Source organism: Cupressus sempervirens, chromosome 2 (assembly GCF_028749045.1).
Source record: "Cupressus sempervirens isolate cs-2001-9-10 chromosome 2, ASM2874904v1, whole genome shotgun sequence".
Classification (NCBI taxonomy): Eukaryota; Viridiplantae; Streptophyta; class Pinopsida; order Cupressales; family Cupressaceae; genus Cupressus; species Cupressus sempervirens.
The window spans coordinates 242,240,986-242,313,074 of NC_143119.1; the positions used below are offsets into that span (position 1 = coordinate 242,240,986).

The window sequence follows — 72,089 nt, forward strand, 5'->3', positions numbered from 1 at the left end:
TTTTGTCTTGTATCAAAAAATTAGGAAAATCAACATGGTATCTTTCACCAAACTCCATACATACCTTGTAGATGTTGCCAAAATCTAGATTTGCTACATATATGTCCTTGAGTGCTTCAATTCCCACACTTTCTAGTTGTATCTGGGAGACAATCAGATTCCTTCTACTAAGAGCGTCAGCAACCTTGTTTGATATGCCCTTCTTATGCTTGATGGTGAAGGTATAGACCTGTAAATACTCCACCCATTTCATGTGCCTATGGCTTAATTTGTCTTGGCTATTTAGAAAACTAAGTGCTTGGTTATCAATATACACAACAAACTCCTTTGGCAACAAGTAGTGTCTCCACCTTTTGAGAGCTTGAACCAATGCATACATTTCTAGGTCATATGAAGAGTATTTATGCTTGGCTTCATTGAGTTTTTAACTTGAGAAAGCCACCAGTTTTCCTTCTTAAATAAGCATTACCCCTATAGTAACCTTGCTAGCATCACGTTCTACTTGAAAAACTTTGTTAAAATCAGGTAAAGAAAGAATTGGTTGCTCACTAACCTTTTTCTTAAGCAATTCAAAGGCTTCATTTGTTGATTGACTCCATGCAAACTTACACTTCCTTCCTCCTTTAATAGTTTCTAACATAGGAGCACATATATGACTGAAATTTCTTATGAATTTCCTATAAAATGTAGCAAGACCATGAAAGCTTCTAACATCTCCAACTATTCTTGGGGGTGGCCAGGATAGTATATCACTTACCTTATCTTTATCCATCTTCAAGCTACCTTGGGAGATCACAAGACCAAGATATGTCAGCTCCTCTTGCATAAACAAACACTTTTCCAAATTTATTACCAATTTCTCCTCATGAAGACTTCTCAAAACCATGTCAATGTGCTCTAGATGTTCTTCCTTTATCTTGCTGAAAATTAATATGTCATCTAAATATACTATGATGAACTTACCATTGAAGTCTTTTAGTATTTCATTCATAAGTCTCATGAAGGTACTAGGAGCATTAGAGATTCCAAATGGCATTACCTTCCACTCATATAATCCATCATTGGTTTTGAATGTTGTCTTCCACTCATCTCCAACTCTTATCCTTATTTGATGGTACACACTTTTGAAGTCAATCTTTGAGAAATGCTTTGCACCTCCCAAACAATCAAGCAAATCTTCAATTCTTGGCATTGGAAACCTATATCTGATTGTAATCTTATTAATGGCTCTAGAATCAATGCACAACCTCCAGGTTCCTTCCTTCTTGGGTGTCAAAACAATAGGTACAACACATGGGCTTAAGCTTTTCGTAATCAAGCCAGAATCAAGTAATTCCTTTACTTGTCTAACAATCTCCTCATTTTGTTGAGGTGGCATCTTAAATAAAATCAATACAATGACTAATGTCTCGTATGGGTGGAAAAGACTTTGGCATACCTTTTGAAACCAAACCTTCATACTTATCCAAAAGTTCTTTCACTTCATTAGGAATTGTCTTCTTTGTTTCAGCCTCCTTTCTGTCATTTCCAATGGGTTCTTGTGGTAGTGGGTTAGGCAGCAAAAGAAAACAAGGTTTAGGTTCATCCTTCATGTCCCGTAAGAATTCCTTTTTATCAACCATCATAATTTTGGCTTCCCTCTCTTTATTTTCTTCCACTTCTTTATGATTAGCAAATGGAATCAGTCTAATCACCTTTATTGATTTTTCCATCATGTTGTGCCTTCAAATCATACTGCCAGGGCCTACCAAATAATAGGTGGCATGCATCCATGTCAACTGTATCACACAAATTTCTATCCTTATACATTCTAATCTAAAAATCAACCCATGATTTCTCATTTACAAGAGTTTGTTGACCCTTTGTTAGCCATGAAACCTTATAAGGAAAAGTATGAGGTATCCTCCTAAGTTTTAACTTCTAAACCATCTCAAGAGAAACTAAATTCTCAGTAGATCCTGAGTCAATAATGACTTTACATACTTCACCTCTATATTTGCAAACAGTCATAAAGATAGTTTTCCCTTGTGGTGGTTCCATGGTAGTAGGCACTTTCAAAAGTGTTATTTTCATCATTAAACTTTCTCCTCTTTTACGTACATTATCTGAGTCAGCCATCTCCTTCTCTTGGTATTCATCATCTTGTAACAAATGCATTCTTCTTTCACCTTGTGAACTTGAACTTGCTCTATCCGGACACCTAGATGCATAATGTCCCTCATTATTGCAATTGAAACAAATAATCAGACTTTCCCTTCTACCACCAAATCCACCTCTTGAACTTCCTCTTCTACCTTTGAAGTTACCTCTAAAATTTCCTTCACTTTGACTGGTTTCTTTCTTTATCTCCTTATGATCTTCATGGTTTTGTGCTCTTGGAAATTTCCTCTTCCCCTTTGATTTCTTTCTCTTCCTCTACTATTTTGTTCTTGCCTTCTTTTCAATTTGGCTTCCACCTTCAATGCTAGTTGATAACATTGTTGTACTATATCAGGACACAATAAATTATGTTCTTCTTGAATGTTCAACCTCAATCCACTGAGATATCTAGAAACTTTTACACTTTCCTATTTACTCTTCTTTGCCCTTAGGCTTAAGTTTTGGAATTTTTTAGTATAGGCAGTGACATCTAGCTCCTTTTGTCTTAAAATTTGTCTCCTTCGATGAAGTTGGATTTCATAAGCCTCAGGTAAGTATGTTTCTCTCACCTTGGCACACATCCTTTCCCATGAAGTTATCACGTTCTTACCTTCTTTGACCCTTTCTCCTTAAGTGAAATTCCACCAAGTGAGGGCTAGTCCCTTCAACTTTGACTTGGCAATTTTTACCTTGTCCTTTTCTGCTATATTTTCACATTCAAAATGGTTGTTCAAGGCTTATATCCAATCCACAACAACATCAGCATCCATCTTTCTCGAGAAGGTGGGTAGGTCACCTTTGACATCCTTCTTACCAACTCTTTCAAGGGCTTCTATGAAGTATCTCTAGTCTGCAGGTAAGTTAACCACCTCTTGCTCAGGGGAATCCTCATCTTTCCCTTCTTCATCTTGCTCTGAGGAAATCTTTGCTCTCTTTTTCATCTAGCCCTTCATCTTCTCAAATTCATCTAATAATCACTTATTGATTTTCTCATGTTCTTGCATCTTCTTTGCTAGTTCAGCATTGGTGACCATGTTTGATGTTTCAACATTTGACTCTGATCCAGACATAAAATCTAATTACTTCAAGAGCTTTCTCCAAGCTCTGATACCAAAAATGATGTAGAAATAAACTCAATGGAAGTAAAAACAAAAGGAACCAGCACTTGAAAGAGATAGATAATAATATTACTTTAATTAATTCATCAAATGAACAATATATACACTTGTTGTAAGGAAACTTGGCAACAAAGAATATAACTGTTTCCACATAACCCATAATAGATCTAAAAAAAAAAATACAGAATTAAAATCCACATGCAAGAGAATAGACAACATACCCACAAAATTGTGACACAAGATATACCTTGGGAAACCCTCATTGAGGGAAAAAACCCAACCTCCAAAAGCATCCATCACTATGTATTATTCAACAAAAATACCATTGCCATACAACCATGAAAGCCTTCATAGCCATAGCCACAACCGAGAAAACTATGTGAACAAGCATGAATCCACACATCCCATGCCATGCTTTCAACATTCACAAATGCTCCCTTGGCTAACCTGTCAAGCCTTGTCCCGCTTGACTCTTGCCTTTCTCACTCTTTTTCTCTCTACAACAACTACCCTTGTGGCTGCTTATATAGTAGCAAGTCCCAAAAAACCACTAAGTGGTATTACATAAACCATGTGCTACCTAACCCACTGACCCCACATTTAATATTGGGCATTTAATTCTTTTTCCCAATATTAAATAATTACATAAAATATTTTCACAATGTGATAATACAACTCATCAAGAATATTCCATGGGAATCTTTACATGTTGCACGTCCATCTAGGCACAACATTACATAATAAAATAAAATAATAAAATATAACAATATTATGCAATGTGTGCAACACCTATTATCTCAACACTTGCTCTCATACAAATTTCTTCTTCCTGTAATTTCATATCCAAAAACTTTCCCTAAACCTAAACCTAAAAACTCTATTTATACTTGCTAAGACGGTCTACGAAACATTTTAGATTATTACAAAATAGGAAGAACAACTTACATAATACTCTAGATCAATATAGAATGGGGAAGAATGACCCCACAATGATCTGTACAAATCCCAAGAAAAGATTTTATTGTAATGACAAAATCAGGATAAATTCTTCATGCAAAAATCACGTCCAAAATATTTTATGTGGGTGCTCATGTAGCATGAGTCAATGAGTGTGAGTGTGTGTGAGTGTGAGTGTGCGCAAGAGGGAAGCAAGAGAAAGGAATGCTTGCACAGATGCTGTTGAAAGTTGATAAGTGAATCTAAGCATGATGCTTAAGTTTGATGCGAAGAGGGATGACTGCTTGAAGGGTTGCCAAGCGAGTTAAGAGATAGAGTTGACAAGGGGGACTTATCAGTGAATCAACACATGAGCCAAATAATGATCTGAACTTGCAAAAGTGAGTTGTAATTCATACAGATCAAAACCCTATTATTTTCTTTCTAATCATTGTAAATAATTTGTATTGAAATCCTTTTAATCAAAGGTTGACCTAACAGTCATTGAAGGACTTAATAGTCTATGTAAATCCTTTAGCAAGGTGACATTATAAATGGAATGATCAAATTCCTCTAACAAGGCCACTCCTAATAGGGTGATTAAATCCTCTAACCAGGTCACATTTAATAGTGTGTATTGCAACCTTTAAAAGGGTCAACTTCTAACAAAGCTCACTTGGTTGATATACAATGAAGTATTTGTGTCTAGCCAACAAGCACAAACATAGATCCAACTAGGCACATAAGTCTCACAAATGTCGACCATGGATGGATGTTGAGAGGAAAAAATTTAAGATTTTTTTGTATCTCTCCTCTTAGGGGAGAGCTTTGAGACTTCTTCCCAAGGTAAAATAGGCAACTATAAACTGACACCTTCAAAATCTACCCATGCTTAATATGTATCCCCCATCAAAAGGAAATAGAGTTGTAACTTGAGAGATTGAAATTATTTAAAATCCAAAGAGAAAGTTTCTAGTTGTACACTAAAGTTTTAATATCCATATATCTACCTAGGATAATTTTAATATCCCTTATCTACAAGACAAAGAAAAATCTAGTTGACACCTATAATCTTTGTATACCTCTTGCAACACAAATATTTTAAACCATATTACTCCATGCGAGAAGACCATGATTACTCCTATAAACCTCATTCTCATCACTTTCAACCCAAAATAGTTCCTGTTTAATGATAATCAACATTATAAAATTATAACTCAAAGACATAATTCACACCTCTGAATTCATCAAGTGGTGTCAATCATACCTCAATTCCACACAAATTCCATTGCATACTTAAGATGATAGGACATTTTTATAAGTGGGAAAGGGATAGCCTTTTTCATTTTGATAATTTTGATATTCTATATTAATTAGGTAGCTATAAAATATCATGCATTGACCATCTTGAAAATAATAAATTCAAAAGATACACAATGTTTTTTAATGGTGGCACTAATGATCCCTTTTCCTTGTAATGAATGCATTGACTTTGTAACATTCAAATTAGACATCACACCAATTTACCGACTTCATCAATTATCCATCTTTCATTTTAAGCCAACAATGAACATGTCTTACCAATTTTTTTGACAACTTTCTACTTTCATGACACTAGATGGCAATAATTCATTTTCTCTAATCCACTCAAAACAATCAATAAAGGAATTTTATAGTTGCAAATAGAGGACCCATCACTTCTTAGTCAATATGACTCATGTCAATAGGATGTGACTTTGTGAGTTGCAAAAAAAATAAATCTACGACAACAACAAAGTTGCAAATCAATTTATTGTTACATTAACATCTCATCACTAGGCTACAATTTTTTTAAAAGATAATGTAGAAGTAATAATAATGCAACCCTTAAAAAGGGGAAATGACTATGCACCAAAAAGTTTGTATATGATGTAATGTTTTTAAATATTTTTAAATTAAATTAAAAATTACCAATTTGAATATTCTCTTATTTTTTATTTAATTAATAAATGTTTAAAATGTCATGAAAAACATCATGTCAAGTGCATATATTCAAACACATAGCTATGGAGAGAGTTAATGTATGTGGTAAACATGACACTGGGAAAAGTGATGTGGGTAAAATAAAGAATGACAACAAAACTATTCATTAGAAAAATAATGCACAACACAAGAAATAAAAGCTAACATGAAATCTAATAGTCAAGAGGCTTTCAATCATCTCGCAAACCTCTAATGTTTCAAAGAAGTTTTCGACCATCTTATAAGCTTCTTGCAAGCTTTTTATGTGTAAAGAACCATTAATCTACCAAGTTAACCCATTTTTTTCTTCCAAATTCAAGCTTTTTCAAAAAAACACATCTCCATGACCAGTTAATAGAGCTTATAGTATTATAACTAAATATACATTTGTTTTACTTAGGCCTTGAAGTGATTGCTTATCCATTGTCTCTCACTCTCACTTGACACAGGGGAAAGAACCCAATAACCGTAACAAAGTCCAATAATCATGACCTTTCTGTAATGTTGATCCCCCATTTACTGTTATTAAAGGAGCTCCATAAATGATAACACCTATAGCAACAATAGATCATACATACTAATAGTTGATCATTGTTTAGCTTTTGTAGAAGGTGATTGACCCATTTGTGCACATTTGATAAAGACTACTCAAACAATTGGCCATAAGTACCAACATTTTTGAGTGAACTACTATTGGTGCAAGAACATAGAAGGTATTAGGTGACACTTTAAAAATGTCATTTTTTGAACACTTGGTGTTCAACTATCTCTAGAGAGAGATCTATTAATACCTATAAATTGATAGCTTAGCTTAAGTTGTTAATTCAAATATAAAGATGCATGGGAAAAATTGTCACAATTTAAGAATTCTAAAAACACAATATTAACCTTAATAACCTTAATAATTACTGAATTATCTCCCCTATTATATTTTAGTAAAATGACCATATTTTATGTTGCGGCACTTAACAATCTCTACAATTTTTTTATTAAGATCCAAAAGTAACCCTTTATAACCTTGGACAATTTCTATAATAAATTATCAAGAAACTAAGACATTTTTTAAAAATGTGCCAACAAACGTGTAACTTAAACTTTACAGGGACCTAAAGTTATGCTCTTCGTACTACAAGTGCTCTGTGTCAGAAGCCATCACATCTATTGCAGAACAGCTTCCATATACGAAAATATACACGCGCGAACTGAGATGATTCTAATTACAAACTCCATTCTAATTACAAACTCCATTCCTTACTGTACAAGATGACATGAATAAAAATATTTAATAATACTTCATTTTGTTCTTGCCGTTCACAGACAACATCGATGTGAAGGTGGGATAGTGAAATAAAAAACGGTGGGAAAAAAGAGAGCGTGGAAAAACAGGAGTGTCTGTCAAAAGCAAATATCTTCTGGATGGTTACCAGTGTTTGTGTGTTTAATAGCATTCGTCTTTACAACCGAAGAGCATTGCCTGTAAGTTTCTACACACCTATTTTGTGTATAAATATGATTTAACGGGTTTAGTTAGTCATTGTCGAAATAGCCTCCAGAATCAGGAGAACAAGTATATAATTTTATACAATTCAGATGAGGTTGATAGTAATGCCAAAAAAGGGAAAAGACTGCGCTGCAACTAAGCATTACATAACATAAGACAGAATAAAAAAGCAGTCGTGTATTCTTAGCCCACTCAGTCAAATCTAATTGTTCTGAAAACAAACATGAGTATAGGAGAGTTCCAATAGAGTAAATATCATAGCATTTTCGGGAAAGCTTCAATTGTATCTGTTGATTTTTTGGGCGAATCTTTGAAGCTTTTGGGTATTCACAAATTTTTATATAGGGATCATGGAAGTCCAAATATGTCATTTCTAAACGCTGACAGAATATCTGAATATCTACCATGATCCAAATATGTCATTTCTAAATGTCAACTATGTCCTAAATTAATAGTTGATGTCTAAAAATCCCAGTACTCGTGGTTAAATATCCCAATAATCTTTAAGACTATAATAATTAGTTGATATCTATGACAAAAACAATAACAACTATAGAACTAGTACCAGCAAAAAATTCTTTTTCCAGGAAATTGGATAAATTAAATGGGTCTCAATAGGGATTTAAATATTTATCCAACAAATCCTTCTTTAAACTGCATTGAGGAGATTGAATAAATGTAACCAGGTTTCATGGGCAGTTAAACTTTTATATTAAGAAGATTTGAGTTCTATTAGGTTTCATGAATTGTAAATACTTGCATATTTAATATTAGTATTGTTAACTAGTTATTAATAAAACTTGATTTCAATCAATAGTCACTTTTTTTCTTTTTGGAAAAAAATTAATGTGAAGATGTTACTTAAGTTTTAATATGATCAATATTTTTTTGCTGCATTGTGATTGGCTAATCATTTTAGAGTCTTATACATGAATTTCTTGGGAATACTTATTGGTAAAAATTTTATATATATATATATATATATAATTTTTTCCTTATCTATCTCTAAATTTTATTTACTAAAATTAAAAATCTTAATAATCGTGAATAATTTTTTTATATTTACTTTTTCAATAAAATATTTTAATTAATTTACATTAATTTTTAACTCTAAATTAAGTGTATATATATATATATGATAAATTATAAAAATCATATTAATTATTAAAATTTTAAATATACTTATGCAAAAGTTATATTTGTACTATAAAGATTTGTAACTTATAAATATAAACAAGTGCCACATAGTGGCATGTACTTGCCATTAATTATAATTATATTAAAAAAATAATTTATAATAAATAAATTATAACATAATTTTGGTTTTGTTTTATAATACTATACTAATTAAAATAATAATATAAATAAATGAGTCATAGACAAAATTAGGTTTTGTATTTGATTTCCTTATTTGAATATTTTGAAAAAGGTGTTTCAAAATTTAGAATGAGTGTGTTAGAAAAGGTAAAATGTAGTGTTAATATTTAGTAAAAAATATTGAATAGAGGTTTAATGTGGAGAAAAAGTAATAATCATATTAATTCAATATATTATTTGATTTTGTGCAAAATAACTTCACAATTTATATTAACCATGTTCTCTGTCATAAATTTTAGCCAAAAATATTGCAATATGGAGAACCTCCGAAAAAACGGCTCCTATAACACAAAATCTATTCAACCAATCATATTTTTTTTGTAAAAAATCATTGATTGTGATTGGTGGATTGATGTTAAACTAATTGAGTAATCTTGTAAGTGAATGCAATAGTGCTAGCCTACGACAAGTACAATAATATATGTAATTATATATGTTATAGTGTAAAATATTTTAATATTAATAAATCAAAATTGCTTTTAGTAATATTTAGAAAAATATAATTTTTTTTTGATAAAATTAATAAATTTCATTCTATCAACACTATTTATTATATTAAATACATTCTTATAAAATCTATCAAAATTTTCTTAAATGGCTTAAAATTTGGCTAACCAAGCTATGTTCTTCATTCTCTAATTTTTCGTTTAATTATTTTTAATTATATATAATTATATAATACTATTTGATTAATAATCATTTTGTTCTATATTTTAAAATTATATTTATTAAAGGCAAGAGCATACAACACAACGGTAACTTGTGAGCCTTTCATGTGGGAGGTCTTGGGTTCAAATTAGTTTTAACACATAAGAAATAATTAATTATAACAAATAATAATAATTAATCTAGGCTTTATTGTTTATCGATCAAAACAAAAAAGAAAATTATCACAATTATTACAAAAAATTTAATAAATTTATTTATATTAGATATTACAATATAATTATATTGATTACCATAATTATATTATAATCATATTTAATTATTCGACCAACTTGTTATATTTAAGGTGTACAATTAATTATGATTACCAATAAGATTTTTTTGATAGTTAATTTTTTTTCTCAAACTTAGTTGTATAAAAGATTACATAGACTATTTCAACTAGATAACAAGGAAAATAATTATAGAATATTTATTAGTATAAACATAATGTTATATAGGTTCTTTTAGTTAAAATGATACTATGTTAAATTCTTGTTGTACAATTGTTGTGTGAGATTTAATTGACATTGAAATTTACTCAGATATGCATGGTAGTTATTTATTGTGCTCTCCAAACATCCTATTGTATCCCTTCATCATTTTGATAGTTTCTTGATTTATATTTTTGAGTTGTAGAAGATAGAACTTGTTAATGTATGTTAAAATGCTTAGGTCTCTCTTTTTTGTTTGACTGGTCACTCAGCTTAATATTCATTAAATTTTAGTCATAGGAATGATTTGATATTTAGTATTGAATAGGAGATTTGGTTGAAATCGGATATGATTATTATTTTTGAAGGCTACAAATGGTGATTAAGTTGAATGACACAACTGGTTAAGATCATAATATATGTCTCTTTAAATCTAGTATGTCAATGTTTTAAAAAGAATATTTGGGAATTAGTTAAATAGATTGTGTAATGCTCATAAAGCATGTATCGTTTTAGGAATTAAAGATCTAGGCTCATTAGGTCAACCCAAAAAGGGAAGCAAGATGCTTGCACATAGAAAAGGACAATTACAACACAACAAATAAAATACAAAATACTAATGTTGGTCCTAAACTTCATTCTAGATACAAATACGAATAATGTCTATAGGCCATGTTAACTATCACATTTACCATTTACCTATCTTGAAGCATTAGCTTCCCTACAAGCCTCTTGAATCACTATTATGACTGGTTGTTATAGCTCTCGTTGACTTTGCAAACAATATCTTAGTGGCTTATTGTTATCCATTTGCAAGTTTGATATTTGATTTTACTTTTGTTGATTAGTTGTGAATTACTATTCCCGTAGTCAGAGGATTCAAGATAAATCTTCCCCAAACTTAATGGTGTAGGAGCACCCATTGGTCTTAAGGAAACATGGTGCATAAGAGGTTTAAGTAGGTTGGTTAGTTGGTAATACGGTTCTCAAGGCCAATTGGGTCCAAATCATAACATGGAACCAATATTGTATAAAATCCAACATCAAATTTGTCATTAGGGCCTTTTTGGGGTTTTATTGTAAATTAGGGTCAAGGGGGTCAAATTTGTGAACCATCCCTTAAACCGTGTTTGTTAAGTCATTTTTATCATGTTTTGGTTGTTTGTCAAGTGATCAATGTCCTAGAATGGGTATATGGAAAAGTTGCATGAAAGTTGCAACTGATAACTTTGTAACTTTTGGGCACATTTTCGCAAATCGTTGCAAACGGTCACCAAGCTTGAAACATTTTTTGGGAACCATTGGAAATGGGTTGAAAAAGACTTGTAATAGCTTGAGGTTATTGTTGTTAAAGTTTTGTGAAGATTAAAGCATCAAAGAAATATAAATCGCTGAGGTTCCATGCAAAAACCTATGCAATTTGTATGTGTTTTTCTTGGCAAGTATAATCAATGCTTATGAACTAATAGAGACTATTTTCAACTTTGTTTTACAATTGGTTTGAGGCATTGAAGTTGTAGAGAGCATGTGTAAAGGACAAAGCGGGAATATATTATATTAGATAGCCTAGGGTTAGGGAGTGTGGTAATGCGATGTATAATGAGATAGGTTGTACTTGCAGCAATATTGAGTTGTAAGGGTTTGTATTGTGGATAATAAGAAAGGATGGATGGCTGTGTAGGTGGACGTAGCCCAGGTTCTGAGTGAACCATGTTAAATCTGTGTGTTATCTATGTTCTTATGGTTTTCTTCTTTTGTTTATGCATTTAACTATTTATTCGTATATTGTTCCGGATCTATCGAATCCTAACACAAATCTCTCTCCAGTACTCTATAACCCTCTTAACCTAAGGTTTGGAGGAAAAACATGGATTTTGGGCTATAATTCTCCAGTCAAAAAAAATCTTTTTTTTTGGAGTTTGATAGGCCCAACCATGCTTTGTAACATAGAGGTGGTCTCAAAATTTTTCGAGAAAATGGCCATTTTTTGCATGATTTTAGGTAGGTTTGGCATTTGTATGTGCCAGACCAGTAGTAGTGAAGATTTGGTTGGTTAGAAAATGCAATTGAGGGGTTTGAATGAATGAGGGATGTTGTTTAAGGAATAACCCAAGTATTCAAAGTGATCAATTTTGTAGTATAGGGAGAAAAGTTGATTGATCACAAGTTTTCAATTAAATTGTCAGTAGTAGCCCTATAAACCTAATGTGTGGAGTTACAAGGCAAAGGTGCTCAAATTAGTGCATTCACTCCTCATTTTGAGATATTGAATAGAGGTCCCAAAAGGGTATTTGGAACATATATTAGTTTAGGATGATCCTTTGGAAGATAAATTTGGTAAGAAGAATACCAAATAGGGCGACCTAATTGGGGCTACTAGGTCTAATTAGACAAACTTGTGGAATTGGGTAGAAATCCATTTCTGGAATTCTAAAACTAGTCGATTTGACACTAATTTGGCATGAGTAGACTGCTTCTAGGAGTTGGAGAAGAGAAATGATGCTTGGGCATTCAAACCCCAAGGCATCAACAAATCCATGTTAAAGTGACAAGGGTTAAAAAGGCCTAAAACTTGAATCTGTTGATTCAAGGGATTGAGGGAAGATATTGGTCCTTTTGAAGTCTAGTATAGGGCATACTTATGCATGTAGATAAGTGAGAGAACTTTAGTGAAGAAAGGGAACACAAAGACTTGAGTGTGGAAGCCAAGAATAGCAAAGGGGCATTTGTAAGGTGAAAGAACATCCTTTCTACTAGTCTCCTCGTCCCTTAAGGATAGGTCTCATAAGCTATTGAAATATCTAATTTCAAATAGGCATACATGTCTTTTAGAATTTCTTCTTTTATTTTAATTCTTAAGTTTAGCACGCCTCTAGAAAAAAGTGATTGAGATTGTTTTAGTATTTGTGCTAGACTTATTTCTTCTTATAATTCTTTCATCTTACTATACTAAACTTATAGTGTTTTATCATGAAATACAAATTGATGCAAGTCAATTTATGTCTTTTATTCAATTCAATTCCATGGAGTATTTCATAAACACTTCCTAAAAAGTTCAAGGAACTCCTACATCACATAATAAATAAGTTGCATGGACTCATATGTATGTGTCACCATTGAATGATTGTGTTAAAAATGAGAAGGTATCAATTAGGCTATAAGCTCTCAACCATATTGAGAAAGATCCCAACCATAAACTACCACACATAGTTGAATGTAACTAACACAACATCACCCATATTTACTAAGATAAATATAAAATCTCTCATTACTCATTGATGAATCTAATAACCAAAAATATTTGATTTTTTCAAAAGAATCACAATCAGAACAAATTCTAAGTTGAAAATTCTATTTATACACTTGGATGCCATTGATAAATCATAAAGACATATAAAAGGAATTTCAATTATTCCCTAAATACTACACCCTACTTTTTTGGTTCTATGAGAATACCATATTTCCAAAAATTTAATTCGAGAGGATTTTTCGGATACATTGAATTGAACCATCGTACCAATGTGAGGTGAGGTTTTGAAGAGTAAGAAACTAAAGAATATAATGTAGGTAGAAGGAGAGAAATTAATCGACATTTTAAAATATTTCAATGATAGTGAAAATTATAACAAGACATAAACTTACATTACTAGGCAAATGATTAAGTACACATGTAGATCATTATATAGCATTAGATGTAATATGTTAATAATGCTTTGACCATTGAGTGTGATGAAGTAAGGAGAGTGGAAATGGGAATTAAAGGGTGGAAATGGTAGTTATAGTATTTTAAAATCCTTTGTTAATTGTAATAAAGGATTTTCTGGTGATGTAAAACAAGGAATAATATGATGCAAATAATACATTATTCAATGGTTTTATTCAAGTTTTGCATAGTCACCTTGCTTAACAACATATGACTTTATAGTTGGGTTTGGTTATAATTTGTATTGATGTGTTGAGGGATGTAAAAGTATTTTATGTGCAACCTTTTCTAGATCATGAGGACATCTTTGTCTGTCTAATATTTTAACTCCCTTTAAAGATGAGAAACTTTTAGAACAACAACAACATTTTGAGCACGCCATCATCCTTTTGGAGAGGACATTCGATGGTTTGATAAGATTCTAGATTTTCTTGGAATATGGTGGGAAGTGTTGCCCCACTTTTCACCTTATAACCATTTTGCAAAAGTGGAAAATTTTGTGTCTTAGTTAAGCCTAGGTATGTTTGGGTCTAGTTTTAAATTCCCTTAGGTGAAAAGAGTCTTCGTCGGATTTTCCATCTTTCCCTTCTCCCAAATTTCATGGCCGGGTGGTTTTCCTTGATGTTGTGAGTTTATGGGTAGCTTGGTACCTAATTCGATGGGGATTCTTGCAACATGCAAAGGTTATTCACAAAGCTGGGCTTGTTCGTGGCTTATCATGTTTTCAATGAAAGAAAGAAGCTTGTGGAAAATTGAGCATCGCCTTCTTCTCGGCGGGTTTTCTACCCATGAAGGCAATTTTTTCGCGAAGAGCAATAAATGATGTTTACAGGCTTATATAAGAAGATGATGAGCTATTTTATGGAAAATCCATATTTTCATTACAATATTCTACCTTGGGAAATATTTAGGATTCAACACAACGCTAAGAATCATCTTAAGCGGAAAACTCAAAAATGACTTCTCCTCAGCAGGCTTTTGACCCATGAAGTCTGTTTTCCACCAAAGGTAATTGTAAAGGAAAGAAACAAGGAAGTGGGCCCCTTTTCGAAATTCACAATCCTTTCAAGATTTTCCAAACCTAAAGGAAATATTAACTCAAAGGATAAAATTAAAAGGAAGGGCTTGGGCGAAAAAATGAGAATCGTCTTCTCCTCAGCGGGTTTTCAACCCATGAGGATAATTTTTCACATTCAAGATAAAATTAACTTTGTAAGTGGATTGGGCCCACAAATTACACACAAAACATCTTAAGATGATAATGGAAACAATCTAACCATTGTGGGAAAGGTACTCTGAACAAAATTCAATTAGGCGGATATTTCCTTACAGGGTACTTTGTTCATAATTCTCTGAAACTTAATGGGAAACAGAAAAGTAAGTATGAAAGAAAGGAAAGTTACTATTGGGCCAACGAAAACGGTGAAAAGACACCAAAATATTCGTTAGAAGCTCCTGCATTTACTGTTACAACGGATTTATCCTTTAATTCATTTGTGTGGCACGAATCTTGAAGATCAACGGATGAATTGAGACTCCTATATATATGGAAATGTAACAGTTTTTCAAAATACCACTTTTTCTTGAATTGTTATTTTGTTAAATTGCACAACGCTTTCAAATAGTCTATATTTGTGAATTCAATATCTTGTTCTTCATCTAGATTCAAAATTTCAATTTATTTCATTCTTAGACAGAATGGCAACTAGATTTGTGGGGTTTGATGGGCTAAATGGAATCAAGTCCACATTGCAAAATTTCATGGATACTTCACTCTGCTTTTATGATATGCAAGATTTCCAAAGGAGGCTGAAGTCGGAGCTGATTCATCCCATAACTAAGAAGCTCCTAGGAAGTGGACTAGGAGGCAGCTGGTTTCCCAGTGGTAGTCCAAGCTCCAGAATTGATTTATGAATGTATAAATCACTACAATCCAGATACTAGACAAATTGTGTTATCTGATCATACAGTATTAATCTCCATTGATAGGCAAAATGTGGCCAATTACCTCTGAGTTCCAGAATGAGAGGAGTCTTTGGACTTGATAGTAGGAGGAGCAGTCTCTGAGTTCTTTGCGAAGAAGATGGTGTGGAGGAAGGAAATTATGCAATCCTGGTTTCAAAAGTTGCAGAGCGCCAAGAGTAAGGTCCCCAAAACTCTATTTGGTACTAACCTCAAACCTAAGATTGTAGACATTCTGGTTCTCTTGCACAGGTTGAAAGGTGAGGTAGAGGCTCTAAATTTCATTGAACAGTATTTCTTTCTGGTACAAGTTATTTGTTCTGACACACAATATATTGATTGTTCTCATGAGGTAGGTGAAAATATTTCTAGATCTCTCAGTGTTGTGAAGTTCTACAACACTTTCTATATGTCTTCTTTTTTGATTTACATGCTAGCATCTCTACAGTTATGGTCGGGCCTTCCAAGAATAGAAAACTTTCTTGATGATGTGAAGTGTTGTGAGTTTTATCCATGTTTGCAATTGCAAAATAGTTATGCAGAGTATGTCAAAGTTAATGATGCATTTACAATGAGAATTTGTAGGGAACTCCAAGGATGCCCAGAGAGGAGATTAAGCTCGGAGGCAATGGCGACTATTAGTTAGTTCAGAAGCTATTTTATCCAATTCTCATCTTTCTCATATTTGTGTCTTGCAGCTTTCAATGGATTCCCCTTGAAGCTGCCCAAGTATTCGAGTGACATGATTGTGCTGATAGAGATTGTGAGGCAGGTGGTCCAGGTGAATGTGCTAAGTGGAAGCTTGAAGAAGAAAGGATATGAGTTCCCTATGAAAGTAGGAGCTTACAGTTACAAGTCCCACTCTGATGCAAAGAATATGCTGAAAGTGTTTGAGATGAAATACAAATTGGAGATGTATGAGGTCTTGAGACCTATGTTTGATCCTATAAGAATTTGGCTTAGGCTAAAATTCACCCAAGAACTAAAGAACTCAACACAAGCACACAGTAGACCAAAATAGACAGAGTATGATCAAAATGATGATATTCATTTAATAACTGGTTGAGAGTACACTAGGAGTGCCTAAATATAAAGGCCTCAGGAGAGCTTCTAGAATGTATAGAAGTCAGCATCATGATATGTCATACAACCAGGCACATGTCCACTAGATATGGGTTATCCTCCATTGAGCACAGGGTTAAGTGCGATGATGTAAGGATAAGCCTACAATGGTGTAGCACGTAAATCAGTGGTGTAGACAACATGTGCTAAATAAGGAGTGTAGATAACTGTGTTGTCATCATGACAACTCAGTGAATGATGCATACTCCTATGTTGTAGACACCATGTGCATAATTAGAGTTGTGTAACTCAATGAGAGTACACAAACTCCTAAGTGTCTCACCTAAAATAATAATAAAATAATTTAAAATAATTAAATAATGCATTAACATAAGTGAACTTAAGTAAGTGTAATAACTAAATACTTATTTACACCAACACCCCCCCTTGAGTGCAAGTTAGGGGAATGCCCTTACGCTTACGACAACTAGGATGAAATGCAATATGGGTCCCGACTACTAGGCCATGTTAGGTACCCATGTACATGCAATCTCCCATAAAGCGGGGAAAGAGGGAATACCTCATGAGAAAAACCCTCCCCCAAAAAGAGAGATAAATAAGGATGCATGGATGGATGGAGTAATCAAGACCCCCCAATTACGACATACATCCAGTATATACATAAGAGAATGATGAGAAGAGGAAGAGAGACAGGATGGGCTCCCCCCCCACCCAAAGAAGAATGTCGACTAGTGACTGCTTCAATGAAGAAGTTGATCCAAGATTGCAGAATGGTGTTCCTCCCCTTAGGAAGACACAATGCCAAAGGTAAAAATGAGATGTTTCCGTTGTGTGTGGAAAGAATCCCATGGATAAGTGATGTCTTTAAAACTTGCTCAACTGGCTGAAGACCCTGTCCCAAAGAACTGTTTGTCTCTACAACTTATGAAGAAACCCTGCTGCAACTACGATCATAAGTATCCACAATCACTTCAACCTATGAGGATCGATCATGTAGAGAATGAACAAGAGAGTCTGATGGAAGCCTCGTGACAACTGAAGAAGGTAATTTTGCATCAAGAAGAAGAGGAAGATCATGAATACTGTCCCCCAAATCTGTCACTGAACCCGTATCTAGAAGACTAGATGTACCCTCCTGTTATGGACCTATCACTGTGGCGATGTATGCATGTGGATTGAACTGATGAAGTGACCTCTCACTATAACTGTCGATAGAACTCCACATGTCTGAATCTATTGAAGCACTATCGCTAGTGTCACTATTAGTTTCCACACTGAATGATGTGCGAAGAGGAGTGGAGGACAAGCTTGGTGAACTTTCCTCAAAATGTACATCCTTCTCTAGAAAAATTTGATGTGTCTCAGGATCTAGAAGTCTATATGCCTTCACATTGTCTTCATAACCAATGAAAGTACAAGGCCAAGATGACTGTTCCTTGCATCCCCTAGAAGATATCTTTGCCCATGTAGGACAACTGAAGACTTTGAAGTGTGTCACAATAGGTTCTCTGTTGCACCATGCCTCAAAAGGAGTTTTTCCATCTAAGGCTGGATGAGGAGAATGATTAAGAATGTGAGTAGCACTTGAGATTGCTTCGACTTCTAATGATGGATCGAGAGACTTGACATGAATCATGCAACTTGCCATAGACTTAAGAGTGTGGATCCTCAAAGCTGTAACATCTATCTTATGCAGACTGAATGCTGGCAGAGTATGAAGATCAATTCCCTCATGTCTGCAAAAGTCTTTAAGTCTTCTGTTCACATCCATGTTTCCATTGTCCATTTGAAGTACTTTGATGGCCTTTTTGGATTTTCGTTCTACATGAGTCTTGAAGTCTAGAAATGTGTCCAACACTTCATTCTTACTATGAAGAAAATATACCCAAGTGAACCTTGAAAAGTCATCAACAAAGGTAAGGATATAACGACCCTGGATGAATGCAAAAGGACCTAATAATACCGTGTGAACCATCTGAAGAACACATGTTTCTCTAGAAGACTTCCCTCTTTGTAACTTCCCTTTTGGATGCATATCCACTAAATCTGTTGAACATTCACCCTTAGAAAAGTTGATTTGAGGTAGACCTTTGACCATTCGATATGTGCAAAGTTGCTGAAGGTAGCGGTAGTCAAGATGACCATACCACTCATGCCATAATTGCATGTTTGAATTGGATTGTGATAACAAGGCCTTTGAAGGAGACTTGGGTACAAAATGAGAGAAAGAGTACAACCTTTTGTTATCATTCACTTTCCCCACTGCAACCAATGAATCGTCTCTAAGACTATGCACTCGAACTGATTCTGGAAGGAACTCAACTCTATGTCCATCTCCAAGGTGAGTGATTTGGTAGATTGATAGGAGATTTGAACTTAGGTTTGGAACATAGAGAACCTCTTGAAACTCTCCATTTTCCATTTCCACATTTCCTTTTCCTTCAACTTCCATTTTGCTATCATTCCCCATGAAGATGTGTGTTACCTTTGAGTGATTCAATGAAGAAAAATCTTCCTTTGAAGAACCCATGTGATATGAGGCACCTGAGTCAAATATCCATTCCTTTGAAGAGTTTGCATTTTCCATAAGTTCTTGCCCTTTGCTCTTTGAATCTGAAGATGACCCTTTATCCTTATAAGCATTAGGCAATGGAACATTATGTTTCTTTATGATGTTGGTTAATTCATCAATATTTTTGAGATAACACTCATGCTCTTCATGACTCAATTTTTTGCAATAAGCACACTTCTTATTCTCCTTATTATTGTTGTCCCCTTTCTTGTTGGAATTTGAGGACTTGCCTTGTTGATTAGATTGTGGTGTTGTCTTTTCTGCATCCTCAGATTTGTCCTTCCATTTCTTCTTAACCTTTCCTTTATTTGAAGATTGTCCAGCTGAATTTTGAGAACCCTCATTGGCCACCAATGCTTTGGACTGAGGTGATTTGAGAATCCTCATTGATTTCAACTTCTTTTCTTCATCATCCAATAGTTTAGCATATTCATCAAAAGTGACTTTCTTGTAGGCAGACCTTAAGGTAGTCTTTGAGGTGTTAAAAGAAGATACAAATGTGGAATATTCCAATGGCAGCTTGTTATGAATGAGATAGATCAGTCTGTCATCTTTGATAGAACTCCCACAATTAGTAAGCTTTGTCCTTAATTCATTCACCTTGATGATGAAGTCCTGTATGGAGTCATATGACTTAGGATCTAAGGAGACAAGCTCATCTTCAATCTTGAACACATCCTCTCCAAACACTTTACCATATAGAATTTCGAGGGTATCCCAATCTTCCTTGGATGTAATTCATTTCTTGATTTGATACATGATCTTATCATCTAAACCCAAACATATATCACCTAGGGTTTTTCTATCCATGGCTACCCAATTTGAAATATCACTTGCAAAAACATTATCACTTGCTGGTTTAGGAAGAGTACCATCTACATATTGTGAAACTTCATTATGCATTAAGTGATACAACATTTTGATGGACCACGAAGCATAGTTATGAGGAGTTAATTTTTAAAACTTAAAGTTTCCCATACTATAGAAAATGAAAGAAAAGTGCAGAAAAGAGAGAATACAACACCAAGAACACCCCCCCTTTTCAGTAAATCAAGAAACTCCCCCAAAATAGATGCTTTGGGCACTTTATCAGTAGTGCGATTACAATGGGCCACTTGCCAATTTTGGCCTTTGTGGACTTTTGATTTTGCTTGTTACAACCTCTTGATGGAGTACAAATCTGAAACTTTATAATGTGCTACAATTATAAAGCATTACAAAGCAAAGAAAGGCCCTATTGCTGAAAGTGACAATTTTGTCCACACAACACTATAATCTGATTCCAGATCTGGAAAGTAGACAAAAAAATATGCAAATGCAGGATTATGTAGGTACAATTGCCAAAAAATGCAATTTTTGAACAATCTTTGCACCAAAACCAAAAAAGAGTTGCACTGCTGAAAAATTTGGGAAATTCTACCCAATTTCAAAAAAAAATTCACCTGATTTGGAGTCCGGATGTCCGAGTTATGGCCTCTTGAAGTTGGACTGCAAAAACCAAAAGCAATCTGGAGAGGGTTTGCATCAGCGATTGATTTGGTTAAATTTGACAATCATACAGTCATCTCAGCAGTTGTAATTTCTCCTATTTTGACATCCAAACGGGCATCAATTTTAAACTGGTGAAAGTTGTGATGTCGACGACTCCTTGCCTGATGATGACATCATCGATGTACAAAAATGTACAGTTGATGACAGGGTAAATTCCATACGCTGATTGTTCAGGTGAGTTGGTGGATGACTGTACAATGTGTGATAGATGGCGGATGACCCTGGCGGCTCAGTCGGTGTGGGAAAATCGACAGATGCCATGTGTCAATCATAGGATGGGGCCGTGGGTCCATGTAGCAGGGGGCAGATCGTGTCGCGTGTCGAGTGTATAGGTGAGGTGAGCGCAAGAATTTTGAATCATGCCAAAAAATTACAACTTCGAAATCTTCCTGCAATACTATGGAATATGCCCTGAGCAGGTTCGTTGCCGTCTGCCGAAAACTTCAGTATTTGTCCCACATGCGTGGGTTAACAGGTGTAGATGTGTTTTAAATAATTCATGCCACTCTTCACAAACAAAGAGGAAATTTTGCTGGATTGTGAGTGCCTCAGATGGTGGAGGTAGTGTGTGACTTCGCCGATAGAAGTATGGCCAGAAAAAATATGCAGCATGCGCAGTACGATGGCCTTTGTGTAGCCCGCAGAATATACAAACCCTGCAAAATAAATTATAGAGTATCCACCAAATTTGCAGTATGGGATCTGATAGCCCTATACTACAAAAATTTTCTTTGATAGGAAGAAGTCCGAACTGCAAATCGGGGCCTCTGGGTTGCGATTTGCAAATTTTTTTTGCCTCACGATCAACTTTCACCCAATATAGGCAAATTTATAGTCGATCTTCATCGAATCAATGCTCCGAACACAATGGTGAGGTCAGAACTGGCTCTAGACGCTCCCAATTTCTGCGAATCCTCCAGATTTGTGTCGAGGTGCTGAAACATGAACGGTTTTGAATGGCTACGTGATGAGAATCTCCCTCAGCTTTGATACCATGTAAGAATTTGGCTTAGGCCAGAATTCACCTAAGAACTAAAGAACTCAACATAAGCACATAATAGACCAAAATAGATAGAGTATGATTAGAATGACAATATTCATTCAATAACTGGTTGAAAGTACACTAGGAGTGCCTGAATATAAAGGCCTCAGGAGAGCTTCTAGAATGCATAGAAGTCAGCATCATAATATGTCATAGAACCAGGCACATGTCCACCAGATATGGGTTATCCTCCATTGAGCACGGGATTAAGTGTGATGATGTGAGGATAAGCCTACAATGGTGTAGCACGCAAATTAGTGGTGTAGACAACATGTGCTAAATAAGGAGTGCGGATAACTGTGTTGTCATCATGACAACTTAGTGAATGATGCATACTCCTGTGTTGTAGACACCATGTGCATAATTAGAGTTGCGTAACTCAATGAGAGTACACAAACTCCTAAGTGTCTCACCTAAAATAATAATAAAATTATGCAAAATAATTAAATAACGCGTTAACCTAAGTAAACTTAAGTGTAATAAGTAAATGCTTATTTACACCAACAGATCTGAATGGATATGCTAGGGATGTGTTGCAGATTGGGAGTGTGATCAAACACATTACCACTATCGAAGACTATTGGGCAGATTGTAAAGATGAATTTGAAAGTCGAGATTGTGCTTTCACCAGGCTCACAATAGAGCAAATAAAAACATATAATATCAATCTTAATGTTGAAGGATTGGAGGATGATGGGAAAAATATGTATGGTAATACATATTTGACTAAGTTAAGGAACAATCCTATCAGTTCGGAGCCTTATGAGAATGTTGAGGAAGATTTGGACACTATGATGCCCCGAATCATCGAAAGAACTGGGAAGTGGGTTGAATGGACATCCGAAAGAAGTCAGAGTAAAGGCACAACCACTCAAGCTTCTCCAGCAGCTACAACTCCCTCTTCCTCCCAGAGTGCTACACCAGGCGTAACACCAACTATCACTCAAGGACCAGCTCAACCTTCAGGAGGAGGTGACCAACCTCTAGACAAGAGCATTCCCATAGCTAAAACTTGTCATGATGGCTCCCTCCTAGTTATTAGAACCCAAACTGGTGCTGAAGTGAAGAAGATGGAGGAGCCAAAGGATAGTGTTGTTTCCTCAGTTCCCTCTCCTCATGTTACACTAGTTCCCTCTCCTCATGTTACACCAGTCCCCTCTCCTCATCATAGCCCAGTTCCTCTAGTAAGTGCTACACTTCTGCAACCAAGTGGCTCCCCAATACAGATAGTAGTTTGGGAGATGGAAAGAGTAGTAGTGAATCTACTGAATCTAATGAGGAAATGAAGAAAACCTCAGAGGTGGAGAAAGGCCAGAGCTCTTCCAAGCTCATTTCCTAGGCCCCGAAGAATCCCTTCTCTTCAACTGCAATGGCAATCACTCCAGTTAAGAAGAAGATGTTTAGCATAGAATCATTTGGGATGACCTGCAAAGTGATAGGCACTGATTCCTGGTTAGAGGATACTCTGGAGAGAAAGAGAAAAAGCAAAGATGAAAGCACCCCTGCCAAGGATACCATATCCCTTGCAGTTCGTTCTGGATCTGCATTAACCAAGGTAAAGAAGTAGAAAACTTTGTCTATACTTGGGCAAGATCCAGATAGGGCACCTAACAATGAAAATAGCAAAGCCCAACAAAGAAGGAAGAATTGAAGATATGACTGTTGATGATTTTACTTTGCACTCAGTGGACCTTGGAGAGGCCAGACATGACACCAAGGTTGGCTTGTGGAAGTCAACCAATGAAGTAATTGAGGGACAATTGGAAAACTTGGAGTTGTCAAAAGCTAGGATGAAGGCTGAGATAGAAGAGTTGAATATTTCATCAGACAATTGGTCACTCCATTGGAAACTATCTCTGGAAGATCGGTAACAAGAAATCCTACTGCTGCTGAAGTTCATGCTCTTATCTCTCAACTTTAGGAAGATAGGCACTTTAGTCAAATTGGTAAAGACTGGATTGGGAAGCTCAAATTAGAGGGAGTTGCTATTATAGAACAAATTGGCAATGTTATCTTAAGATTAGAAACAGAGAAGGATAGTTACATCTTAGCAAATAATGGTACTTTGGCCAGAGAAAGAGCGAAGTGCAATAATTGTATCTCTCTTCTGAAGATGATCATTCAAATGAAGGAAAAGGAAGCCATTGAAGCAAAAATCTTGCCAAAGGGAGATGAACCTTTGTTCGAATGGCTTCAAAGCATGCAATTCAAGTTAGAAATGATCCTATTAGTAGAAAATGGACTTAAGGAAACAGAGGATAAAGTGAAGAAGACCCAAGTCAGAGGATTCAAACTCATGAAGGGGCTACATACAGATTCAAAGAATAGTGGCCAAGGGAAAGCACTCATTGGGATAAATTTCATGAAGGATAATTTCTCCAAATTCTTAGATAGTCTGACTGATGTGTCTTCCAGTGATCAAAACAGAGTTGCAGAGCTCCAGAAACTCAACGGATGCATACACGTGGCCACAGAGGAATTGCCAAATCAATTGAATGTTGTGAAGGAGTTGGCTAGGGAGCATTCTAAGTGGCTCTCGAGATACACCAATATCCACATGCCTAAGCATGAAGAACTAATCCCAATCATAGTTGCTGCTAAGGCCTATAGAACAGAAGTAGAAAAAGGGAAGAAGACGAAGTGATCCACATTCCTCCCCCTTTTTACTTTCTTATGTAATTATTGTAATACAATAAAATGGTTTCTTACCATTTGTCTTTTTTTTTTTAAGAAGATGAACTAATTGAACTTCTATTGTAACGGTCATCTCAAAATCCTATACGTATGAAATTGAAAGACTAATAAAAGGTTGGCGAGTTTTTGGTGTGAAGTACTTGATGTTGCAGAGTCAATTGAATGGTATTTTGTATCAACTATTTTCTATTCCATTTCTGTTAGTTGTAGTTATATGTTTTCTCTTTTGTCTGGATTGAAGCAAGGAAAGAACGAAGTTTCATTCCCCTATTTCAAGGCAGCGAATAGATATGATAAGTAGTGTCATTGCTTGTTCAAAGAGGAATCCCTTAAACATTCTTCCTTTTTAGTTAATTTCTTCTTCTCTATATTTCAGATTTTGGTTAATTCAGTTCAATATTAGTTATTATGCTCTGTGAGCTCATAATATTTTAGTTAAGTTGCGAAACTCTAGAAACTCAACAGAGGCATACACGTGGCCACGGAGGAATTTCCAAATCAATTAAATGATGTGAAGGAGTTGTCCAAGGAACATTCTAAGTGGCTCTTGAGATACACCAACATACATGTGCCTAGGCATGAAGAGCTAATCCCAATCATAGTTGCTGCTAAGGCCTACAGAACAAAAGTAGAAGAGGGGAAGAAGACGAAGTGATTCACATTCTGCCCCCTTTTCATTTTCTTATGTAATTATTGTAATACAACAAATGGGTTTCTTACCATTTTTCATTCTTTGAGGAGATGAACCAATTGAACTTCTATTGTAACGTTCATCTCAGAATCCTATATGTATGAAATTGAAAGATTAATAAAGGGTCAGAAAGTTTTTGGTGTGAAGTACTTGATGTTGCAGAGTCAATTGAATGGTATTTTGTATCAACTATTTTTTGTTCCATTTCTATTAGTTGTAGTTATATGTTTTCTCTTCTGTCTGGATTGAAGCAAGGAAAGAACGGAGTTTCATTCCCCTATTTCAAGACAGTGAATGGATGTGATAAGTAGTGTCATTGCATGTTCAAAGAAGAAGTTCAGATCGTAGTTAATTCAGTTAAATATTAGTTGTTATGCTATTAAGCTTTGTGAGTTCATAAGATGCATGTGGGTTCATAAACTTAATTAATTCTTCAAACATCTTTTTTTTGCCTGAGTTAGATCTTGTTTAAGTCTGGCTTGGTTTTACCTATTCTATTCTCGGGTCAAGAACACACTCCCATATTAGTTTTAGAAATAAAACATAATTCATTGTAAATCTACCATAGGGAGTTGTACTTATCAATTCAGAGAAAAGCTAGTCTATCCATAAGTGGCTTTTCAACTATTTGTAATCAAATATTATTCATAATTTGGGCATTCAAGAGTCATAGTCAAAGAAGAACAAATCTGTTTACCAACAGGAAGTATGAGGTTTCATAACTCGCCCTTATAAAAAAGGTAGGCTAGATGGGGGTGGAAAAAGTTAGTGTATTATATTGGAGGTGTTTACATGATCTAATTGTAGATTTAGATTTCAAAAATAATAATAAAGGATCCATGGCTATTTGATTAATTCATGAATTTATCAATTAGGTGTTTTTTTCAATGAACAAGCCTTTACTATTAATTTAAAATATTAAAATACACATTCACATAAAAAAGGGTCAGGGGATACAAGATCATCCCATGAGAGTCAAACAACCATCGACTATAACATTAAACATATCCACTATTCATTGAAAAAATAAGGGCACTGCCTGGAGAAGACCACCTCAGGTGGCTAGAGCAGTGTCAACCGAGAGGGGAGGATCTTGATCATCATGGTTGCCCCATCCATTAGTAGGTCCAGGGGTGAGGTCTTGAAGGGACTACCCATCTTCATCTATTTCCTTTTCTTTATCTTCTTCCTCCCTCCTTGGAGTTGAAATTGCCAAATCCAGGCAAGGAAACCACTTAGAAGTGACAGTAGGCTAGGTAGAATCACTACAAGTGGAAGGCTAGTCAAATCTATAGGAGTCAAAGGAGTAGGAGTAGTAGTAGGCTAATCCAAGGCAAACAACATGGTGGCGAAGTTGAGTAGTGTTGCTACACATCACCTCCCTCGCTAAAGGATTGACGAGGGGCCTGAAACCACAAGGTCTATAAATGACAAGTGAAGGAGCTACATGTTTATTGTATAGATTAGTGCATACAGATAATGAACAAGAACAAAATTACTCTTTTTATTATTCGCATATGCCAAAGATAGTACACTATGCTTATGATGATAATTACAATGATCTCAGAGGGTGTATACATACTTCCCGAAGGGTCGTCAGCTACATAACAAGAACCTTCCCGAAGGGCCTGTCAGCTACACAGTTTTTATCGACGACATACATCCCGTCAGCTACACAGTATTGACCGATGACATCATCCCCCCAAAAAAGAAAAGTCATCTTCGGACGACAATACAACCAAACTCAAAACAACTAATTACATTTATGCATAAAAACAACATAAACATCATGAACTACAATACTCCTTGGCCATATGTGAGCTACAATTCTTGAAGGTGTTGTCATAAATATGTTCGAGAAGGTTGAATAACAATAACACAATGAGTGTTTGATGAAATGTATTGCATGGATAACAACATTAAAATCCAACACCGCAGGAATGCACAATATAATTTAATGCATATATATAATGAACAAGAATGATAGTACTCCTTTTATTATTTGCATATGCCAAAGATATTACACTATGCTTGTGATGATAATTACAATGATCTCGGAGGGTGTATATATGCTTCCCTAAGAACCTTCCCAAAGGGCCATCGGCTACATAACAAGAATCTTCCCGAAGGGCCTGTCGGCTACACAGTTTTTACCGACGACATACATCCTGTCGGCTACACAGTATTTACCAATGACACTACGAGCACGGTGTGGAGTGCAGTTGGCAAAAGAAAAATCTGATGACACTCTAACAATTTTACAAGGGGCGTTCCCCCAACATTGTAGCAACTCCTGCTGGTTGGCCACCTTAAGAGCCACTTTATTGGCTTGCACTTGAATCTGCATAAGCACATTATTACAAATGCATGTTTTACTATATATAGAAACATTGGAACTCCACCCTAAGAGCATGTCATATCTCTGCAAATTTAAAAGGGATTCTTGGTGAATCACCCACCAAGGCCATATGCAATGAAAAAGGCTCTAGCCTAAAAGTTCAAGAAAAAAATCATGAATCCAATACCAATACTTTCGAGCTCTTCTAAAAAACCAGAAAATATGCAACAATGGTTTGGTTGCCCAAAGGGCTTGTGCAATTATGGCACATCACTATATGTGATACTCCCACTCACCACATATGATTGATCCATCAAACCACAGATGAATGTCACTATTACATATTATTTTGAAGAGGTAGTGTTTTCTCAAACTTTGTGAGCTTCCATATGTGTTCTTAATGTTAACATTTGAAATGAAAATTTTGATTTTTCTCCCTTAAAAACTTCTAGATGTAGAATTATTTTCAACCATTTTTATGAACACTAAAATGTAAATTTGAATATAAATTATTGTACATATAAAAATCCAAGTATGAATAAATATAATATATGCCACCTATAGAATATATATTATTTGTAATATAAAAAAAATAAAATTACATTAAATTTTTTTTAAATAATATAAAAAATCTAAAAAATAATTAATATGTTTAAATTAGATACCTATCACTTATTTTTAGATTAATTAGGAAAACCCAAAAACTATAACCTGTTTAATTGTTCAAAAAAAAAAAAAAACCAAAGCCGTTGAGAATGATAACGAGAAAAACCTATTTCAAATTAGGAACGGAGAAGGAATTTAAAAGTTTGTTACAAGCGTACGAGTATATAATTCCTTACATTCCATCTTTCTACTCATTTTTGCGCTGCTCTGTTCTCTTTGTTCTTATATAATTCCTTCCATTCCATGTTTCTACTCATTTTTGCTCTGCTCTGTTCTATTTGTTCTTTCTTTCTGTTTTGTTCTTTTTTGAATTTGTTTTGATTTTTCATTTTCATTTTTATAGCGTGCACGCTGGTCTTGCTAGTCATTTTTAATTTGTTCCATCCTTTCTTTTGGGTTTTCTTTGCTTTTTTCTTATGGGGTTTGGGATATAGCAAAAAAATGTGGAAAAAGAAAGAGACAAAGCAACTGATGAAAAAGGAAGAGGTAATTCTTCAATATTAGTTCTTTAAAATTTAATGCATTTTTTCATAATTGAAGGCACCCACCAATTGACTGTATTTGTTTGCAGGTGTTGGGCTGATGTATTTAAGATATGAACCCCTTCTCATGAGTTTTCTGGTAAATTGAAGTGTCTTATCTGAATAGTTGAAGGCACCCACCAATCGACTGTATTTGTTTGTAGTTGTTTGGGCTGATGTATTTAAGATACAAACCCCTTCTCATGAGTTTTCTAGTAAATTGAAGTGTCTTTTCTACTCTAGATCACATCGAAAAGTAAAACCATGAAGATTAATTGAATTCTTGCATTCCATAGTGTGATCCTAAAAGAAAGTGATTCATATTTAAGGCGATTGTACTAGCTTAGCCATGATTGCTTCCCAAATCACAAGTAGCTTCTCCAGAAGGGAGCCATATTTCAAAAACGGCTAACCCAATGTTTGAATTGTCCTTATTCTTAGGCATTGAATTGGTCTCCTGAAGAGGTCTTGTTCAACTCCTCGTATGCCAACCTGGTCTGGAAATAAGTATGGACACACAGCTTAGTGAGGTTAAATTCCTACAACTAATATTGTTGGCTCAAATTTAAACACAGATTTGTATGGCTTCCATCAATTTCACATCGATTTAAGAAAAGATCAGACATGAGTTTTTTTTGATGAATAGTTATTGGATGGATGCTTTTTATATTGGCACTAAGCTAAAATACTAGGATATTGGGGGTTATTTTAACTTCTCTTTCTTTGTAGGTTCAGCAGTTCATTGACCTCAAAGGATATATGAATGCAATGCCCTGTTGGGTTTCTGGTATGTCTGCAACTGCCATGCTTTGCAATCTTTTAGCTATAGTATGGTATTGTTTATTAGCTTTTGATTTTTTTATAGAACTTGCTAATTGTCAATTTTTTTAGTAAGCTTAAGTATCAGTTAACTGATCAGCTAAGTGGCAGAGCACAGGAAGATGTAGATCGAGGCCAAAATGTTCGTCCGGGTGATTCTTCTTTGATAGGGTAGAGCTAATTAATTATTGCTTATTGTAATTCTAATTGCCATGCTCAGCAGTCTTTTACCTATAGTATGGTATTGTTTATTAGCTTTTGATTTTTTTAAAGAACCTACTAATTGTCATTTTTTAGTAAGCTAAAGTATCAGTTAACTGATCAGCTAATTGGCAGAGCGCAGGAAGAGGTAGACCAACTGAGGCCAAAATGTTCGTCCAGGTGATTCTTCTTTGACAGGGTAGAGCTAATCAATGATTGCTTGTTGCAAATCCAATTAATTCAAATTGATACTATAAGCTTTGTGAGGAACTTTTATTTTAAATTGAAATTATTTAGTCATAACCTCAGTAGTTTTCATCCTCTTAATAGGAACTTCTTGATTCGCTCACCTTTTCTCACCACTTACCATTTTCATCCCAAATTTCATTATATGTAGAATTTGAACAATGTTCAGTTCATACCCACTACCATCATCTCCTATCATAAATCTGAAATAAAAAACTTAAATATCATCTCACTCACTCCATACCCACCATTCTATATTTTCAAGAGGAAGTTGTGAATCTTAAGTTTTGGTGGTGTACATATCAATGATGTTAGGTTGATGGAAGGTATGTTACAACCTTTTCTTTTGAGACCCATTCTATCAAATAGTTGTATAGGATATTAGTATTATTACCCTGTATTCATGAAGCTTTAAGCATGTTTTGGTCTCCTTGGGAATCAATAATTTCATTTGTTTCCACTCATTTATTTTTAGGTATATTGAAGCTTATGGTTTTCAAAGCCCTTTTAAATCCATTAGGATTGAGTAAATGACTCATGATAAGTTTGTAATGCAGTCATGAGATGCAGGAACCAGCACAAGTTCATTTAACCAATGCTCAAAAGAAGATAGAGGAAATTCTTTATAACCTGCTTCGTAGATCACAATTAACTGCTCTGAGGCAATGAATAGTTCACATAACTAACCAAGTGTTTGGAATTTGTGTTTCACGCAATGAGTTGATCATCTTCAATTTAGATTTAATAGAGGATTTGATCTTGTTCTATTCTATTTGTTCTATCTAGTTATGTTCTTTCTACTTTGCTCTATCAATTTTCTTTTTGTTCTTTCTATGATTGTTTGTTTTGATTTGATTATACAACAGTTGTTTTGTTTAATTTTTCATCTTTATTTATTTGATGATTTTTTTGGGGGTTTTGGTGTAACATTTTTTTGGCAAAGTAGAAGAAGAGGTAGGAAAAAAAGAGGTAGGGAAAATGAAGATAAAATCTTCTTCCAGGTAATTCTTCATTATTGTTTTTAAATTTTAGAACTTAATGTACTTATCAATATGTGTTGAGCTTTAGTATGTACTAAGGCTCAACACTTACAGTTATTTGAAGTTAGTTTTTCAGCATTTGCAACTTAAAATTTATTCATGTTCATTTAAAGTGTGAAATGTTGGACCACGTGGTTAGACATGCCTTCAGCTAGGATGTCGAAAATCATATGCCAATGTTGGACTTGCACCATGTTTGTGACATAATTTACTATGAAGGAAAAAAGCATTTCAAATTAGGAGCGGAGAAGAAATTTAAAAGTTTTTTACAAGTGTACGAGGATATAATTCATTTATGTTCTTTCCTTCCATTCCATCTTTCTACTCATTTTGGCTTTGCTCTGTTCTTTGTGTTCATTTTGTTCGATTTTATTTTATTTTTCACTTTCCTCGTGTATAGTGTGCACGCTGGTCCTGTTGTTAATTTTATCCATTTTTAACTTGTTCTATGTTTTTTCTTTTGGGTTTTGGGGATATAGTAGAAAAAAGGTGGAAAAAAGAAAGAGACACAACAACTGATGAAAAAGGAAGAGGTAATTCTTCATTATCAGTTCTTTAATATTTAATGCATCTTTTAATAATTGAAGACAAGCACCAATCAGTTGTGTTTTTTTGCAGAATCAGATGTACATTAAATTGCAGGTGTTGGGCTGATGTACGTAATACACAAACCTCTTCTCATGAGTTTTCTGGTTAATTGAATTCTTTCATTCCATAGTGTGCTCCTGAAAGGAAGTGATCATATTTAAGGTGGTATATAAACATTGTATTAGCTTAGTCATGATTGCTTCCTAGATCATAAGTAGCTTCCCTAGAAGGAAGCCATATTTCAAAATTAGGTACCCAATGTTTGAATTATCCTTATTCAGCTTAGTAGTGTTAAGGTTACTTAAGAGGCTCTTCATACAATTGCTCACTCAAATTCAAACACAGATATGTATAATTTCATAATTGTGGAGTTTGTTTACCGTTGGAATTTAATAATCTTGCTCCAACTTTTGATATTATATTGGATTCCTTATTATGGGAGTTGTGGTAGGTATGTTGGAGTTATTCACATTCATTAAATTTGAAATGGGATACAAGGACACGATTTTGCTTGGTATATCACAAGCGATTTCTTAAATAACCAAGTGTTTGAATTTTGTGCTTTCAGGCAATGATTTTATCATCTTGAGTTCATATTTAATGGAGGACTTAATACATTTCTATTCTTTTTTGTTTTGTCCTATTCTGTCAATATTCTTTTTGTTCTTTCTATTCTCTTTTGTCAAATTTTTTGTAAGTGTTTGTTTTGTTTTGATATTTTGTAATGTCCCCACTTTAGCAGTCGACCAAGTGTGTGCGTGTTAGCCTAGTTCTACATGGTTCTGAGGGCTAACGAAGGGTTTAAAGGGATCTTAGAGTGTTTTGGCCTGGTCATCTCCAATTTGGGCCAAGACGAAGTTGATTTACTTAGTTTCAAGCATACTTACTATTTTTAATAAGTCAGTAGGACACAGGGGACGCTAGTTTTGGTGCTATTCGGAGTTCAATAGCTAATATATTTTTATGCCTGAAGTATTATCAAAGTGACAATTAATTTAGTTGTAAAATATTAAAGTGTTTATTTGATATTAAATTTTATGGGGATATGTACAAATCAAAAGGAGTGCCTAAGGGAGACATAAGTGATTATTTTAATGTTTTATATCATACATCTTTTATCCCACATTGCTCATGTGAGTGGAATGGACCTTTGGAGAAAGAATAAAAGAGAGCGTTAGTGGCTTCATTCGGCAGGTGGAATATGAGAAAAAAATTGATGTGTAAGTTGCAGATCTGTTCTTGGCATTAGAGGATGCCTATCCTCTCTTGTGACATTCTAGATGTCATTCCTTTGGGGTTTGGCCTTTGGAATTCATTGCTATCAACTTCATTAACAGGCAGATTGGGCGCATTTTCAGCTATAGGCAGATTGGGTGTTTGCTCATATTATTCTCACTTCTTGTCCAATGCTTATGCCATTGTGAAGGGATGATTTTATGAGGGTCTTGGACTAGAAAATTATTTTATAATGCTAGAGTAATTAGTGAATTCATAAGTCTGTTATGTATTTGATTTTATTAGTTGAAAATTAATATTATTTCAGCAGTAGTTCAATCTTCAGTTTGCATATTATTATAAATTCCTTCTTGTTCGTGTTATGTGGTTTCAAATCTATGCAAAGACATAAAAACAAACAAACATTTGATTTCTGCAACCATGAAAGGGTTTAAACATTTAATGGAGAAATTATGATTTGGATGCAAATTATTTGACTAAATTCCTATCAATAGTTGGTTCAACTTTTGGACAATTCTAGGCTATCCATTACATTTTTCATTTTCTTTGTGTACAACAAGCACACTGGTTCTTTTGTTCTATTTTTTAATTTTTTAATTTGATTTGTGATGTGTTTTTTATTTGGGTTTTAGTGTGTTAGATTTTTGTAAAAGAGTAGAATAAGAGGTGGATAGAAGGAAGAGGGAAGCAAGAGACAACAAAGTCTTCATCTAGGTAATTCTTCATTGTTGCTTTTAAATTCTAGTTTATATAAAGGCTGAACACCCTACCATTATTTGAAGTTTGTTTTCAACATTGACATTTTAATTCATTTGATCTATTAATTGTTCTATAATCAGTAATTTGTTCTTGTTCATTTATATTGTGAAATTTCAAATATATGGTATTGTTGGTTCTCAAAACTAGAGCAAGTTTGAATGCTGTAAATTTGTTACCTATATAACACATTTAGTAAATGATATCCTTTAAAAGGAAGATTGCAGAGATTGATTGCCTATACTTGAGCATGTTTTCCTTTCAAATTTGACATTGCTCAAACACTTACTTGACATGATTTATTGATATGGAAATCTGAATAACTTTAAAACTAAAACCTCTGTTTATAATGGTTTAAATGTTATTAATTTCTACTTGGATGAAGATTACAGATGATGAAACATACAAATTGAAAAGGTGGAAAGAGGTGAAAGGTAAAAATTTGGGGACGATGTGACCTACTTTGTTGGCTACAATCACGAAGAATATGCAAACATAAATCTGGTAATCAAAACAAAATTATCAGTGCACATCAGGGTTCTGTAAATAGCATTCAGGTACTTATTCGGTAATGGTTTGTTTCCCATATGACTGCATTTGTAATGATTGTTGGAATTTTGGTTAAGACCAGTGTTACGGGACTCGGACTTGCCTCTGACTCAAAAAGTCAAAATTTGACTCGGACTCGAACTAGGCGACAGGACTCGACAAGGACTCAAAGAATTGAAAAACTCATGAAATTCAAAGATTTTAAAGGATTTTAAGATTTTTTCATGCATCTTTTAGCCAAATAACATCAAATACAAAATAATTGAGATAAATAGAAGCTACTTAATACACATACACAATTTTGCATAGATCACATAAGTATAAAAGCGAATTTTTGAAGGAAAAAACTAAATAACACAATATAAAGTTATAAACTATAAAGTAATAAACATAGTGTCACTCCAATATCAAAGACTCAAATGTCTACAACATTCATGGATTACAAAATCCATGGTATCAAATTCAAATGTTCAAAACATATATCAAAATAATTAGAGCCATCCTCTATGTCCTCCTACGAGTGCGCCTAAGATAAGTCATGGAAGACTCTAGAGCCATCCTCTCTGCCTGTGTCTGAGGCTGACCCTGAACCTCCTCCTCATGCTCATCATTATCATCCTCCTCACACACATAATCCTCATCATCATCCTGGGATCCATCACTCCTAGCCTCAGGGTCTTCCATTCTGCCTCCTCGTGCTCTAGCCTCCTCAACTACCATTGCTACTGCCTCAGCATCTCGATCCACCTGATCTACCCACTCCACATCTTCATCACTAAAGACAGGATCATCCACCTCTGTGTTCCACTCTGCATGAGGATCAACATTCTCTAATACAATTGGTGTTGTATCGGTGCCAAGGATCTGTCTATGGCAAAGGCAAAGGTTGTAGTGAACAAAGACAAGATCATTTAATTTTTGCACTGCCAACCTATTGCGCTTCTTTCAGTGTATGTGCTCAAAAAAACTCCAATTACGTTCACATCCTGATGCACTAGATGGCTGGCTCAAGATGTGAATCACAATCTTCTATAAATTTGGCACCTTTGTGCCAAACATCTCCCACCATGCATCTGAAACAAGAAATTTTTGAATCATATCAATCACTTTGAATTTATCAAATTAGGATGGTAATAGAATTATTATTAGAAATTAGAATATAGAATCAAATATTTTTAGTGTTTACCAGGCATCAATGTTGTCCTATTTTTCTTGCACAACTCTCGTGCAAATAAGTCCCCTTGAGCTTTCTTAAATAGCTCAATCTCATGGACTATATCTGTGCTAATTGTTGAATCAGGTGACATTCTCTCTACAACATCGTAGAGGCCACTCCACACCTCATCATTAGCCTTGAAATGTGGGCTGAATTGGTATGCTGGATTAAGGAAGTAGGCCGCTGCATGTATAGGCCTGTGAAGTAGATTGTGCCATCGTCTATCAATGACATCCCATATAGGCTCATACCTATCTTGATTCCCTGCAAAAAAAGAGCGAATGGCCTCTTTCACCCTATCCATGCCCTCATAAATGTAGCCCATTGAGGGCTTCTCTCCATCAGCAGTTCGTAGGAGAACAAGAAGCGGCTTTACAAACTGCAATCATTATGAAAGTTGGAAAAGAAATAATCATCTTTAAGTTTTTTCACTAAAAAATGAACAATAATTTATAACATAATTTCATAAATAAAATAAAGTTGAAATGAGGACAAAAAGGAAAATTATCGTCACAATATCAACAATCGGTGTCCAAAAAGAAGGCTCATCAAAAATATGATCAGCTGCAGCAATCCCTGTAGTGGTCTTTGCATATGATAATGCAAGCCACTCCTCACTGACAAACATGCGTCTCAAACCTCCCTTTGAATCAAGCAAGGATTTCAATGTGAGGAAGTTGGTTGCAAATCCGGTGACCCTTGGACGAGACAACTCCCTTTGCTCATTTTGTTTTCTCATGAGGTTGAGGACCCATGTATGATTATATATGAATTTGCATACACTCCTTCTTCGCTCTATAAATTTTTTGATCCAAGGGAGTTTACCAAGATCCTCTAACATGAGTTCAATGCAATGAGCAGCACAATGGGTCCAAAATAGGTGAGGGTGTCTCTCCGTAAGAAGTTTTCCTGTAGCAACATAATTTGCTGCATTATCAATAACTATTTGCACCACATTCTCCTCACCCACATCATTTATTACTTCATCCATTATCCCACAAAGATATTCAACATTCTTTGTTTTTCCTGAGGCATCAATGGATTTCAAAAAATTCGCGGCACCTGAAGAAAAAGAAATGAATTAGTATAATGATTAATGATGAATCATAATTTATAAATTCAAAATTTATAAACTTAATCACTTAAGTACAAGTTCTAGTTCTAAATTTTTAATGTCTAAGACTCTAGGTACAATTACAGTTTACCTGATGAAGAAATAAGAAAGTTGAGGAGTGTTCTACTCCTTCTATCGGTCCAACCATCAGTCATGATGGTGCAACCTTTTTCTTCCACACCTCACGCTGCTCCATGATTTCAAATTGTACATCATCCACCCTTTGGTTCAAAATAGGGCCTCCTAGCTCTTCAGCACTAAGGGCTTTGAACCCCAGACCACAAGCAACAACAACATCGATTCCAATTTGCCAATAAGGGGACCTAAAACAAATAGAATAAAATTTAAAGTTAAACGAATTAGTATATTATAAATAAATTTGAAAACAAAATATAAATTAAAATAAATAAAATAAACATATTATTGAAAGCTAAAAGTTGAAAGCTAAAACTTGTAACTTTGAAAGCAAGAGAAGACTTAAATTTAAATTTACATAAATAATTACCTTGCTGCATTGAATGAAATGTTGTTGTAGATGAAGAAGTCTCCAAGTGCCAATTTTGCATAATCATGTTTATCCTTGTTCCAACCCATGCCCTCAAGTGATGGTTGTGAACCTGGAGCCGTGCGTGGAGCAAACATAGAATCAAGTGTCAATTTTTGCTTACGAATACGAGGCCCAATGCTCACACTCATAGAAGCAGTGGTATCTGTAGGTGGAGTAGGGGATAATGGAGAGCAAAAACTAGAAGACCCCTGTTGGGCTCTGGCTAGTTGTGCCATTTTCTCATGTTGCTTCTTTTTCAATTCTTTTTGCTCCATTTTTTCTTTTAAAAGAGTTTGCATGTCTCGCATAACATCTTGGGGTACATCTTTGCATTTTTTTGCATCACATTTAGGTATATTTTCTAGGTGATACTTCAATCTATTTATTCCTCCCCCATTATATACCACACCACAATGCCAACATGTAACAACTCCCTTTTTGTGCCCTGGGATGGCATGTTTCCAAGCCCTATCCCTTGCTATTGCACTTGGGTCTGCATTAGGGTTAAATGGAGGCCTATTTCCACTTCCCTCACCTTGTTGTTGAGACATTATATCAAATTTCAATAAGTTACCGTTTGCTGCCAGCCTGCTACAATATGAATGTAAACAAAATGAGAAGTAAAAAAATAGTAGACTAGTAGTAGAGAGTAGAGACTAAACAAATTTAAACAAAATGAGAAGTAAAAATACTAAAAAAATACGAATGTAAAAGTTTAAAACATAGTATAAAACAACAGAAAGAAATGCAACAACAACTTGTAGCTTACCTCCTCAAATTTGCACAAGCAATGGAAATGCAAGTTTGTAGAAACCTCCTCCAAATGCTCCCTTAAGCTCCTCTCAATGCTTTAATGCAAGCTAGAAAGATGCACAAACTATTAGCAATCAATATGGGAGAGCAAACCGGTTTGTTGATTTCCCTCTCAAAACCCCAATATTCTTCTCTAACTCTTTCCACTCTCTTGTGAGCACAAGAAAATGGTGGAATGACCTTTTTAAATCAATAACATGTTATACAAACCAAAAAATTCCTATTAAACAAAGCATTTTTATGTTTTTTTGGTCTTTTCCATCGCACTTGCCGGTGAGAGTCCTGGCATCAGGACTCGCCGAGTCCGATTGGACTCTGCCAGGACTCAACAGAGTCCAAGTCTAGGGGCAGTCTGCCTCGGAAAGGTGGACTTTGCCTCAAACTCGTAGAGTTCAAGGTTGACTCGGCGAGTACTGTTACTCTGGTTACGACTGTAAGAGCCCGGTGACTCATAGATGAATCAATATCCTAAATTGCTAATATCACCCTTGTTGTACATTGCTACTTATTGATCATTTAGTTTCCTTTTCTCTATTTTAATTGTCATGTGTTTTATTACTATATTGGATAGGCGATAAGCTAGCATACAAGTGTATTGGGGGTTTTTTGAACTTCTACTCTATAGGTTCAACACTTCATTGACCCCATAGGAATTCAGCTGCAATACCCTATGTGATTTTCCGTAAGTCTATATGCAAGTTATTGTGTTTCAAATTTTTTATAGAACCTACAAATCATCTAAAATAGTAAGCTATAATATCAATTGACTAATTTTGTTTCGTTATGTAGTTTAACAAATTGTGAAGTTTTCTTACTATTGGAATTCAATAACTTTTCTCCAGCATTTAATATTTTTTAGAATCCTTAACTTGGGAGTTGTGGTATGCATATTGGAGTTGTACATTTTTATCAAATTTGAAATGGGATACAAGGATACGATTTTCCTTGATTTCAGGTAAACATATTTTATGAAATAGATGAATCCAAATTTCTAGTATTGAAATATTTGGAATTTTTAAAAAAAGTATAAGGTGGGTACTATTATTTGACTCAATCAGACTGACAAGATTAGTTGTGGACAATAATAATACAGAAAAACCTTAAAAGATTATTTGTGGGCTATATTAGTCCAAAGAATCTACCGCCGTTGAAGTTGATGGCCTGGATGATTTGATACAAATGATTCAAAATCAATGTAGTAACATTTTAGATTCTTTTCATCGCTCTCTCATTTAAATAATTTATGTGTTTCTTGTGTATACCATTCATTTTGTTATGGATGTTCTTTCTTTTTTTGTGATTGTGTAGTCAATGTTTTGTTTTATCTTCTATTCTTTTTCCGTTTGTTCAATTTTTTTTCCAAGTCTTATTTTGATTTGATTTTTTCATTTTCTTGTGTAAGCATGCACACTGGTCTATTTGTTCATATCCTTCATCATTTTTTTCATGTTACATATTTTTGGGGGAGGAGAGGAAGAGGTAGAAAATGGAAAAGGCAGAACAAACGAGAAAAAAATGTTCTTCCAAGTAATTCTTCATAGAAAACAAAGAGCCCATTATCACTTGTTGCAAATCTTCTCAATTCAAGATATTTAGTCTTCGTTGACAATAGAAGACACTCACCATTCCATTGTATTTTTTTATAGAGTTGGATGCAGATTAGATATAATCCCTCACTTGGTGAGCTTACATATAAATTGAAATGTCTTTCCTTCTTTAAATCAAATCCTAAAGTAGGAAGACTTGCTGAAACTTTTGCATTCCATATTGTACCCTACTCTATTATTGCAACTAATCAAGCCATTATTGTAAAAGAAAGTGATCACGTTGGAAATGCAATTTAAAGCTTGAATTACTTCATTGCGATTGGCTTCTCTGATCATATCTAGCTGCTTTAGAAGTAAGCATTTTTTCACAACACTCACCGTTCCAGTGTATTTGTTTATAGAGTTGGATGCAGATTAGATATAATCCCTCACTTGGTGAGCTTACATATAAATTGAAGTGTCTTTCCTTCTTTAAATCAAATCCTAAAGTAGGAAGACTTGCTGAAACTTTTGCATTCCATATTGTACCCTGCTCTGTTATTGCAACTAATCAAGCCATTATTGTAAAAGAAAGTGATCAGATTGGAGATGCAATTTAAAGCTTGAATTACTTCATTGCAATTGCTTCTCTGATCATATTTAGCTGCTTTAGAAGTAAGCATTTTTTCACAACAACTAACCTAATGTTTGAATTGCCTATATTCTTAGGCATTGAATTGGATATCATGTGCATTTTCTATCAAACACAAATTAGTATCACACACATATCAATGGGGTTGAGATTCTCCCAGGAGGCTCTTTGTACCACTGATTTTGATGCCCTTAATTTAAACACAAATTTGTGTGGCTCCCATCTTTTTCACATGGATTCAAGAAAGGCAGTTTCAGGATCGAGTTCTATTAATGAATAGCTTACATACAAGGATATTGGGTTTTTTGAATATTTTGGAAATTCTACTTATTTGCAGGTTCAGTAGTTTGTTGACCTCATAGGTCATACAAACTAACATGCCCTTCTTGATTTCTGGTATTTTTGTACACGTCCTGCTCTATACTCTTTTTGGTGTAGCATGGTATTGTTTATTGGCTTTAAACTTTTTTAGGGAACCTGCAAAGCATCTACAATGTAATCTAAATTATTAGCTGACTCATCTCTTCTACAATAGTAAGCTAACTAATCAGCTACATGGAAAAGAAGCTAATTAATCAGCTACATGGAAAAGCATAGGACCAGGCTCAAAAAAAAAGTGGCAAAGAGAGCAAGGACAAAATGTTTTTCCAAGTAATTCTTCTTCAACAAGAAAGAGTTCATTGTTATTTTTTGCAAATCCAATCAATTCAGATCTACAGGTCATTTGTAAAGAACTTTCATTTTAGATTGAAATTAATTATTCTTTGTTATTTTCATCCTCTTAATAGCAACTGCTTGATCCTTTCACCTTTTCTCATTACTCACAATTCTCATCCCTAATTTCATTATGTGTAAGTAGTTGAACAATATTCACTATAAGTTTAAACCCACGTCCATAACCCTCTTGTCATATACTTTAAACCAAAACCTGTAATTCTATCATGCACTTTACCCTATTCCTTGGCAATTGAAGGTACCCAACAATCCTTAATAGCAAGAGGTAAAAGATGTGAAAGCCAGAATTTTCACTGTAATAAATAACTTGATGTTCTGCTGATGGATGATATGTTACAGCCTTTCAAAATAGACTTGAGACCCCACTATATCAAATAGTTTTATAAACAAGTATTATTACTGTATACCCTTAGCGCTGTCAGCCTTGCTTTTTCTCTGGTTTGCATTATGATGGTAGAGTTGGGTATGACATGTTTTATTTTAATGATAATTTAATGCTTTAATGTAATTAATAATTTTTTAATCTAATACTTATTTTTGTATCCTCGCAATACAAAGCTGTTGATATAACACTCCACATTCTGATTACCATTTTCCTCTTAAGCTTGCAGTTTTCACACTTCATTTGGATCTTCTTAGGAATGAATGACTTTATTTGTTCACTCATATGTATTTTTTTATGAAAATTTTTGGATTATAGTTTACTTTTCTTTTTCAAAATCCATTTGGATTTGCTAAACAACTCATGATTAGTTTCAAATGCACGCGTATGATGTAGACCCAACAAGAGTTTTATTTAATTGATGAGTTCATTTAACCGAGCCCGAGAAGAAGAATGGGAAGTTCCCTATAACCTGCCTGCTAGATCTCAAGTAACTACTTTGAGGCAATGAGTAGATCACATAACTAACCATGTGTTTGAATTCTGTGTTTTCAGGCAATGAGTTGATCATCCCCGGTTCAGATTTAATAGAGGACCTAATTTGTGTTTTGTTCTTTTTATTCTGTCTTTTTCTTTTCTTTTTTCTCTGTCCTTTTAATGTTCTTTTTGTCCATTCATGTCTTTTTGTAAATTTTTGTTTTATTTTGATTTTTCATTATCTTTGTGTACAACATGCATGCTGGTCCTTTGTTTTGTTTTGTTTTGACTTTTCATCTTTATTCATTGTATGTTTTATTTTATTTTATTTGGGGGGGGGGGGGGGCGGGTTGGGGGTGTTTTGAGTTACATTCTTGTAGTAGAGCAAAAGAAAAGTTGGATAAAAGGAAGAGATAGAGCAAACAGGTGGCAAAATCTTCTTCCAGGTAATTCTCTATTATTATTTTTAAATTGTCATATTTCATGCACATACCATTATGTATTTGGCTTCAGTTTATATTTGTCTATTTATATTGGGAAATATTGAAACATAGAGGCAATCATGCCCTTAGATAGGATTTTGAAAATGATGTACCAGCATTGGTACTTGCACCCATGTTTACTGTGACATTTTATCCTGATACTTGAGTGACTAAATTCTAGATATATGGTTTTGTTGGCTTCTACAAAATGGAACAAGTATGAGTCTTTTAAATTTATTACCTTTATAGATTGAATGCCCATACTTCAGCATGTTTTCTTTTTCAAAAATTTCATTCCCCAAACATGCACATGACATGATTTTTTGATTTGTGAATCTGAATAACTTATATCTTACAACTAAAATAGCTGTTCATAATAGTTTAAACATCATTTAATTTTAACTTGGAAGAAGATCACAGATGATGAAACATACGAATTGCAAATGTGGAAAAATGTGAAAGATAGAGAGTTGGGGAGTATAATACCTGCCTTGTTGCCTACAGTCAAGAAGAATATGCAGATTTGAATTTGCTAATCAAAAAGAAATTATAAGTTCATAGAAGGTTGTTGTAAACAGAATTCAGGTACTAAATCAGCCCTAATTTGTTTTTCTTGTGATTGCATTTGTAATGATAATTGGAATTTTGGTTAATGTTATAAGAGCCTTGTGAGTTATAGATGAATCCATATCCTAAATGGAACTAGTATGAATCTTGTAAAGTTATTACCTGTACAACACATTTAGTAATGGAAACCTTTGAAAGGAAGATTTAATAGATTGATTACCCATACATCAGCAGGTTTTCTTTTCAAATTTCTCATTCCTCAAACACCGTACATGAGATGATTTAATATTTATTGATTTGCAAATCTGAATAGCATATCTTTACAAATAAAACAACTATTTATAACAATCTAAATATCATTAATTATAAACTTGGAAGAAGATCACAGATGATGAAACATATGCATTGTGAACATGGAAAGAGACAGAGAGTTGGGGAGGATAAGACCTGTCTTGTTGCCTACAGTCAAGAAGAATATGTAGACTTGAATTCACTAATCAGAAAGAAATTGTCAGTTCACATAAGGGTGTTGTAATAGCATTCAGGTACTAACTCAGCCATGTTTTGTTTCTCTTGTGACTGCTTTTGTAATGATTATTGAAATTTTGGTTAATGCTATAAGAGCCTTGTGAGTTATAGATGAGTGGATATCCTAAATCGCTAGTATCATCTTTTTGATACTTACGTTGCTACTTGCCAATCATTTTCTTCCCTTTACTCTATTTTAGTTATTCCTAGTTAATCTACTATGCCTCCTCAACAGTTCATTGATATCAATGGACATTCCACTGGGTTTCTAGTAAGTCCATATGTGCCTTGCTCTGTAGTTTATTGGCTTTCAAATTTTTTACAGAACATGCATCTCATCTATAAGAGTAACCTATAGTATCAATTGCTTTTTTTGTTTATACATAGTTTAATGAAGTGTGAAGTTTTTTTACCATTGGAATTTAATAATTTTGGATTCCTTATTATGGGAGTCGTGGTAGGTATGTTCAAGTTATACATTTTCATAAATTTGAAATGGCATACATGGATATGATTTTTCTTGATAGATCACAAGTAATCACTCTGAGGCAATGAGTAGACTGAAAAGTAACCAAGTGTTTGAATTCTATGTTGTCAATTATCTCTAGTTCAGATTTTGTGGAGGACTTAATATGGTTCTATTCTTCTTGTTTTGTCATGTTTTGTTCTATTCTTCTTCTTTTTGTTCTTTCTATTCTCTTACTCTTTTCTTTTCAATTTTTTCTAAGTAATTGTTTTGTTTTGTTTTTTCATTTTGTTTATGTACAACGTTAATGCTAATCCTTTTGTTTTGTTTTGATTTTTTTATCTTTATTTGTTGTATTTTTTTTGGTTTTAGTGTGTTACATTTTTGTAATGAAGTAGAAAAAGAGGTTGTTTACCGTATAGGGTAAACAGATAGTTATTGCATTCAGAGCAAAGTAATGAGAATCAGAATCGTATCGCCGAATCAAATCGTGAATCGGGGGTGAATCACCGATGAATCGGCGATGAATTGGCAAATTTGAAAAAACCCTTTAAATGTAGAGATTTTAACAATTTAAGACTTATTTCATGCACCCTTTATTGAATATAACTTAAACACACTATAACATCATCAAATAGAAGTTGAAACTTAACATATATAAACATGGAAGTTTGTGTTTACCACATGGAGTAAAGAGTTTTTATAAGACAGCTTCACATCCAACACCTACTCCAAGTGCTTCAAAGCATATCACCCCTTTGGAAAGGCTTGCTCTATTGTTCTCTCCACCATAGACACTCCATGCCTACAACAGCTTCAGGTCTCATCAACTGGCCAGACTTCCCACGACTGATAACCACAGTAACTAGGGGTCTAGGGGGCAACGCCCCCAGTGGGGTCGAGGGGCAACGCCCTCGCGAGGTCCTGGGGCAGTGCCCCAGGTGCGCTCCCTATCGCGATACAGGGTAGGGTCGAGAGGCAGCGCCCCCTCTACCAAGACCAAATTAGCACTCTGAAACTCACACAAAACTACATGGAACACAGTGTTTTTGTGATTTTCTTCTGATCCCAGACTCTTTCTGGGAATCGCTGATGTTTTACTACTTGATTATGTCTTTCCCTTCCCTTGGGCATCATCCGTTATGCATTCTAAACATTTTTTATTTGTCGTCATTTTTAAAAAAAAAAAAATTTATAACCTATGGTTCTTTTCTCTTCTCCTCTCTTCTAGTCATGCTTAACAATTAGAAAGCCCTTTAGGGCTATAACAAAGAGGAAAGGTAAAAAAGAAAGCAAAAAACATAAGTGATTTTTTTATTATTTCCAACTAAACATGCTTGTTGCTGCCAGCCGATTTTTGGCGATTTCTAATGGTGATTCAGGCAATTTTTTGAGTGAATCGCCCATACATGCGATTCAGGCGATTCACTTGATGAAATCGCCAATCATGATTTCTGACACCAAAAAATCGGCGTGCATGAATCTGATCGCTAAATCGACAATTTACGCGATTTCAGCGCGATTCTCGTTACTCTGATTCAGAGACTAGAGTATGACACAAAACAAGATAGTACTTTATTCATATAAGAAGAGTATATAATCACAAGTACAATGATGATTCATAGTTCAATTCAGACAATGTACATATATCTCCTGAAGGGGTGACTCAACTGTCATGCAACCTTTCAGACACTGACTAATCCTTTTAACTGTGTTTGGACTTTTGTTGACATCATCCCCCCCCAAAAAAAGAGTCATCTCTGGATGACAAAATAGAGACAACTAAATAACTAAGTACATCAAAATAAGACTAAGAAAAAGAAGGGTGTGTCCCTCGTGGTGCAGGTGTAGTAGCCTTTGACTATGCCCTTAGCTCATTCAATTGTGCCCGTAATTCGTGCACCTGCTGGGTTTGGGTGTTCGGATCCATCTTAACTTGCATCTGAATCTCTAAAGCTCTCTTCATCATCTCTACTATGTTCTAGACCTCCACCTCTTTGATATTCGACTCCATTTGTAGCAGACTGTTGGCCTACTTTGCTTCCTCCAATTGAGATATGAATGTTGCCTGCTCTGATTCCCTCTCTACAATGAGTGTTGCCTATTCTATCTCCTAAGCTAACTGGTGCATAGCCAAACTGGCTTCTACTACCACTAATCTAGTAGTTGTCTCCTCCTGAGCCCTCTCTGCTACTACCTGATCTGCATGACTCTTCCATAGAGCATAGTATGCATCCCAATACACTTGTGTTATCTCCTGTGTCAAGTTCTCCACTTGACTCTCTACCATTGGATCTCTAGCAGTCCACTCCTGCCTCATCTTTGGAGTCTTTGTGTGAGGCCACCCTCGTGCCTCAGAGCTTATTGTAAAGGTAGCTAGGCAACCAACTTGCATGAAATATAAAATTTATTCCAACTCTTGCACTATCGTCTCCAATGCACATGTCTACGTGGAAATTACTACTTGGAAGCCTTGAGTCACCATGTCAGCCAAGTATGCCTCTACATCCTCCCCTATGGTTGTGAATGGGCTTGATGTGGGCTGCTTCTATGTTCCCATCGCTATCTCTACTCCCTCTAACATCCTCTTAGCAATACTTCCCATCGGAGGTGGAGGTGGTAGCTCAATTGCACCAATGGAGTGACTCTCCTCCTCCGGGGCTATTGGATCCATCTCTTGGGATACTGTTGATGCGAGTTTTGTGTCACTACATAACATATTAGTAATTGGATGCTCGATACAGAATATCAAATACACAATTCCTCTCTTGAAAAGTTATCTCTCATGGGACATGAGTATAACTCCAATGTTCCTTACACCGTTGGATACTCGCTCAGTTTTATCAATGTGATTTGCTGGTAATCACGTAGGCGGCCTTACGTTTTCTTGTTTGAGAAAAATTTGGATCTTGGTGATAAAATGGAGATGGTGGTTCGGTGTGAATGCTAGATGATGTTGATGGCGCGATGATGGCAATGTAGGGTGAATGGCGATGGAAGGTGAGAATGCCGATGTTTTGGTTTACTTCTCTAACTAACCTCTTCTAATCATGAAATTTGGCTACTCAACTACTCCTACTCCTAAGAATGGAAGGTCAGCAGATGGACGGGGATCGAATCTAATGAAGGCTAACCAGCGGCCCTACCTCCATAGATGCAACGCTTCAAAGGAAAGTAAACTAGATCACCACACAAAGCCTCCCAACCAACCGCTAGGATGCTAGTGGCCTAGTGTTGACCCCTATCAAACATCTACCGAAGCTACCATGCAACTATCCATTTTATTTTACTCTTACTCTAACAACTTGAAATGAAATTGCTTCAACTTGAAAAGAAAATTTAACTATGTGGAAGTAGAAAACATGCAATAACACCCAATGTTCTTAGTCAACATGCAATGAAAGAGAGAGCACTTTGGTATTATTTTCGCAACAATTTCTACAACCCCCTCCCCCTTGACAAATGAGAGCCAATGGCCTTATATAGAGGTCCAAAATACAATGGACGGTAGAGATCAAAACAAGATCGACGATCCAGATTGGATCCAAAAACCCTAATTAGGGTTGCCACCCCATCGGCCAATGAGAAGATGCCACCTCATCAATGGACCAATGAAAAAAGTGCAAAAGTGGCAACCAATGAGAAGGCACCAAAATGGTGGCCAATCAGAAACAAACACTTGTCCTATTCTAGAAGAAAGAGAAAGTTGCCACTTGGACTTACATAAGATGATCTTCTAATATAATTCTTCCTTTTTCTTTTGTTCTTTTAGCTAAGGCAATGAACTTAGCTAGCCTTTCGTTAACTTCTTCCATAGGAGGACAAGGTGTGTGCTTCGCTCGGAGTTCTGCTGACTTTGCCACGTTGTTTGCTACTTGTAGTATCCTTTCGTGATCCTTCTCATATTCCTTTGCAAACCCAATAAAAGCATTGAGTGAGGAAAGGGTGTTCAGATGTTTCCTTTTGACGACAGCCTTTCCTAACTCATCCAATCTCGATCCAAATCCTGTCTCACTGACATCCTCCTCTCTAATACCCTCAAAATCAAGCGCCACCCCAACGTTGCTCATCATGGTCGAAATGGAAGTGTCGACGCTTGGGCCGTGTTGTGCAATCTCATCATGAATTTCTTCAAGTGTTCTGAATCTGGTAGTCAATGCGACATACCAAGATTCAACTATGCTCAATCCTCTCTCATCAACCAATCGGGCTCTTTCCAAATATGCCTCCGGTAGCCTAATGAATGCTTGCAGCCTAGGAATAACCAAATCCTTGATGGGAAGAAAATTCTTCCATTCCTCTTCAAATAATCTGAATTTGTTTCTAACAGTCACCAATGACTGGAATGTTGAGATGAAGGAGGGCAAGAAATTTCGCCCATCTTGGATTATATCATAGATCCAACCCCTTACTTCATGTAACTGAGCTGATACCTCTTCTGAATTGCTCCCACTGTCTTGAGGAAGGGCTGCCTGATGCAACTGTTGGATTGGCTGGCAATCTCTCCAATATTTGTTTTCGGCCTCCAACTTTACTATCTTTTCGTTTGCCTTCCTCAATCTTTCTCTGATTGATGCTATGCCTTCCTGAACCTCCTCACATTCCATATCATCTATATTTCTTCCCAAATTATGTTCTACTCTTTCGTACTCCTGGGCTGCAATCTCATCCGCTGCCTTATTGACTATTGGTATAGCAATCTGAACCCTTCGGTGACCATCACTGTGGCTTCTGATTACCCTTGCCACCGTATTTGCCATCTGTTTTTGGTTCTCGCTATCATCCTTTTCTATTAGTCCAAAAGTCCTCTATAGTGGGAACATGCTTAAATTCGCTTTCATGAGATGCCTTGATAAGACCAACAGGGTCGAATCCTTGCCTTGCTCTGTACCATCCTAGATGATAACACTCCAATTCCTTTTCCGCAGCCTCAAAGGCAGCCCGATTTGGGCAACTATCATTGCCAATTATAATTGAGAAGGAAACGCCTGTTTTCCCCTCATTCCTCATTACTCTATCATAGTGCTCAAGCTGCCTAGCCAATTCCATCAAAACTACCTTGTCGGGCGGGTATCTTGGAAGCCTCTTGGGACAAACTGTACTTCCTGCCACTCTAATGTATGTGAATTGCGGGAATTGGATGAACCAACTCCCAAACTTCTTAATCCTTGCTTCTGCTTCCAATGAAAGTCTCTTAGCAAGCGCCCCTTGTAATACCCTTACTGTCTTCATGGCGAATGCATCGCAAAACATCTTGTAATCCTTGTTATTGTGCAAATGAAGCTGTGGATAGCATTCATGCACCAAATATTGCCCCGGCCCATTACCAATCTCTCCTAAGGCCCTAAGTCCCGGACTCTCATACAATCTAGCAATTAAGTAAAACAGATAGGATCCCATGTAGAATTGCCTTTGGTTTTGAACTGTTCTAAGTTGCAACTCTAAATTTTCACTTATGATCCTAGCCCAATCAAATTTTCCTTTTCCCTTTTCAATTTCATCAATGAAGAAGTACATCCAGTTTTCGAATTGCATAGCTTGAGCTAGGCCCATGATCCGGCTGAGAAGAACAATGAGATCGCCATATTCCGGCTTGAAATCTGCCACTGTAAGCCTTGTTGATTTGTTAACTCCTTTCCTTCCTTCGTGTATCCAATTCCGCTTTAGATGTGAGAAGTAGGCCTCTTGGTTACCTTGAAATGATTTGGCCGCCTGATCCACCATTACAACTGTCATGCCCTTGCTCTAGGGAATATTAAATGTCTCTTCAATTGCTTGTTCGCCAATGTTGGCCAACACTCTCTTCCCTTCGCAAAAAATGATGGATTTACTGTCTAGATCAAATCTGGATGCACACTCCATAATCAATTTCGGACAAGGCAAAGTAGGAGGAAAAGCTGTTGCATGTACAATTCCGCTCTTGTATATCCTCTTTGCCAAGGGGGATTGTCCTTCCTTTAGTCTGTCCCTCATCCGTATCATGTCCATTGTAGCGATATTAGTATCGGTTATTTTCTTCATTTTCGAGAAGAAGGAAGTTTTGGGCGTCATATCCTCTTTGTCTTTCTTAGCGTTTGCCCTCTTGGGATTCTTACTTGCACTATCATCCTCCATGCTCGTCGCCCTATTACGGGATGGTAGAGTGGTGGACCAAAAGGCAAGAAGAACCAAGTAGTGCAATTCTTAGAAAAGAGCGAAAGAATGGATGTCAGCTTAAGCACTCCTTGCAACTCTAGATGATGACTTTCACCTTAACTAATAATCTTACAGCAACTTTTCGGAACCCGGGATATGACATCAAAGAATTACAAATCCCTTTGCAAATTAGAAAACAAAGCCTCTAAGCTTATCCAACACTTGCCTTCTATGCAAAAATCAAACTTTCATATGTATCTCTTCTCCCAACAAAATTGCCCAAATCTGATATAAAAATTGCAGCCCCTCTAGAAAATCAAAATTTTGTCTTCCACAAAATTCGACTCCCACAAAATTCGCCCAAGCATGAAAAAAATCTGCCCTTCCACAAAATTCGCCCAAGCAAAGAAGGAGCAAAATCTGTAAAATCTGCCACCTAGGGCACAAATCGCAGCCCACCAAGTGGAGCAAAAATTCCCAAAAACACAAAAAATCTGGCCCTTAGACAAATCGCCCAACAATGGCAATGGAGAAATTGCCCAAAAATCGCCAAAAAACTGCCTTCCACCAATTTCGCCCAAGTCTGGAAATCTGCCCTTGCTTCAAATTCACCCAAGCATGAGGAGCAAATGAATTGATGAAAATGAAATGGGAGGGGACTCCCTTTATAGCAGCTTTCACCTTCCTCCCAGGCTGGCCGACTTGGTCCTATAGAGGACAAAAAAACCAAAATTAAAGCTAAGTTAGTGGCCCACTTTAAATACTTTGCCAAAATTTTAATTTTCTAAAATGAAAACTGCACTTTTAATTTACTAATTAACCACAAATTGCAAAACGAAATTAAATGGTGCCTTGGGGATGCAAAAAAATTTTATTTAATGAGGGTTTGCTAATTAATACATCCTTGAAGTTGAATTTTGGCTAACCAAAAGCCATTTCTTAATATTAATTTACCAATTTCATTAAATACCAAAAGCTTTCAAGGCAAATTTAATCTATTAAAGCCAATTTTTGCAATTTTCCTCTAAATCGATTTTGCTAAATAATTAAAATTTTATGACAAAAAATAAAATTGCCTCTAGAGTAAAAATCGATTTTGCAATTTAACCTCATCTTACAAAATTAAATTTTATTTCACCAAAAAAAATAAGATTTTCCAAGAACCTAAGTCTAACGAAAAATTTCCTTATTTGAAAATCATTCAAATTTACAATTAAATCCAAATTTTCAAAAGAAGTCGTCTAAGTACAAAATTCACAATCTTATCCTGCCAAGTTGAAATCAATTTTGAACTTATTCGGCCTAAGGATAGAACTGATAGCTCTGGAAAATCAAGTTGAAACCGGGTCAAAAATACATCTAACCTTCTCCACTGGCCCTAAAGGCGATTAAAAAGGGGGTCCCCAAGAATTTGGGGCGATGTGTGAAAACCTCACAACATCTGACGACTCCACGGGTGAAATGTTCCTGAACATTTCGAGAAACAAGTAACTTAGAACAAAATCTCAGGATGGCCTATCCGCAAATCACTTAAGGACGAGCACTCAACAAGGGAAAGGACTCTCAAGTTGAACCTAAGCACTCTGACCATAAGTTACTCACGTGTGTGCAAATGGTTTATTCCCCGCTCGACAAGAAGTTGATAGTCTCTCAGATCCATTAAACTTAGCTATTATAAATATCCTTACTTCAAAAGCAACCCGGATAGAGCTCCGCTACCAGTCAGGCGTCTATAGCCCCGACGGAGTTATCGCTGTGGCACCACAATCACGGTTCTGCCTTTAGTGATTATCTTTATAGCACCGACAGAGATGACTGCACACCCTTTAACCAAATTTTATCTTTATTTTCACTTTAATATTGCCTTTTCTCTTTTCTCCTGATATTTTCTCTTTTTCTTCTCTCTTTTCAATCTTTTGTTTGGTTTGCAGGCAATGAAGCTTGCGGAGGGTTTGGAAGACCACAGTGGCACTGAAGCAGGTGTATGATTTTTACTAAGTCCAACTTCACTTTAAAACACCAAGAACTCAGAGCAATTAAGTGTGAGTAGAATGTTGTAACCATGTCAAAAGATAACTTAAGAACCTCTATAGAGTCTAACCCAAATTTAGTACAAGTCCTACCATAGACCAACGACTAAACACATTCTTTAATCTCTGAACCTTGTTAAATGCATTCGAGAAATGAACAAGACAGACTCCGTTTTGTCCCAAAAAAATATAAAATCTACACACCTCGCCCATGAGTGATAACATAGAACCCTCCTTTGCACTTGCAAAGGTCCAAAACCAAAACTACTCTCCGACTGAGGGAAGCAAAAAGATCTCAAGTCAAATGACTTGATGCAAATCAAATTCAAGCTCCCTCAAAACACCTAAACTAAGCAACTAAAAGAAAACTACTCTAAACAATTGAAAGGGAAACTACTTTAACCCTTGGGCCAAATGGTCCAAGACAAACTCTATTCTAAAGAACTGAAAGAAAACCTAAACTAACAACTGAAAGCAAACCTAAACTAACTATGTACAAAGGGCTCCGGACAGAGTCCTAGGCTTGGAAATAATGCTTGAGGAATTGCCCATTGACGGGCAATGGGACATCTCCTCCAGTGAGTGTCTTGAGTCTAAATGCATTATCTCCAATGATCTCAGCAATCTGGAAAGGACCTTTCCAAAGTTTGTCGAATTTATTATGTTGTCCTTTCTTTTCATAGGCTTTGTCCCAATATAAGACCAAGTCATAAATCCTGAAGGCCTTGTTTTGTGCTTTTCTGTCAAACCAACGTTTTACTACCCCTTGATGTTTTGCAAATTTTTCCAGGGCTTCGTCTCTTTTCTCATCTAACTGCATCAGTTGAGTCAACCTGACTTGGACTCTGTCTTCGTTCTCATCATAGTATTCCTGTATGAACCTTAAAGTTGGAATTTTCAATTGAATTGGGAATACAGGGCCTTGTCCATAAACCATATGAAAAGGAGTGATCCCTATGGACTCTTTAACTCTTGTTCTATCTGCCCACAAAGCGTATCTCAGTTGTGTGTGCCAATCTTTTGGGTTCCTGTCTAAAAGTTTTCCAATCACAGTCAAAAGGTTCTTGTTTGTGGATTCTGCTAGGCCATTTCCCTGGGGATAGTAACCTGATGAAAATTTTAAAATAATCCCGTGATCAAATGCCCATGTATGAAATTTCAAAGAAGTGAAAGCAGAACCATTATCACAAACAAAAGCAGAAGGACACCCAAACCTGGTAGTGATTCTTTCCTCTAAAAATTTGATAACAATCTCAGCAGTGCAATTCTAGAAGGCTTGTGCTTCTGACCACCGAGTATAGTAGTCAGTTGCGGTTAGAATATACCTGTGTTGTGCTGAGGAAGGTGGATTGATAGGACCGATGAAGTCAAGTCCCCACATCGCGAAAGGTCTCACCTCGATGATTGGCCGCAGAGGCATTGCCGGATTCCTTTGTCGTTTTGCCGAAGTTTGGAAAACATGACAAATCTTTACGTGCTCGTGAGTATCCTTGAACAAAGTTGGCCAATAATATCCTGCTCTTAGTATCCAATGTGCTGTGGCCAAGTCTGATCCGTGTCCTGTTCCCCATTTATCATGAAAATGTTCCAAAATATTTCTGGCTTCTTCCTTTCCGACACATCTCAAATATATCCCTTCATGATTTTGCTTGTATAGTACTGCTCCTTGTAACATATATCTTCTGCTCTTGAATCTCAATGCTCGCTTCTGTACTGGATTCAAATGTGAAGGGCACCGATGATTTAACAAATAGTTGGTTATGTCCTGGTACCATTCATCGGGATGTACATCCTCCAATTCATAAACTTGTTGCACAAGTCCAGGCCCCTCTGATGCCATGGTCTGTGCCAATTGTTGTCCTCTAACCAATTTCATTGGTAGGATTTCTATGTCATATTCTTGGATAGTGGCAACCCACTTGCCTCTTCTTTCTCCAAGCTCACTCTGCATCAGTAGCGTCTTCACTGCTATATCAGGTACAATTGCACGTACTTTACTTCTCAAGATGTAGTGCCTGAATTTCTTCATTACCTTCACCAAGGCATAAGCTTGCTTCTCCACATTTGGATAATTCAATTCAGCTTCTCTGAAAGGTGCACTCATGAAGGCTATCGGGTGCTCTTCATCTTCTTCATTCTTCTGTGTTAAAATAGCCGCGCATGCATGATCAGAGGTGAAAGAATATATATTGAATGGCCTCTCATAATCTGGACTCACTAGAACTGGTGCATTGATGATAGTATGTTTTATCTCTTCAAATGCCTTCTTAGCTACTGGAGTCCAATCCACTTTTGCATCCTTTTTCAACATGTCATTCATTGGCTTCACGATCTCAGCAAATGAAGATATGAACTTTCTCACAAAGTTGATCTTTCCAAAGAACGATTTGAGCTCCTTCTTACTTCCTGGCATGCCAAGTTTGGAAATTGCTTCCACCCTCTCTGGATCTATCATGATACCTCTTTCTGAAATTATATGCCCTAGCAATTTACCCTCGGTGACTCCAAACTTACATTTCTTCGGGTTCAGAGAAATTCCATACCTACTACATTTCCTGAAAACTTTCCTCAAATCCAGAATGTGATCTTCTCTGTTCTTTGAAAATATGGTTATGTCATCCATGTAGATTATAATGCACTTGTCTTTTAAGTCCTTGAAAGCATAATCCATGGCTCTTTGAAATGTTGCGCCTGCATTGATCAAGCCAAAAGGCATCCTTCTGTATGCAAATGTTCCCCACTTCGTGGTGAAAGCCGTTTTTAACCTATCTTCTTCTTCGACTATCACTTGATTGTATCCCGAGTATCCATCCATAAATGACATCATTTGGGCTCCATTTACAATTTGCAAAACCTCGTCTAGTGATGGCAATGGATAATTGTCTTTTTCTGAGGCTCTGTTCAAATTTCTGAAATCTACACATAGTCTTATCTCTCCGTTCTTCTTCCTTACTGGGACAAGATTGGCGACCCACATTGAATGTCTCACTGGGAAAATGATCCGCGCATATAGCAACTTCTTTACTTCTTGATATATCAATGGTTCTAACAAAGGATTGACTGGCCTCTGCCGCTGCCTGAATGGCTTACTCCCTTCCTTTAGTGGAATTGTATGTGTGATGATAGAAGGATCATATGTTTTCAAATCTCCATATCCCCAAGCAATTACATCTGGGAATTCCTTCATCAAACTCAATATATCTGCCTTCTCCTTAGGTGTGCAAACTTTCCCAATGTGAACTATTTTGGGACAATCTTCTGTCCCCAAATTAACCTTTTCACACTCATCGCCCCTTGTGGGTTGATACTGCATTTTGTGGAACTGGTCCATGTCAAATATCCTTTCTAACTCAATAATCCCCTTTGGAATAGTATTTTCTTTTAAGCTCATAATTCCTTCTGCATCAATCTCTGCTTCTTCATCCACTTCACCATCTATGATTTGCGTTGTGAAAACATCTGAATTGGTCAAGAATTTGAGGATATGTCTATCATCTTCAAACACTTGGAAATTCTTGACATTGTCTGGTACTGATGGAACCGATGCCAACTCAACTCTGAATTTCTTCAAACCATCCAACTTAATTGGTGCCAGCGAGCTTGCAGTCTGTGTGAGGGCATTTGCCACCTGATTGTTCGCTCTATAGCTAAACTTGATATTGAAGGCATCGAAGTCCTCTATCAAATCCCAAACCCTGTTTCTATATCTCTTCAATCTCTTGTCATAGCAGGCGAACTTCTGTTTTATCTGTTCAATTATCAAATATGAGTCCCCAAGAACATGTAGTATTTTGGCACCTTTCTTGATAGCGCATAACAATCCTAAAATCAAAGCTTCATATTCTGCCACATTGTTAGTGCATGAGAATTGCAATCTATGTGCCTCTAAATATTTTGTCCCTGTTGGGCTGACTAACTCAAATCCGGCTCCAGCTCCTTGTTTGGTTCTGGAACCATCGAATCTTAGAGTCCATACTCCATTTCTTTCTAGATGCTTCTCCTTTTGGAGACTCTCCGACTCGTCTATTTCATCATCTTCTTTTATTTCCGCACTGGGTGGTGTAATTTGGTTCTTTGTTTCACCCATCATGTTGCTTTCTGCTTCATCAACTTGTTGAATCTCAACCTTCTCTCCTTGTTGAATCTCAACCTTCTATTTACCATGTTGATCTTCTCGTTTTAGAGCCCTTGGTATTCTCTTTTCCACTTGTTCTAAGGCTACTGTACACAGAGAGCAAGATAACTCCGAGTGGAATGCATTGTGAATTCTGCACCAATTGGGTAATAATAAGTCTCTTACTGGTGTTCGGTTACCCAACTCCATTCCTTGTTGCACGGTCCTAGTCACGAAATTCTTGAAATTTTCAAACATGCCTTCACCCTCATCGGACGAAGCATCTGGATCTGACTCAATCAGGATCTCAGTGGAATCCCTTCCTTTGCTTATGATATTCATTGTCAATACTTCTACTTTCTTTGGTCTGTAGGTGCTCATATTTGTCTCCACAAACAATATTTCATTTGACTCCCATTTTCGGTCACTGTCAATCTCAACCTTGGGGTGCTATCAATTCTAATTTGATTCGCCAAACCTTTCCATGGGAGCCACATGTGGGAGAAGTCAGTAGCCATATATCCATTCAATTTTCTAGCCCAATCTCTCCCTAGGATCAATCCCTAGGTATCGGCTACATCAACTACTGAAATGTCTACCATGTTTTCCATCCTCGGATCAGATGCCAACTGCATATGTATATTGTGTAATTCTCCTACCACTGGCACTTTCGTTTTATCCAATTGAGTAACTCTTATGTTGGAGTCCAAAGGCGTGATTCCTAACCTTCTGCAAATGTTCAAAGGCATGACGTTGCTTGATGCTCCTGAATCTATCAAACAATTGTGAAGCAACTTCCCGAACATCCTTATTGACAACAAGAATGGGGCTGGTTCCTCTTTCCCTTGATAATATACCACAGGTGTCTTATGTGCTTGCTTTGGCTTCACTCCGAAATCTATTGTTTGAGTAATCTCTTCCTTCTTCACCTTTTCTTTATTGTTCACCGGATTTTGACTCTTTTGAGTTTGTTGTTCTATAGGCGTCGATCCTTGAGCCACATAAATTGGTTGAGGCCCTAACTGGCCATTGAAACTGCTAATGTCGCCATATGCAACCTCTTGTGTAGGGTTCTCCCCCTCACCATACGAAATTTCTTGAGATGAATTTGTCATATTCGCTCCTAGAGTGTCTTGGATTACATGCACCGAATTAGGAGGAGACCTCCCTTGAGTATGTGTTACTGTACTTTGAGTTTGAGATCCTTGTGGTTTGTTATCCTTCAAATTGTTAAGGAACGTATCCCTAACCTCTGCTATCTTCAGTAATTCGAACAAAGGGAGACTGATCTTGATCTTCCTCATCTCCTCTGTCACACTTTGTCCCAACTTCTTCAATTCTTCGTTATTGACAGTGTTGTTTCCCGTTCTTCCTCTATTTGTTTCTTGTGTCGACTGGACATTCTGTGATCTTTGAACATCTTGATTGTTCTTTTGTATACCTTGTTGAAAATTCTGTTGTCCATTCCCACTGCTATGGTTACTCTGTCTGTATTCAGGGGCATCCCTTGAAGCATTTGGTACATTGCTCGCATTGGGGTGTGGAGGTGTATTGAAATTATTCGAGGGAATGGAGGATGTGAAGGGTCTGTCATTCCTCCTGTTGTTTCTCTGATAAAATCTTGCGTTGCTAGCCAGTTGTTGAAATGTTTGATTCCCACCTATTCCTTGAACTAGAACACTATCCTCCAAAGGTGGGAAAGAAAAATCTGACTCATTGTTATATTCATTTTGATTTATCACCTCGCTAACTGGCCCATTGGCTGATTCGGGTGGAAATCTTCCTTGGTGCTCTTTATATGCTTCAAATTCTGGCGGGAATGAAAACTCCTCAAAAGTCAAACACTGATCATATCCAGGGGATGGAACAATCTCATACCCCGTGACCTTCACATCTTCTTGACTATTTGACTCATCTATTATGTTTTGAAACAGGTTAGATGCCCTCTTGAACTCAGCACATCCTAACTCTGAATGTAAATCAGTCTCATGAAATCTGCAATATTTGGACATAGCAGACTCAGCTAGAAATATTCTATCTACCGGTCTACTATCCGCTGAGGCCTGATTATCAAGTGGCGACACCACATTTCCATTGTTTGGGCCTGTGTTCCAAGTCTTCCTTTGGTTAGACTGATTGCTATATCCTTGGTCTTGTGACTGATTGTTACCTTGATAGTTGTTGTTTTGATAGTTCCTTTGATAACCACCACCTTGATTGTTTCTTTGGTAGTCTCTATCCTGATAATTTCTTTGGTATCCCCCTTCTTGATGGTTTCTTTGATACCCTCCTTGATAACTTCCACCTTGATTCTGGTAATTATTCCCTTGGTTTTGATAATTGCTTCCTTGGTTGTTTCTATGGGAACTTTGGAGTTGATTGTTCTGATTTCTCAAATAGGTGACTTCCGTGGATAGCTTCTTGACTTGGTCAATCAACTCTTTCATCTCATCCTTCTCTTCTTGTGTCCTCGTGGAGGAACCTGCACCTTGTAGATAAACTGGTACTGAGGGTGGTGCTTGAGATAATGGAGGTCCCAGGTGTACCACCAATTGATTTGTAGGAGCTTGGTAAGCAAGTTGTGGAACTGGATTGTTCGGATACCTTACACCTTGAGGTTCTATTCCTTGTTGGCCTAATTGCCTCCCAATCTTAATTGCTTTAGTGTAAGCCTCAGTTAGCGTTGTAGGAGCAGGATTCGCCATCCTTGTGAACATAGCCGTCTGGCTGTCTAAGGCACTGTAGTATACTTCCAATGCACCCGCCTCTGTTATTGTGTAAGGAGCTTGCAATCTCGTGTAAGCCTTATGGAAACGATCATTGAAGGAACTTATTGACTCTTTATCCCATCTCCTGATGTCCACAAACATTCTATGTAACTCCAGTGGTGTGGTGGGCATACCAAACTTTGCAATAAAGGCTTCCTTGAGTTGAACCCATCCCGTTATTGATGATGCTAGCAAATTGACAAACCAGTAATATGGTTCCTCACTCAATGAATAGGGGAAAAGCCTACATGCAACATCTTCTTCTTGAATTCTTTTGTTGCATAATGCCTCTTGAAACACTTTGATATGCTCTTCTGCTGTGCGGTTAGGGTTATTGACAAAAAACTTGGAGCAAAAAACCTCAGGATTCTTAGGTAGATCATGGTACTGTTGGAATGAAATGGGTGAAGCATTGTTTTGAATCCATGGTGGTTGAGCCATTGTTGGTTGATTGGCTTGAACTTGAACTTGAACTTGAACTGGCGAATTAACCAAAGCTTGGATTGTTTGACCACTTGAGAAGCTAGCTAAGTTTGAGATATCAGCTACCTGACGATTCCTTGACCTTTTGGGAGATTCTAACACAAGTAAGTCTTCTTCTTGGTGTGGTGTATTTCTCAATATCCTCTGTCTCTTATCCGATATCAATCTCTCAAATCTTTCAGGGGAAAAAGATCCAATCTTTCTATCCAGCTTGAATATAGTTCAGACCCGACTCAAGTGATTCTCTAATTCGAGTCTTCTTTGATAATAGCTTGAGCTTGTCTTTGCGCCTTTCTTTCTCTCTCAAGCTTCCTTTCCAATTCTCTTTGGCGTTCCAACTTCCTTTGAATTCTCCTTTCAATAGCTCTTGCTTTCCTTTCTTCTTGATTCAATACTTCAATGGTGTCCAAATACTCTCTGGTATTTTCACTTTCCTCCCAAGCAATTGAGCCCAAACTGGCTACAAGGTGATCCTGAAGTGTTCTCCAAGTTGCTCTAGGTTGATTTGATCTAGGAAGCACCATTCTTCTTCATACTTATCTTGAAAGTTTCTCAAAAAGGAAAATTTCTTGCCCTCCTTCTAGCGCCAGATAATGTTGATGCGAGTTTTGTGTCACTACATAACATATTAGTAATTGGATGCTCGATACAGAATATCAAATACGCAATTCCTCTCTTGAAAAGTTATCTCTCATGGGACATGAGTATAACTCCAATGTTCCTTACACCGTTGGATACTCGCTCAGTTTTATCAATGTGATTTGCTGGTAATCATGTAGGCGGCCTTACGTTTTCTTGTTTGAGAAAAATTTGGATCTTGGTGAGAAAATGGAGATGGTGGTTCGGTGTGAATGCTAGATGATGTTGATGGCGGGATGATGGCAATGTAGGGTGAATGGCGATGGAAGGTGAGAATGCCAATGTTTTGGTTTACTTCTCTAACTAACCTCTTCTAAGCATGAAATTTGGCTACTCAACTACTCCTACTCCTAAGAATGGAAGGTCAACAGATGGACGGGGATCGAATCTAATGAAGGCTAACCAGCGGCCCTACCTCCATAGATGCAACGCTTCAAAGGAAAGTAAACTAGATCACCACACAAAGCCTCCCAACCAACCGCTAGGATGCTAGTGGCCTAGTGTTGACCCCTATCAAACATCTACCAAAGCTACCATGCAACTATCCATTTTATTTTACTCTTACTCTAACAACTTGAAAAGAAAATTTAACTATGTGGAAGTAGAAAACATGCAATAACACCCAATGTTCTTAGTCAACATGCAATGAAAAAGAGAGCACTTTGGTATTATTTTCGCAACAATTTCTCCAACCCCCTCCCCCTTTACAAATGAGAGCCAATGGCCTTATATAGAGGTCCAAAATACAATGGACGGTAGAGATCAAAACAAGATCGACGATCCAGATTGGATCCAAAAACCCTAATTAGGGTTGCCACCCCATCGGCCAATGAGAAGATGCCACCTCATCAATGGACCAATGAAAAAAGTGCAAAAGTGGCAACCAATGAGAAGGCACCAAAATGGTGTCCAATCAGAAACAAACACTTGTCCTATTCTAGAAGAAAGAGAAAGTTGCCACTTGGGCTTACATAAGATGATCTTCTAATATAATTCTTCCTTTTTCTTTTGTTCTTTTAGCTAAGGCAATGAACTTAGCTAGCCTTTCGTTAACTTCTTCCATAGGAGGACAAGGTGTGTGCTTCGCTCGGAGTTCTGCTGACTTTGCCACGCTGTTTGCTGCTTGTAGTATCCTTTCGTGATCCTTTTCATATTCCTTTGCAAACCCAATAAAAGCATTGAGTGAGGAAAGGGTGTTCATATGTTTCCTTTTGACGGCAGCCTTTCCTAACTCATCCAATCTCGATCCAAATCCTGTCTCACTGACATCCTCCTCTCTAATACCCTCAAAATCAAGCGCCACCCCAACGTTGCTCATCATGGTCGAAATGGAAGTGTCGACGCTTGGGCCGTGTTGTGCAATCTCATCATGAATTTCTTCAAGTGTTCTGAATCTGGTAGTCAATGCGACATACCAAGATTCAACTATGCTCAATCCTCTCTCATCAACCAACCGGGCTCTTTCCAAATATGCCTCCGGTAGCCTAATGAACGCTTGCAGCCTAGGAATAACCAAATCCTTGATGGAAAGAAAATTCTTCCATTCCTCTTCAAATAATCTGAATTTGTTTCTAACAGTCACCAATGACTGGAATGTTGAGATGAAGGAGGGCAAGAAATTTCGCCCATCTTGGATTGTATCATAGATCCAACCCCTTACTTCATGTAACTGAGCTGATACCTCTTCTGAATTGCTCCCGCTGTCTTGAGGAAGGGCTGCCTGATGCAGCTGTTGGATTGGCTGGCAATCTCTCCAATATTTGTTTTCGGCCTCCAACTTTACTATCTTTTCGTTTGCCTTCCTCAATCTTTCTCTGATTGATGCTATGCCTTCCTGAACCTCCTCACATTCCATATCATCTGTATTTCTTCCCAAATTATGTTCTACTATTTCATACTCCTGGGCTGCAATCTCATCCGCTGCCTTATTGACTGTTGGTATAGCAATCTGAACCCTTCGGTGACCATCACTGTGGCTTCTGATTACCCTTGCCACCATATTTGCCATCTGTTTTTGGTTCTCGCTATCATCCTTTTCTATTAGTCCAAAAGTCCTCTATAGTGGGAACATGCTTAAATTCGCTTTCATGAGATGCCTTGATAAGACCAACAGGGTCGAATCCTTGCCTTGCTCTGTACCATCCTAGATGATACCACTCCAATTCCTTTTCCGCAGCCTCAAAGGCGGCCCGATTTGGGAAACTATCATTGCCAATCATAATTGAGAAGGAAACGCCTGTTTTCCCCTCATTCCTCATTACTCTATCATAGTGCTTAAGCTGCCTAGCCAATTCCATCAAAACTACCTTGTCGGGCGGGTATCTTGGAAGCCTCTTGGGACAAACTGTACTTCCTGCCACTCTAATGTATGTGAATTGCGGGAATTGGATGAACCAACTCCCAAACTTCTTAATCCTTGCTTCTGCTTTCGATGAAAGTCTCTTAGCAAGCACCCCTTGTAATACCCTTACTGTCTTCATGGCGAATGCATCGCAAAGCATCTTGTAATCCTTGTTATTGTGCAAATGAAGCTGCGGATAGCATTCATGCACCAAATATTGCCTCGGCCCATTACCAATCTCTCCTAAGGCCCTAAGTCCCGGACTCTCATACAATCTAGCAATTAAGTAAAACAGATAGGATTCCATGTAGAATTGCCTTTGGTTTTGAACTGTTCTAAGTTGCAACTCTAAATTTTCACTTATGATCCTAGCCCAATCAAATTTTCCTTTTCCCTTTTCAATTTCATCAATGAAGAAGTACATCCAGTTTTCGAATTGCATAGCTTGAGCTAGGCCCATGATCCGGTTGAGAAGAACAATGAGATCGCCATATTCCGGCTTGAAATCTGCCACTGTAAGCCTTGTTGATTTGTTAACTCCTTTCCTTCCTTCGTGTATCCAATTCCGCTTTAGATGTGAGAAGTAGGCCTCTTGGTTACCTTGAAATGATTTGGCCGCCTGATCCACCATTACAACTGTCATGCCCTTGCTTTGGGGTATATTAAATGTCTCTTCAATTGCTTGTTCGCCAATGTTGGCCAACACTCTCTTCCCTTCGCAAAAAATGATGGATTTACTGTCTAGATCAAATCAAGATGCACACTCCATAATCAATTCCGGACAAGGCAAAGTAGGAGGAAAAGCTGCTGCATGTATAATTCCGCTCTTGTATATCCTCTTTGCCAAGGGGGATTGTCCTTCCTTTAGTCTGTGCCTCATCTGTATCATGTCCACTGTAGCGATATTAGTATCGATTATTTTCTTCATTTTCGAGAAGAAGGAAGTTTTGGGTGTCATATCCTCTTTGTCTTTCTTAGCGTTTGCCTGCTTGGGATTCTTACTTACACTATCATCCTCCATGCTCGTCGCCCTATTACGGGATGGTAGAGTGGTGGACCAAAAGGCAAGAAGAACCAAGTAGTGCAATTCTTAGAAAAGAGCGAAAGAATGGATGTCAGCTTAAGCACTCCTTGCAACTCTAGATGATGACTTTCACCTTAACTAATAATCTTACAGCAACTTTTCGGAACCCGGGATATGACATCAAAGAATTACAAATCCCTTTGCAAATTAGAAAACAAAGCCTCTAAGCTTATCCAACACTTGCCTTCTATGCAAAAATCAAACTTTCATATGTATCTCTTCTCCCAACAAAATTGCCCAAATCTGATATAAAAATTGCAGCCCCTCTAGAAAATCAAAATTTTGTCTTCCACAAAATTCGGCTCCCACAAAATTTGCCCAAGCATGAAAAAAATCTTCCCTTCCACAAAATTTGCCCAAGCAAAGAAGGAGCAAAATCTGTAAAATCTGCTACCTAGGGCACAAATCGCAGCCCACCAAGTGGAGCAAAAATTTTCAAAAACGCAAAAAATCTGGCCCTTAGACAAATCGCCCAACAATGGCAATGGAGAAATTGCCCAAAAGTCGCCAAAAAACTGCCTTCCACCAATTTCGCCCAAGTTTGGAAATCTTCCCTTACTTCAAATTCGCCCAAGCATGAGGAGCAAATGAATTGATGAAAATGAAATGGGAGGGGACTCCCTTTATAGCAGCTTTCACCTTCCTCCCAAGCTGGCCGACTTGGTCCTATAGAGGACAAAAAAACCAAAATTAAAGCTAAGTTAGTGGCCCACTTTAAATACTTTGCCAAAATTTTAATTTTCTAAAATGAAAACTGCACTTTTAATTTACTAATTAACCACAAATTGCAAAACAAAATTAAATGGTGCCTTGGGGATGCTAAAAATTTCTATTTAATGAGGGTTTGCTAATTAATACATCCTTGAAGTTGAATTTTGGCTAACCAAAAGCCATTTCTTAATATTAATTTACCAATTTCATTAAATACCAAAAGCTTTCAAGGCAAATTTAATCTATTAAAGCCAATTTTTGCAATTTTCCTCTAAATCGATTTTGCTAAATAATTAAAATTTTATGACAAAAAATAAAATTGCCTCTAGAGTAAAAATCGATTTTGCAATTTAACCTCATCTTACAAAATTAAATTTTATTTCACCAAAAAAAAAAAGATTTTCCAAGAACCTAAGTCTAACGAAAAATTTCCTTATTTGAAAATCATTCAAATTTACAATTAAATCCAAATTTTCAAAAGAAGTCGTCTAAGTACAAAATTCACAATCTTATCCTGCCAAGTTGAAATCAATTTTGAACTTATTTGGCCTAAGGATAGAACTGATAGCTCTGGAAAATCAAGTTGAAACCGGGTGAAAAATACATCTAACCTTCTCCACTGGCCCTAAAGGCGATTAAAAAGGGGGTCCCCAAGAATTTGGGGCGATGTGTGAAAACCTCACAACAGATACTTCTCCCATAGGCGAGAGAATAAAAGATGTTGGTGCTACCGGTTTGATGCTAAACCTCTGACTCAAGTACACACTCAAGTATTGCACTCTACTCGCCCTACTAGTACCCTCACTAGTAGCCAATAACGCACTATCTATGGTGACCACAACATCTGAACCAACAGTCTCTAGTCTCTGGTGGTGATGGGGAGGCTCTATTTGTAATATAGCCACTACCTCTGGAATGGCTAGGATCTCTATAGGTATTGGGAGAGCTATTGCTACTGTGATAGGATTCATAACTATGGGTTGTCTGAACTATCCAAAACCTAGAATATGCATATCGACAAGGGCCAAATGAGATGTAGCTGAGAGGGTAGGCCATGGGAATAGCAGTGGTGTCTCAGTAATGATTTTAACCTCTTAACCTCTTTGTCATCCTTTATATCCTCTTTCTCTTCATCTGTCTCACTATTGTCAAATGATGTCTCTTGTCGGATGCTATTTGTATTCCCATGTTCCAAGCTTGCGCAAACTCTTGCCTAGGTCGCTTCTACTTGACCGTGGCCTTCTATCTACCTGGTGTGTCTAAATGTTTCCAATGCATGATGGGTGGCTTGTCTGGAGCGAGTGGGCCAGGCTTGACCTCCAACCTATCAAGGGGAATCATCCATGTTGTTGCATCAAGGAATAATCCAATAGCATAATGGGGCATGTAAAATGTCCTGTGCTGTAGTGTCATGAACTCATACATGCTTTCTACCATAATGCGGCCCAATCATATACCCTCCTGGTCATGATCCCACTCATTATTGCTACCTACAAGAAGGAAATATCAGACACACGACTCAATTGGTGAGCCTACTCTTAACTAGGTCCATGAGGTAGATCCATTTCCCTTCCTAAATGTTAGACTTTGTTAGTCCTTTGCTTCAAAGTGTCCATCAATGCTTGTTTTTCTGGCTGAGATAGATTACCGCACACAAGCTCTATCAGGCATGCCTTCACCTTTCGACTTAATTTCTTCAATTTGCCATCAATTTTCCTACCTCCCTATGCATGGCTGGGTATTTTGAATACTCTAGTGAGGTCTGGTGCCTTGAACGAGATGACCAAGTCTCACCCTAGTAGGAAAACAAGTTGGTTCTGGAGAATCAGTCATTAGGTGTCTACCATCATACGTAGAAAGCCCTCGTAATCATGAATGCAAAAAATTGGCATTCGGATTGCCCACTCTACCTGTGCCTTTCTGATGCTATTCTTCACCGAATGGTCCTTGGGAGTATCCTGCCACCATTTCTTGCACTCGAATCTATTTAGGCCTTCGAAAGAAATGTTTTGTGGTGTGAGTTGACCTGTTGCAGCCGCTGCCTATGTTGGTTGTTTTCCCTTCTTTTTGTTTATGCTTGGGCCTCCAACACAGACACTTAAAGTACTGTCTTCACATGTCGATTTATCCTCTTACTGGTAGTTGAATCTTTGTCTAACTTTTTCTTCCAAGCTCTCATCTCGACTAACTCCATAACTGTCTTCTCCTTTGTTGTTTTGTGTGCAAAAATGTTTACGGCATTTTGCTTCTCTTTTGAAACAATTCCACTGTACAATTCTCCCAGAAGGCAATATTGGTACACTGGCTATACTTGGACAACTCTTCAGGAAGACAATATTGGTACAGATCAACCTAATTCATTACCTTGTTGAGCAACAAGTTGGGTTCGAGCTTCTTGGATGTGTAGATATTCCGTATGACTCCTTTCCTTGTCAAGTTTGTATATTTCTCTTCAATTGGTAATGGCATCTTTGGATGACACTCATCATTGAAAAATCTATGATCATATTTTAAGCAATGTCATACATGGGTTCCCCGAGTGTTGCATGACCTTTTAAAAGTCTTTCTACACAGTCGCTCTCTTTTGTTTTGTCTTGGTTGTGTGATAAGCGCTTATCATATTTGTACGGTGATAAGTTTGGACATATATCTCCTTAATCAGTCGTACGCATGATGACAACTTTCTATGCTTATCCCATGGACACCGTATGGTGATATTCTACTCTTTCTCCTCCGTGTCCATATAGTGCTTCCAACTTGATTTTGCTAGCCGTACAACTGTGCTTCTTCCTCCTATCTCAAGGCTATATGGTTGTATCAATTTCCTATTGCCCGACTGTATGGTGATTAGAAGACTTGTCTCAATTTTTTTGGTTACTGTACACTACTCTCCTTCACGGTGACTTCTCTACATCCGTATGACAGGATTTTTTTTTGTCTTGGTCGTATGATGTGATCTAACTTACTTTTGATGTTGTACGATCTTCTTAGGGTAGTATGAATTGTCTCTTATATAGGTCGTACAGTGCATGGTATAGTGTCTATAGTTTATTACTATTATTATTATTTACTTATTTACTATTATTATTAAATATTTATATTCCATCTGAATCATTCACCTAGGTCTCCTTATTTCCTTGGCTTCATTCCTCTCATGGTTGATTTTTAACTTTGAACCATTTATCAAATTGGTCACTTCCTATCCAAAGTTCACAATTTGATTGCTCCGTTGTTGCCCACTTCACGGATCTTGTATGGTCCAACCCACTTTACTTTGAATTTAGCATGTTTGATCTCATTCCACTCATTATATTTCAATACTAATTGGCTTGGTTGGAATTTGTTCAGCTTCAAGTGCTTGTCGTGCCAAACCTTGTGCCTAAATTGTAAAACCTCAGTGGCCCATTGTGCTTTTAGTTTTCGTTCGTCAAGCTTATTTAGGTTATATAACCTCTCTCTGAGACTCTCCATGTCTCCCAACTTGTTTTTGATGGCTATTCTTAAGGTCAGTACCATGAACTTTGTTGGTACTTTGGCCTCTTGAGCATATATTAGTTGAAATGCAGTGTGTCTAGTAATGACTTTGTAGGAAGTATGGTAAGCCCATAATGTTGATGACAACTTCTCTTCTCAATCTCTGCCTTCGACACCACAAGATTTGTAAATCACTGAAATTAAGATTTTGTTTGTTGTTTTCGCTTGTCCATTTTCTCTTGAGTAGTACAGGCTTGACTGGGAGTGGTAGATTTTAAATTTTGTTGTGAGTATGATGACATGATTGACAAAATGTCCTCTCCAATCACTTGTCAGTTGAAATGGAATATTGCACCTTGTAATGATTTTCTCGTAGATAAATCTCATCATGCTCAATGCAAAGTTGTTTGGTAGGGCTCATGCCTCTACCCACTTTGTGAGGTACTCCGTTGCTACAATAGTGTATCGACATCTGTGGCCTTTGCTTACCTTCATGGGTCCAACAAAGTCTAGTCCTCACCATTCGAATAGTTCTTGCGCATGTGAGGGGTTTAGGGGCATAAAATTCCTTTTTAGTGGTTTTTTGGCTCTTTGACATGTGTTACATCCAAAGACCCATTCTCTGGTGTCGTTGTGCAAGGTAGGCCACCACAATCCCTTGAGAAGTATCTGGCATGTAGTTGTGTCTGGCCCCATGTGTTTGCTTGCTAGCCCTTCATGTGCTTCCCTCAATACTTTGTATTTCCTCCTTGAGCACACATCACCAAATGATTTGGTCAAGTCCCATCTTGTATAGTAGCTCGTTGATTAATTGGAATCTTCGGCTTCTTAGTATGAGTTTCTATCTTTTGTTTGGTTGCATTTCCCAGGGAATTGACCCGTTGAAAGATACTCTCCAATACTTTCTTACCACGATGGAAGTACGATGATGTGAAACAACTATGCGTCCAAAAAGTCATTATTCACTCCCTGAGGTGGTTCCCTTAACTTGATTCTGGAGAGGTTGTCTACACTCACATGGCTTTTCTCGGGCCATACTACAATCTTAGATGTGGATTCCTGCACAAGAAGTAACCATCTACTTAACTGTCCCTAACTGATTGGTTTATTCACCAAATCTAGCAAAGCCTGATGGTCTACATAAAACACAAATGAAGTTGCTAGTAAGTATTGCCTAAAATTCTGCACAACATATACCATTCTGAGAGCTTCCCTCTCAGTCATGTTGTAGTTCTTTTCTACTTTCAATAAGAGTCTATTTGCAAAGTAAATAGAGTGGTCTAATCCATGATCACCTGTCTATGCTAGTGTTGCTTTGATGGCGAAATTTGACGCATCAATATGTACGTAGAACTCCTTGACCTAGTTGGGATAAGCTAGAATAGGTGTTGTGGATAGACGTGTTATTAACCCCTGAAAGGCTTCGTCCTATTCAATTTCCCATTTGTAGGGTTCTCCTTTGCAAGTTAGTTTGTCAAGAGGGTAAGATATTTTGGTGAAGTTTTTAATAAACCTTCGGTAGTACCCTATGTGTCTTAGGAATGATTTTACTTTGATCACATCTATGGACAGTGACATTTCCAAAATCACTCGAACCTTATCCAAGTTTGTCTTCAAGCCTGCCTTGCACACAATGTGTCCCAACAACTTTCCCTGAGGCACCGTGAATCTGTGCTTCTTAGGGTTTAGGGATAGTCGTGCCCGTCTGCATCTTTCCATACACTCCTTGAGTGCTGTCAAGTGGTTGTCCTCCGCATTGAAAAGTAACCAATCGTCTAAGAAAGCTTTGAAGTTTCCTATTGACATCTTGTTGAAGATGTGCAGGATGATTCTTTGAAATGTAGTCTGGGGGTTGCATAGACCGACTAACATCCGATTGTAGGCGTAGACTCCATCTTCCACCACAAAGGTTGTTTTCAGCAATGGATATCTAATTGTAGCCAGAAAATCCATCCATGAATGAGTATATTTTGTGCCCAACAACTTCCTCCAAAATTCTATCAGTAAATGGTATTAGGAATGGATCCTTAATTGTTACTACTTTCAGACAAAGAAAATCCACGCATATTCTTATTTGAGTGGTATCCTTTTTCAGTTTTATCACAATTGGAGACACCCACTCACTTGTTTTTACTTGAAAAATAATGTCTACATCAAGCATTCGGTTAATCTTGTCTCTGACCCATGTGACATAGGTTGTATTCATGTGGTATGGTTGCTTCTGTATGGGTACTGCTCCTTATATTAGTGAGATGTGGTGCACACGCAATTCTAGTGGTACCCCCTTAAGGTTTTTCTATGTCCACGTGAAAACATCCTAAAATGTTCTTAGGTTTGGCCTCGTCTGCTAAGTTCACAGTCTTCACTGTGGGTTCTTCATATTTATTAGGTTTTTTATTGTTGAATGTATGCGCAAGTGTTTCAATTATCGGTGCCTCCCCTTGACTTCTCTACATTATGTTGAAAATTTGTTCTTTTCATCTCCCTTACTTCCTTCTCCCACCTCTAACATGTGACAACTTGGAAAGAGTTCATAGTCCTCAATTTGCCAATTGAGTAGGCCATTCACTCAGTCCAAGTCCTCATCGTCGGATCCTCCTAGTTTTAGGATTCCTTCTTTGTTGGGTTCCATCCTTTTCTTTCCTTTATCATCTCCCTCTTTAGCTTCGGAGTCTAATGATGCCACATCTTCTCCCACTATCTGGGTGTGTAGGTCAATTACAAACTTGCAACCTCCTCTCTCCACAGAAAGAGTGTTTCTTTTCCAGTAATGTTTCACTTTTGCTTGTACTAGTCAGCCCCTTCTGACGATGGTGTCATAACCTTTCCTTTTCAATGGAATGACCACAAAGTTTAGTAAGAAGGGTTGTGTCCCGATTGTTACGGTTTGCACCATTAGAGTTTCAAGGGGTTTTGATTCCTTGTTGATCGACGCTAAGTAGCTAGAATTTAGGTGACCACAAGGTTGGTTTTCCCAACTTCTTCCACGTTTCCTCAGGTAGCATATTTATGCTCAATCCTCTGTCCACAATGGTGTTTGTTAGGATGGTTCTGAGCATACCCATCTCAACTATTGCAGGGTTTCTTCCTATGTTTAGTGCGAGTAGCATTGGGTCTACCATGGTAGCTCTGCTTCCACTGTGGGTGTTCTTCCTTGGCTTGTCCACCGCCTTCAGGGACGGTGTCATGTTTAAGATTGTTGTTCATAACTGAGCATTGCAAGGAAAAGATCATTTAGTTTCATAGGAACCTCATCCTGCATTACCTGTCGTATTGTGTTTTGTTCTGCCTGGTTCCTCCTTGAGGTACCGGAAATGTTCTTCATTTATGTTCTTTCAACCTCCATCTCTTTTTCTATTATTTCTTTTGCCTCTTGCATCCTTTTCTTTTCCTCTTCCGGATCTGAGTATGTTGCCTTTTTTGCTTGTGCACGAATGATTGCTAATGTTTCTTCCTCACATCTTTTTATAGTCAATAGGTTCACCTCGGGCTTAGGGCATTTTGAGTCATCGTGGTCTCCAGGACTACATGATCTGCACAATAGTTGTGTTCCCTTTGTAGTACAATCTCTAGCGAAGTGACCCCATAGGTTGCACGCATGATATTGTATCATTGGTCGTCCGGTTGGATTGTATTGTATTTGGCTACGACCCCCATTATTGTTTTTGTTATTGTTGTTGCCTCCTCTATCGCATCGGTTGTTGTTTCGATACTGTCTTGAAGTTTTTGTGTCATTATTTGTATTTGCTCTCGTAGCTCCCAAGGTGGACACTTCTTGCGTTAGTAGCACTTGTTGGTGACCCTTTTTTTTCATATTGAATAGGCATTCCTTGGTGGAAATGTCCAACAATCTAGTAGATATCATAGAACTGGTTCTTGGGGCAAGAGCCCTTTGTGTGGCTCTCCTCCTAACAGTCTGTACACCATAGTTCCCCTTCTTTGTTTTCGCCAGGGTTCTTTTTCATGTTTTTAAATTCTTTCATCATACGCATCATTTTTTTTGTAATGCTCAAACCTTTTTATTTCAATTCCTCATCGCTGCTTTCAGGGGATCTCTTCTAAATCCGAAGATCTGTCCTTTTTTCTAGTTTTGGGTTCGCTCTCTAAGTCCATTGCACAGTTATACGCATCAATGTACGATGTTGGAGGTACTTTTTTCATCTTTTTTTGCAATGTTGGTTGTAGCTCTTCGACAAACCATTATTTCTTCAACCCATCGGCTGGTGGGCTTTCCTTCTTTCCTACCAGCTCCTTCAATCTCCTTGTGTATACGTATACTGTCTCATTCTTCCCTTGCTTTGTACTATAAATTTCCACTACAATCTCATTGTCATCC

At 36.8% G+C, this 72,089-nt stretch overlaps 1 protein-coding gene and 1 long non-coding RNA gene across 2 annotated transcripts; one reads left to right on the plus strand and one right to left on the minus strand.

Annotated features, from left to right (window-relative positions):
- Nucleotides 1–30,193: 30,193 nt before the first annotated feature.
- On the plus strand, nucleotides 30,194–40,987 carry LOC149571942 (uncharacterized). The gene is made up of 5 exons (XR_016358811.1): nucleotides 30,194–30,234; nucleotides 31,823–31,873; nucleotides 31,959–31,995; nucleotides 33,797–33,878; nucleotides 40,905–40,987. It is a non-coding gene; the product is annotated as an uncharacterized LOC149571942 (long non-coding RNA).
- Nucleotides 40,988–52,656: 11,669 nt separating this feature from the next.
- LOC149571943 (uncharacterized) lies at nucleotides 52,657–56,634 on the minus strand. Its single transcript, XM_089815751.1, has 4 exons — nucleotides 56,440–56,634; nucleotides 54,982–56,289; nucleotides 53,465–54,735; nucleotides 52,657–53,167 (listed from the first exon to the last, which is right to left on the minus strand). Exons 1-4 carry the CDS (start codon nucleotides 56,632–56,634, stop codon nucleotides 52,657–52,659), a joined length of 3,285 nt encoding a protein of 1,094 aa, XP_089671877.1.
- Between the last annotated feature and the right edge of the window lie 15,455 nt (nucleotides 56,635–72,089).

What these genes read in the sequence shown, in the direction of transcription:
- LOC149571943 (XM_089815751.1), bottom strand. Translation starts at nt 56,634, where the DNA reads ATGAGCACCTACAGACCAAAGAAAGTAGAAGTATTGACAATGAATATC. An exon ending in AGTTGGGTAACCGAACACCA is followed by an intron (nt 56,290 to 56,439) that starts GTAAGAGACTTA and finishes GGTAAATAGAAG; the next exon opens with GTTGAGATTCAACAAGGAGA. An exon ending in TAGACGAGGTTTTGCAAATT is followed by an intron (nt 54,736 to 54,981) that starts GTAAATGGAGCC and finishes ATATTTTCAAAG; the next exon opens with AACAGAGAAGATCACATTCT.